At 44.2% G+C, this 72089-nt stretch overlaps 1 protein-coding gene across 1 annotated transcript; it reads right to left on the bottom strand.

The window, feature by feature from the left end:
• Positions 1 to 29581: 29581 nt before the first annotated feature.
• On the bottom strand, positions 29582 to 49861 carry SLC16A1 (solute carrier family 16 member 1). Its single transcript, XM_080916190.1, has 5 exons — positions 49714 to 49861; positions 38934 to 39193; positions 35835 to 35978; positions 33889 to 34734; positions 29582 to 32046 (listed from the first exon to the last, which is right to left on the bottom strand). The coding sequence occupies exons 2-5, from the start codon at positions 39148 to 39150 to the stop codon at positions 31772 to 31774; spliced, it is 1482 nt and encodes a 493-aa protein (XP_080772316.1). The 5' UTR covers positions 39151 to 39193; positions 49714 to 49861; the 3' UTR covers positions 29582 to 31771.
• Positions 49862 to 72089: the final 22228 nt, after the last annotated feature.

Here is a 72089-nt window from a genome sequence, read left to right as displayed (position 1 = left end):
ACAGGAGGTGGCCATGTTTAACCCAGCACAAGAGGTAGCTGAGGTACAGGGTGGATGTCTGGCTGAACTGGAGTCCTGACTGACCCTCTCACTTCTTACCTATTGTAGGATCTGAGTTTTTGAAGCTAAGTATCCAGACATCTATGAAAGCATCGATGTTTCTTCCACCTCAGTCCCCTCAGTATCTGCCAACAACAGCCAAGCTCTATGACCTTGCCCACGTCTTGTTCCCCATCCCTCTACAATTCAGGGACTTCTTGTATTTGCCTCCTCATCCTCACAGACCCTCGGTTCTCCCGATGAGAGAAGCCAACTTCCAGTCAAGTGGAGAATTCTGCAGTTCCCCACAATAGAAGGAACTGTGGGAGACCTAGATCCTGCAGTGTGAGAAGGGCAGTCACAGGGAGCCAGGCCGCGTGAAGGGAACTGAACACAGAGAACTGCCCTTGGGCTGGAGAGATGACTCAGAGGTTAAGAGCACTGACTGCTCTTCCAGAGGTCCTGAGTTTGATTCCCAGCAACTGCATGGTGGCTCACAACCGTCTGTAATGAGATCCGATGCCCTCTTCTGACCCGCAGGGATACATGAAGGCAGAGCACTGTATACATAATAAATAAATAAATAAATAAATCTTTAAAAACAAAAAGGAAAACCGCTCCTAATTTCCTGGCTTGGGGGCAGGGCTGACCTCCATCCGATTCAGGCTGCTGGCAGTTGGTTATACACCAGGTGAGAACATTTAATAGCCCATCATTACCCATAATGACTTCCCAGGGCTCAGCCCAGGTAGGAGCCCTGGCATTTCAAGATAATGGCTTTTCTGCCCTTTTTATTCTGAGTGTTTTCTCGCCTGAAAGATCTTATTAACAGAAGGGAAGTGGTAATTAGGTTGGTTCTCAGCACTATCCACTAACTGCTTCAGTTACATAGACAAGAGTTCTTCTGGCCCCAGCAAAAGAAGTCAGGAACCTTAGTTCTCCTTAAAAGGTGTCTGTGGTGTCCAGAGAGGACAGAGGGCACTCTCCTGTTCTTTAATCTTCTATGTGTACGTGTTTGGCCTGCAAGTGTGTATGTGTATCACATGCAAGTGTGTATGTGTATCACATGCATGTCTGGTTCCCACGCAGGCCAGAAGAGGGGGAGTTGGATCCCCTGGAACTGGAGTTGCAGATGTGAGCCACCACGTAGGTACTGGGTTTTCAGGCTCTTGGACATCCAGGCACTGTTGGGAGTCACAGAAGAGCTGAGAATGGGGGATGGGGGTGGGGGTGGGAGGGTACTGGCTGAGGATAGTGTCTAGCCTGGGGCTGGAGGGGGACTCCAACTTAGCTCCTCCATAATTGTCCTTTGGTGGCAGTTGTGGCTGGAAACACAGAGAGGCCTTCTGTGGGAGAATTAAGCTGAGGCTTAGTAGTGAAAGCCTTTTTCATGACTCCCCATGGAAGATATTGATGAAAGAGACTGTCCATGGTTCTAAACAGTTTTCTGACTGTTCATTGTGGGAAAATGGATGAATACTGCACAGTACCAACTTCTCAAGGTGGACCTGAGATTAAATACCTGTTACAGGGAGAAATGTCTGGGAAGGAAAGCTTATTGGGTAAACTCTCAGGGCCTTTAGGGACCTCATTATTATAGAGAACTCTATTTTAGGCTCACTTGACCACAGGTCACAGTTCCTTATGTGGAGTGTGGCACATGCTCCAGGCCAGGAATTGGTAGGGAGCGGGGAATCACCTAAGTCTCAGGTGTGTGCCCACCAAGTCTCTGGGTCTCAGACCCGCTCCACCTTATCAAGCTTCCTGGCATGGTTTTACCATCCCACAGGTTCACACCTGTAGACTCAACACTTGGAAAGTAGAGGCAGGAGAATCAGGAGTTCAAGGCCAGCCCCTGATACTTTGTGAGTTTGAGGCCAACCTGAACTATATGAGAACTTACCCCAAGAAAAGAAGGGGCTGGAGGTAGAGAGATGGTTCATCGATTAAGAACACTCATTGCCCTTCCAAAGGATCCAAGTTCAGTTCCCAGCACCCACAACACACAGCTCACAACAATCTGTAACTCTTGGCTCTCTTGAGTAAACACACACAGACACACAGACACACACACAGACAGACAGAGAGACACACAGACACACAGACAGACAGACAGACAGACACACACACACACACACACACACACACACATATTTGGAGTCAGGGTTTCTCTGTTTCTCTGTGTAGCCCTGGCTGTCCTGTAACTCCTGTAAATCAGGCTGGCTTTAAACTCAGAGATCTGCCTACCTCTGCTTCCCATGTGTTGGGATTAAAGGTGTGTTCCAGGCTAGCCTAATCTACAGAGTGAGTTCCAGGACAGCCATGACTACACAGAGAAACTTTATCTCAATAAACAAGCAAACAAAAAGTTAAAGCCATGGCTATTTTATAGTAGAACGTCATTGATCATCTCTGCATTGGCTGAGAAATGTATCAACTTGCCACAAGCTACAGTCATCAGAGAGGAAGGAGCATCAGCTGAGAAAATGCCTCCATGAGAGCTGTAAGGCACTTTCTTAATTAGGGATCAATAAGAGAGGGCCAAGCCCATTGTGGGCGGTGCCATCCCTAGGCTGGTGGCCCTGGGTTCCATAAGAAAGCAGGTTGAGCAAGCCAATAAGCAGCACTGTTTCACGGCCTCTGCCTCCAGGATTCTGATTTCCCTTAGTGAGGAACAGTGTTGAGGAAGTGTGAGCCAATAAATAAACCCTTTAACCTCCATAACTTTCTTTTTGGTCATGGTGTTTCATTGCAGCAATAAAAACCCTAAGACAAGTTGGTCCCGGCATAATGGTGTGTCGCTGTAACAGATCTGATCATGTTTTTGGGGTGGACAGTGAATTTGGAACTTTGGACTAGAAGAGCCTTTGAGTGTTAAGAGCTCAGCGATGTTTTTGGAGCTTGAACGGTAAGAACGCTGAGAGCAGTGCAGAAGATGGAGGCCTGGCTTGTGAGGTTTCAACGGGGAAATTTCAGGGCTGTTGGCTATTTTGTATTGAGTCTGTTCTGCTCAGCTGGGGTTTAAGAGTCAGCCATGATTAACAAGAGATCAGCACCACTGAAGTGACCTTTGTGTTACTGGGTCAATTGATGCTGGTCAGCTGGAGCTAAGAAATTAGCAGCAGTTAAGAAGAGACCAGCACCACCATGGTGAAATCTTCTGGGAAATGTTTTCTGAGAGCACAAAGAGGCTGTGCTCCAGATGCAGCTGAGGTTGTGCCTCGTGCTGGAAGCTCAACCTGGTAGTGTAAGAGTCACCCAGAGGGTACTGGGTTTAGAGGGCACTGGTTTTGAAGGCATGAAGGGCTCATGGAGAGCAGCTGGGGCTTGGCACTGGGAGAGGCCAGGAAAAGCTATTGGTGAAAGCACAGCCCAGGTGCAGCAAGGAATCCTAGCAGTTCTGCAGAGAACAGTACCATGGGATGACCACCAAGAGCAGCAGCAGGGGACTGGAGCCAACTGAAGCCTAGAAGACAAGCTGTGTCTGCTGCCCAGGACAGAGCTGGAGAAGTGACCCGAGCCCTTTGGAGGAGCCATGAATGGATCCTAGACATTGCACAGGTGGAATTTGATTTTGCTTTGTTTTTTTTTTTTTTTTAGATTTATTTATTTTATGCATGAGTATTCTATTTGTATGTAGAACTTCATGTCAGAAGAGGGCATTAGATTTCCTTAAAGATTAGGAGCCACCATATGGTTGCTGGGAACTGAACTCAGGTCCTATAGAAGAGCAGCCAGTGCTCTTAATTGCTGAGCCGTCTCTCCAGTTCTTCTAGTTTTACATCTATTTGTAAATTTGTTTTGACATTCCTTACCTGAAAGTAAACTTGCGTGGTTGATTTCAAACTTGCTGGTAATATCTTGAGGGATCCTCACTGGTTAAGGAGGGAAGTTCTTTGCATCTGTATCAGCCATGATTATTAACCCTTTATCATTCTAGAGAAGAGAACTGGTACTCTTCCAGGATCACCAGCCCAGCTGCTCCCAAGCCCTGAGGAGCGGAACTCCTTTGTCAGCTTATGTATAAGAGTCTCTGATAGGGAGGGGAGGAGCTAAAGAAATGGCTCTGTGATTAGGAACACTAGCTGATCTTCCAGATTCAATTCCCCGTCCCCACATGGCAGCTCACAACTGTCTCACAATTCCAGTCCCAGAGGTTCTGGCACCCTCTCACAGACATGCATGCATACAAAAACACCAACACACATAACATCTTCAAAAGGTAAAGTCTCTAATGCACCCCCCCCTCCCCAAATGGTGGGAGAGAGAAGACAAGCCCACAGTGCCTGCTTCCCATCTGAGCTGGCCAGGAGATCCAATCTTCAGGCCTCAAATGCTCCCACAGGTGAGCACGGCCAAGCTAAGTCTTCTCGCCTACCCTGCTCAGGAGAGTAGGGGTGAGGTGAAAGGAGATGTTTGTAGAGGTGCTACAGTAATTTGAGAAAATGTGCTGGGATGATGAGATGCTGGAGCAGCAGACCTACCTAAGTACAACTCCTGGGCCCTCTATGGCGGAAGGAGAGAGCGGGCTCCCACAAATTGTCCCCTCTCTCTCACATGCGTGCCCATACGTTATGTGTAATTAATATCAAGAGGAGCGAGAGAGGGATGTACATCTTTACCCCAGGCATCGGAGACGCAAAGGCAGGCGGATCTCTGTAAACTCGAGGACATCTTGGGCTACTTAGTCAGTTTCAGGTAAGCTAGGGCGACATAGTGAGTCCCTGTCTCAAGAAAACAGAACAAAACAAGGCATAAAATTTAAAAGAAGGTGTAGGAACAGGGTGGGTCTCAGCGGTAGTGAGAGCATTTAGCCCATGAAAGGTCTTGGGCTCAAGCCCTGGCAACACAAACATCCAAAAATAAATTGATCTTCTTTGAGAATATAAACCTAGTCCAGCTCCTTGAGTGCGGGTCAGTTAAGTGATTCATTTCTCGCAAATAGAAGCTGCAAGCGGTGCGGCGTATGACGGTGGGGCAGCACAGAATCCCTAGGGCAGCCACACTCTCTGAGGGAAGCGGCTGCCCTTTCTCAGAAGCCTTAGAAACTCCTGGGAGAAAACTCAAAGCCAACTCTGTGATGTAAATCCAGGACATGACCAGCAGGTGGCAGTAGCACACAGCGCACACGGAATAGACTCGCTTCTCAATAAACTACACCTTGGGGAAAACCCCAGCCCAGAGACGCAGTTCAGAACCAGGGAAATTCCTGAGGGAACAGGGGTCTTCAGGTGGCTAGGCGATATTCATCACCAGCACAAGGTGGTGTCGTGGGGTCAGAGAGAAAAGGGAAGCAGTGGCACTCAGGTATCCGACCTGCAGATATACAATGCTAGTTGATAAGAATGTAAAGGCTAATCAATCGTCTCTTTCTGCTTGGCTGGGTGTAGAACCATAAGAATACACCTCTATGTGTGTCTAGAAAGGCATTTTTAGACAGGGCTAACAAGCAGGGAAGACCCAGCCTAAATGTCAGTAGCACTATACCAGGATGGGGGTGGGAATGGGTGCAGGGAAGGACGGATGGGGAGGGGGAGACAGACAGAACAGAAGGGAGGTCTGCACTCATCTCTCCTACAGTGGAAGCTCCTGACCCACCGGGTAGACTGTGGGCCAGAACAGGCCCCTCCTTCTTTAGATTTAGTCGGGTGCTTTTCACAGCAATGGAAAAAGCAAATTTAAAAAACCGCTAATATATGGAATATGCAAAGCGAGAAATCTCTAAGTGACTGCCGGTTGACTTGTCTGGGCTCTAAAGCAGTTGAACATAAGAATATTTGAGTTTGAGCTGGGTGTGATGGTACACACCTATAATCCCAGCTCTCGGGAGGCAGAGGTAGTCTGATCTCTGGTCCACATACTGAGTTTCATGACAGCCAGGGCTACCTCTATAAAGAGGCCTTGTCTTAAAATGATCAGACAAAATAAATAAAACCACTTGAGTTTGTTCCAGCTACAGGTGGCACATGCCAGCTCTCAGTAGGAGGCAGAGAAGGGTGAATCTCTGAGTTTAAGGCCAGCCTGCTTTACAAGAGTGAGTTCTTAGACAGCCAGGGCTAAACGGAGAAATCCAGTCTCAAAAAACAAAACAAAACAAAACAAACAAACAAACAAAAAAAAACCAAATACACACACACACACACTTACACACTTACTTGAGTTTGGACCTGGCAAGATTGGCCAGAGGCACTTAGGGCTCACTTGGACTCTCAGGATAACTAAAAGTGGGATGGAAGCCTGGCACCCCCTCTGCCTGGCACCCCCACTGCTTGGCATCCCTGTTTTTTCATTTTGACTGTCCCCTCTTAGTCACCTGCTTACGTCTACACATGGGCATGTCAGTCACTCCAGGAGAATCTACCTAAAGCCCGACCGTCTCATTCTTCAAGACTAAAGCCACAAAGGTAAGCCAGCCATCCTGGTGCCTTGCTCCAGGTCTCTTGTCATTATCTTAAACTGTAGTCACCTGGACTCCAGGACCAGCAGAACCTCATAGGACAGACCATCCCTCAGACAAGAGAAATTGCCCACAATGGTGAGGCTGCCCCCTGCAACAGGGATAATAATTATCTTCTAGCAACCAGTTTGCTCCCCTAGAGCAATAAGGACACCTTCAGGTCACTGTGTAGAACTATAACCAAAGTGCTGATCAACAGACCTAAGTTCCAAAGCTGACAAGCATAGGGATTGTTTAGCATTATGGGAGTCTGCTTGACTTGGGCTATATACCCATCACCCTCCTAGCACTGTACCTAGCAACCTGGGACCCCCATCTGCATCACAGTGCATTCAAACCCCCTTCCGAAAAGTGCAACCTCTTGCTCACTCCTCCTTTGTGTCAAACACATCCTGCAGCAGCACATCCAGTAACTCGAAGCAGAGTCCTGAACCTGCCAAAACTGGTTTGAAGGTACATGCACAGAAAGGCAAACTGAGAGAACTTTTAGAGAAAGACTCCTGTAACCATGCCATGCCTATACATGACTGAGTGTACAAATAAATAAAGTCAGATACATTGCCGTGGTGGCACCCAACTTTAATCCAGACACTTGGAAGACAGAGGCCGGAGGTTCTCCTGAGTTTGAAGCCTGTCAGGCCTTTATAGTGAGATCTAGGCCAGACTACATAGTCTGCCCGATCTACATAGTTTGCAAACAAAAAGTAAGTAAATAAATGAAATCAGATGCATCATGGGAAAGAACACACATGTTGAAGAAAGGCTTATATAACTCAAACCTGTCAATCAAAACAGAAAACTATGCATGCCCCACCCCTAGTAACCAGCCTGCTTCATGAGCCCCCCAAAATGTAACATGATGCTCCCTTGAGAATATGTTGTGGTATCTCTTTTAAATGGCCCCTTTGCTCTTTGTGTGTGCTTTTTCAGTTCTTTGAAAGGCATCAAGAACCTGGGAACACGCAGCCAGAGAAACCTGTAACACTTCAAGTAGGAGTGCTTAATTCTGGAAGCTTCTTCCCTCTGCTCCACCCTTCATCTACTTAACCCTAAAGTTCATGTAGGTTCTCTAAAGATGGGCTTTGGGTCACTTGACCCCCATTACCTGCTCCTCTTTCCAGGGTGCACATGGATTGCTTGTCTCTCTCTAGCACTGGGATGATTGGTCAACCCTAGTCCACTGAGGCTCCAGAGAACAGGCTTTCATCCTAAAACTCTTGGAAAAGCTCAAAGCAGTTTGGCTCATGACATAATAAATAACAAGTCAGTCTTGGATCTGTGGTGGTTTGAGTGAAAATGGCCCCTATAGATTCTTAGGGAGTGGCACTATTAGGAGGTGTGGCTTTGTTGGAGGGAGTGTGTCACTGGGGGTGGGCTTTGAGGACTCAGAAGCTCAAGCCAAGTCCACTGTCACTCTCTCTTCTTGCTGCCTGCTGATCCAGATATAGAGCTCTCAGCTACCTCTCCAGCACCCGCTGCCATGCTTCCCACCATGGTGGCAATGGACTAAACCTCTAAACTGTAAACCAGCCCCAATTAAATGTTTTCCCTCATAAGAGTTGCCTTGGCCATGTTGCTTCCTCACAGCAATAAGATCCCAAAACAGCCTATAGCCCTAGAAGACAGCATATCTAAAACCCCAGGAGAGTTAGCCAGAAAACCCCTACCCCTAGGCTCCTGACCCCAGACTGTACGAAGAAATAAACACCTGCTTGCTGGGTAGCTAAGCTTTGGGATACCTGTTATGCAGCAAGAGCTAACTAATACAAGCACCTTGAGAAACAAAGTGGGCTTTGTGCCTCATCTGCCTGGGTTGCTGCTCAGGTTTTCTCCCAGGAAACCAGGGAGCATCTCCAAATCCCACACAGTTTGGAAGGGTGCTTCTCCATTTGCTTTCCCAATGAGTCCACCCCCCAACCCCCCACACATACACACTCAGTAGTCTGCCACACCCTGAAACCCTACCTCAAGTTTCTAAACAGGCCCGTGCTTCAGCTTAAGTGATTTAATTTCTCTCCAGCCAGGAGATCTTGGAGAAGTAGTGTTTCTTTCGTGACTGATCTCCTGCTCTGTTGTGGCTTCTGGTAATTGACTCTCACTGGATCCTAATTAGAGAACTGACTTCATCATTTTCTATCCTTTACCCAAAATGGAATCAAAAGAATTTCTTTCCAGCAAATGCAGCCTCTCCTTGCTCCAGCTTGCAGGGTTGTATCATAACTGGAGTCCTGGAACCCCGACCCTCTGTCTTGCAGTACACCCCACCACCCAGTCCCAGGGCAGGGCAGCCCACCACCCGGTCCCAGGGCAGGGCAGCCCACCACCCAGTCCCAGGGCAAGGCATGCACATTCCCCATGACCTCTGTTCTGTGTTCACTTCGGGTCTCACATTGGCCATGAAGTTGCTGAAGCCCCTGGAGATTCAGGAACCCAGTGTAGCCACAACACAAGAGAGCTGGTCCTGGGCTCTGCTTTCCTGCCAGATATTCCTGCTGGCCTGCACGGGTTCACCTGGGGTGGAGAAGGTAACTCCATCTCCTGGGGATGAAGAAGTTGGTCCAAAACATCTCCTGCTGTCAGAAAGCTGAAGACACAGAGGCTATGGTCCCGTGTAATTTACATTTATGTTTGTTCAGGAGAGATGGGAAAGTGTCCCTCAGGGAGGCCCGATCCTTGATCTTTGAACCCTAAATTCTGAGAACCACTAAGGAAGTTCCATAACAAATCTGCAACCTTTCTTGCTCATTGGATGCCAACACTCTTCAAGCCTCTTGCAGCTGCGGCCTGGGTCCAAGTGGCTTGGTCTGCCCTAAGAGAGGCCTCCTTTAGAACGGCTTTGGGTCAGGGCTGGGCCGGGGACACCTGCACATGCACTTAGAAGTGTGCAGTACAAGCTTGTTAAGGCAGCTGCTCCACAGAGGCAAAGTCTCTAGGTAGGTGGGTTGGGCCATCCTACTGTGCAGAAATGTCCCATGACCCAGAGCAAAGGGCATGCCCTTGGCCCGCTGAGTTGGCCTGAAGCCTGAGCCTGCACCCTCCTCAGTCTGGACACAGTCTGCCTCCTCAGCAGAGCTTCTGTCTGATGAAGCTGAGTGGTAGAAAAGCAAGCAGCTAGAGCTGTGTAGGCACCGGGAAGGCTGTGATGAGGCAGGCAGCTCCCCTCCCTGTCAAAACTGCCCAGGCCCTGTCACTGGACCAGGTGCTGAACTAGGACTGTCCTGTAGGGAGGGAGGAAGGCCTAGATGCCCTCTGTGAGTTTTGACTAACTTAACATTTGTCTCTTCCCACAGCCTGTCAACAGTTGGGTAAGCAGAGTCTTTCTAGTGGAATCTCAGGTGAGGAGAGCGGTCTTTGGGCAGATACTTAGGATGCTTCTAAAATGGCTGCGCAGGGGCATCCTGATAGTCTTTTTGTTTTGTTTTTAGACAGCGTCTTGCTATGTAGTCCTGAGACTCACTATAGACCAGGCTGGCCTTGAACTCACAGAGATCTGCCTAACTCTGACTTCCTAGTGCTGATAGTCTTAGAGCTGACATCATCTCAGCTGACCAGTGCCAGAGGAGCAGCTGATGGGCCATGGGTCTCCCCCATGCCCGACAGATCAAGGCTACAGGCAATGATGGAGTGGGTAGTAATGCAACCAGGGCTATCCTGGGCCAGATCTTTTTATTATCTGTCAACAGAATGTTCTAAAACACGACAGTCTTTCTCATTCCCACAACAGTGGGGTTTTAGTAAAATATTAACCTTTTTTTTTTCTGTTCTGAATTCCTACATTTATATCAAAAAAGAAAATGTTAGCCTTGTGTGGCCAAAGAACAATTATCAGTCATGTCATTTCTTAAGCGGATAAGAACTTCTTTTGGGGGCTGGAGAGATGGCTCAGCAGTTAAGAGCACTGGCTGCTCTTCCAGAGGTCCTGAGTTCAATTCCCAGCAACCACATGGTGGCTCACAACCATCTGTAACGGGATCTGATGCCCTCTTCTGGTGTGTCTGAAGACAGCTACAGTGTACTTACATACATAAAATAAATAAGGGAATAGAATAGAGGATATTACAGTTCACCCCAGGTAGAACAAGTCATTAAGAAAATAAATAGCAACAGAAAGTCGTGGGTAGGAGGGAGACTTGGGACTGGCGGGGATGTAAACCCAATTGCTATGGGAATCGGAATGGAGGCTCCTCAAAGAGCTAAAAATAGATCTACCATTCAAACCAGCTATTCCACTCCTGGGCATTTACCCAAAGGACTCCGAGTCAGCCGAGCACAGAGGCACTTGCGTATCAGTGTTTGCTGCAGCACCAGCCACCGTTGCTAAGTTAAAGAACTAACCTGGGTGTCCATTTACAAAGAAAATGCAATATGCATGCACCAGACATGTTTCCCCCAAACATGAAGGATGATGTTAATATCATTTTCAGGAAAATGGCTCTAACTGGAGATAATTATAGTAAGCAAATTAAGTCAATCTCAGAAAAACAGTTATCAGGGCTTCTTTCATTTGTGGTTCCTTCAGAGAAGGGGGCGGGGAATAGAAGGACGTGGGAGGGATATACGCAAAGTACGTTAAATTTATGTGTGAAAATGTCCTTATGCCACGCAGTGTCATGTACAGCATGCCAATGAGGAAAGGAAAGAAAAACTAAGTGAGGGAAGCCAGTCATAAAACAACCCGCAGGGGACCTAGGTTCAGGTCTCAGCATATGCACAGAGGCTCACCACCATCTCCAGTTCTGTGAAATCGATGCCCTCTTCTGACCTCCTCAGACACCAGGCAGGGGTTTGGCACACAAACCCTACATACAAGCAATAAGGATTCGGCACCGACAGAATGAGCCAAGTCAAGTCAAATTAAAGCACACAAGCTCATTTATTAGAGGCAGCTCTCTGGAGAGTTCACCGGCCACACAGAAAGGGTCAGTAAAATCGCCATGCAGAGGGAGACAGAAGGGAGTGGGGAGAGAAAGAGAAAGGCCAGTGTGTAGAGACAGACAGGGTTGGGGGAGGAGAGAAGAGAAACAGGGAGAAAATTAAAATGTCTGAATTTTATGTTGAAGAACCTCTGGGAGAGGAAAGTTTACATCAGAGAGTGGGTGTGTCAGCCATGCATAGGTAGGGACTGAGGGATGCTGGAAGAACCTTGAGACCAGGTCTGGTCTGGGATATAAAAATAGATACCTCAGCCACTTGTCCCTGGTCCAAATCCCAACACAAAACACTCAAACATATACAATGAAATAAATCTAAGGCAGGCTTTCTTTATGTAGCCAAGACTGGGCCAGAACTTGCTATGTTGACCAGGCTGGCCTTGAACTCACAGAGACCTGCCTGTCTCAGTCTCTCAAGGGCCAACTTGGTTTAAATAGTAGTGAGTTTCAGGACAGCCAAGGCCACACAGAGAAACCCTGTCTCAAAAAATAAATTAAGTGCTGGAGAGATGGCTCAGTGGTTAAAAGCACTGACTGCCCTTCCAGAAGTCCTGAGTTCAGTTTCCAGCAACCACATGGTGGCTCAAAACCATTTATAATGGGATCAGATGCTGACTTCTGGTGTGTCTGAAGACAGCTACAGTGTACTTATATATTTTAAATAAATAAATAAAAACCAAATTGTTACAGAAAGTATCAAAAGCTGGCCAGTGTGTCACACACTTGTCATCCAAGGGTTCCAGGCCAGCTGTACCACTAAGGCTCTGCCTTAAAGAGGAGGAGGATCATTAACAAATCAATAAACTTAATCATAGGTCTTTCATTTGTGATTCATGCATCACAACAACACATCCTGGAATTTGCCTTATAGGATGGGATTTGCTTGAGGAGGTGTGTGTGGTCAGAGGCAACAGCAGGTGAGTGACTAAGACTCTGATGTGAGTTCAGTTCCCAGCATCAAACAACCAGCCAATCGAAAGGTTTACTGAGCTGTGAGTGAGTGATGGCTCCCTCTTTAAACCCCAGGACTCTGGAGGTAGAAGAAGGCAGAGCTGTTAGTTCCAAGCTGGCCAGGGCTATATAGGAAGACCATCTCAAAAACAAAAAAAAAAAAAAAAAAAAAAAACCAAAAAACCTCAACCAACCAACAACAAAAACTCACAAAAATAAGTTAATTGGGCTTGTTATAGTTAGTCCAAAGAGGATTTCCTAATCATAACAGCTAAACTAGCTTACTCGGGATTTAAGGCATTTCTTTTATTAATATTGTTTTTGCCATTATTATTATTAATCACCACCACCCACACCACTTCCATCATCATCATCATCAGTGAAGGCTGGTGAACAACTTGGTTTTGGCTCCATTCTGCATGAGTTGTGTGTCTAGTACCAACAGCCTCCCAAAACTTTGACGCTTGAAAGTCGCATTCCCTCCCGGGGATAGACTTGTTTTAAAGCTCAGTTAATGATGATGGGCGACTCTGTTTTTCTTGCGAACTTGCATCGGTTTTGTAATTTTGTTTTTGTTTTCCTCTCTTTCACTTCCTAGACGAAGCCCCTTTCAGAGTGGGCAGAGAGACAGACAGATGAGGAAATTCACTTTCAGCAGGGCATCTGCTAAGCGAGGTAAGATTCCTGCTCAGAACGCTCAAAGCCTCCCATTAATGGAAAAAGCAGTGTAACCTGGTCTGACCGACAGGAAGCCACAGTGGGAGGAATAGGTGGAGCCTTGACATCCGGTGGGGAAACGGATGGGGGAGGGGATGCCCAGGTGTGCGAGGGGAACCGAGGTTAAGGCGGGAGCTGAGGTCTAGGTGGCCAGCATACAGGGTGGTTATGGGCCACACGAGGGCGCCCCACACTGCCACGTAAGGGCCTGAAATGGCTTTAAGGAGCTATTTCGGAGAAAAGGCCTTGATGGGGAAGATGGTGGGAAGGGACCATCCTGGGTGTCCAGCGACAGGCCCCTCTCTCGTTCCTTGAAGGTCGGCGTGAGGTCTCCCTGGACCTGGAACAGCCGCTGTCAGGTACTGAGGAATTAACGCCTCTATAGGTCAGGTCCATCTGTGTGCAGGAGTGAGGATGTTTGCGGTTCGCTGAGGTGTGTTGTGTTAGGAATGACGGCATAACGGGGTGTGAGGGTGGGAGTGTGGATTTCTCCAGAGCTGTAGGTGGGAGGGAGTGGACAGTTTCTATTCCCAGAGGGCTGGCGTTAATGCTTCTAGGAGCAGCTCTTAAAGCAAGATATAGACCCCATTAGAATCAGACAGGCTTCCCTTTAAGGAGACAGGAGGGATGAATGGTTGCTTTAGCTTGCCAAGCCGCTGGGGCAAATACCTCAAGCAGAAGCTGCTATTGCAAGCAGCATCCAGGCCTGGAGCCTGTTCAGCCATGCAGCTCAAGGACCCAATGTCACCAAGATTTGTCCAGGGGGCACAGTGGAGATCTTGTGACCCAGGAAATAGCACTGGTCTTAGTTTAGATCAGGACATTTTCCGCTGAAAGCTGCGTGGGGCAGTGGCTTGGAGCCCAGATTTTGGGGGGAGGGTATGGGAGGGGCAGCGGGAGGCTTCTGCCCACTCTCACCTTTGCCATCCAATAGCTACTTCCCATGAGTCAGCTCTGCAGGCTATACCCTGGCCTGGAGGCTCGGCCTGGGATATGAAGGCATTAGAGTTGGTAGAAATTAACCCCAGGATTCGAGCTAGTAGGCTGAGGCTCTAGCAAGAGAAGAGGACTGGGTGTAAGCCAGCCCCAGGCGTCCAGATGCAGAAACATCTGGGGACAGTGGGCAATGCTCAGGAGACCCCCCATTGGCCAGAGAGCAAGTGTGAACCCAGGACTCTTGAGAACTCCGGTTGCTTCCTCTCGGCTGGTCCTACCATCCAACCCTGTCACTCACCAGCGTAGCCCAGGCAGCTGCAGTTCCTCAGCCAAATGACCCGAAACAACTGTAAGAGGAAAACAGCTTTCAGAGGCCGCCTCTAGGGGAAAGGAGGACTGTAAGAAGCTGGAATCCAAGACACAAGGTCATTCAGAAGCAGTCACTAAAGTCAGGCGTGAAGGGGTTGAGATTTCAGGTCAGGGAGCTGAGGTTATAGCTTAGTGACAGCATTTGCTTAGGAATCCCTGGCAACAGGGTTTAGGCCTCAATACTGAAAAAAAAAATAAAAAAAAATATATATCCTCTTAGTTTATACACAAAGAGTCATGTGATCTTGATAGGCAAGAAGGACTTAATCCAACACAACCTCTGTTTCACCAGCTGCAAAACAACTACCCTGGGGTATTTAAAGATGTAGGAGTAAGGAAGGTAAAGGCATGCCCTCAGGGCATAGTGGCTCATACCTGTAAGCCCAGTACTTGAGAGGGTAAAGTAGGAGAACCAATGTGAGTTCAAGACCAGCCTAACTACAGAGTTAGTTCCAGTTTAGCCTGAGCTAATGTGGGACTGCAAAAATATAATAAAACAAAATAAAATCTGTAATTTTTCAAATGTCCAGACACCCCTAGGATAGCTGGACCTTTCTCCTTTCTAACTAGTTGGCCAGGGCGCTACAGAAAGCAGTCCTATAATTTGCCTGCACATGTGTGATAAGAGGTCGATATTAATGTGGGTGTGGTGGTGCACACCCCAAGTCCTTGCCACTTAGGAGGTAGAAATGAGAGCCCAGAGCTTTGAAAGCCATCCAGGCAACATACAGAGACTCTGAAGAAAAGAATACATGGAAAAGAAAACTTTAAGAATAAATATAAGCCACTCCCAAGACAGAGGCAGGAGAATGTCTGATGTAAGAGAAGCCTGGGCTACACAGTCAGATCAAATGAACAAATTTGTCTCAAAAGACAAACAAATGCCAGCGAAAGGATTCAGCAGGCAAACACGCTTGGTGCCAAGCCAACACCCGTTTCATCCCCAGATGTATAAGGTAGAAGAAAGCTAAAATAGAGTCTCTGTCCTCTGACCTCCACAGGAGCGTGTGTGTGTTCTCAAACACACACACCACACGAGCACACACTTAAGTAATGTAATCAATTTAAAAATAAAACATTGGCCTAGTGGGAGGCTAGGGGAGGTGCGAAGGTTGCCTGGATGGCGGACTGAGTTCAGTTCTATCTGAGTAACTTAACAACACATCATCTACATTTAAAAAAGGTCTTTTTATTTTAATTTATATGCATATCTGTATTAGGGTTAAAAGAAGACACATGATCTCCTGGAACAGAAGGGGCAGTGATTGTGAGCTGGACACGGTGCTGGGGACAGAACTTGGGTCCTCTGCAAGAGCCACTGAGCCATCGTCGCTACAGGCTCAGATGAAAATTACAGCCTGGTGGCAGTGATGGTGTATACCTTGATCCCAGCACTTGGGAGGCAGAGGCTGGTAAATCTCTGTGAGTTTACGGCCAGCCTGATCTACAAATTGAGTTCCAAGGCAGCCAGGGATACACACAGAAACCCTGTCTTCAAACAAATAAGTAAATAAATAGAAAATACTCCGAGGCCTGGGAACTGCATCTCTGTAGTAGGACAGTTGCCGAGCGTGTGTGAGGTCCTGAGTTCCTTCCCCAGCACAGCAAAGAATGAAGAATGAACCGTTTGCTGTAACTTAGCTGCAAGGGCAGCTTCATGGTAGATGCTCAAGGCTTTGGGTTCAATTCCAGCCATAAAGATTAAAAGTTAAAAAAGAAGTTACTATGTTACCCTGGCAGTGGTAGGGTCTTATCTCTGCCTTAACTGGAGGCCTCGGGGAGAATGCCTGGGTTTGTAGGAGCGGATTTATTGGCTAGAACCTGGGTTCAGGGGGTTAAGGGTCATGTGGGATGTTCCCCTTCTGGGTCTCACAGGAGGAACCTAGGACATTAGGGTTTCTGATCTGTTAATAGTGGGGCTTGGGGCTCATGCACTTGTCTAAGGCTTTGGGGTGACCATCGTGGGCGTGAAAAACTAGGGTCTTTTAAGGAAGAGGGCCTGACCAACAGCCAAAAGTTCCCAGCTTTCCTCTCCCCTGCTCACCCCACCCCCCACCCCTGCTTCAGTGTGCTTCGCAGAACTTAGTGTCTGGAGAGAAGTCTCTTGGGCTCCTGGCATGGAATGGGCACTTCCTAATGGTTGGTGAAATTGAACTGCATGCATGTCGTAGAGTGGAGGAGAGAGAAGGGGCTTTCTGTGAGCCCAGTCCAGGACAAGGAGATGTGAGTGGGCATCTCCCTAGGATCAAGTGCCAAGAGTAGATGGGGCCCCACCCTATCAGGTGGCACCTACTGCAGACTGGCAGGTACCTTGGGTTCCTCCCAGCCCCCCACCTCTCACCTCTGCTGCCCAGCCTCCTCTAAACCTCCTTAGGCTCCCTCTGCCTTCCTCTCCACCCCCATCCTCCCCTAGACTGCCATTATTTCCAGACCAGATGGCCCACTTTGAAATGAAATCTTGCACGCAGTCCTGCCTTCTTCCAGTCTGGTGCACAAACTACATGAAACTACATCAAAGTGATATGACTGAGAACAGAACAAGAATGCCACCCCCACCCCAAACTAAAGCCCCCCCATCCCCATCAGCTAAAGCCCAGGTTCTCCAGAATGACCTGATTTGCCCCCTGCTTTCCTTCTGGCTTCATCTTGTACCCACTCTCTCTGCTTGTCATACTGGGTCCCCCTTAGATTGACCTGTCCACTCCTGACTAACGCCAGACCCTGGTGTATTTTCACTTTGGCCATATTAGAGGTCCCTTCTCCAGAATGGCCACCATTGAACTCATCTGACCCATTTAAGACAGGCCAGGGAATCACCTTTAACATTTGGTTTTTTTACACTTACCAATTTACTTTGGGCGCTGCCTGCCCCCCTTTAGTCTATATGCTGTTGCAAGGTGTGGCTTTGTCTTACTTGCTGTTGAACCTCTGGGCTCAGCACAGCCGCTTGCACACTGCAGGCATGGATTACTAACAGCAGGAACAGGGACAGGAGCCACATTACTCTTGTGGTTGAGTGCCAGGAACTTCCAGGGTGCCCTCCAGGCACAACACTGTCCACACCAGGCCTAGGAGCAGACCCAGCCCCGCCCCCAACCTGTTTCCTGTGTCTGGCTGGCAAAAGGCTTTTTAGAGACAGCACTTCCCAGGCATTGCCTCATGCAGGCCCCTGCAGACAGGATCAATATTGAGACCCTCTCATGGGGTCTGGAAGGGGGAAGAGGGACAAGGCCTTGGTGTCCTGCTGCTGTGGCTGGTGCTCTGGCAAGCAGGGCCATCCAGATGTGAGTTCTTTCCTGAAGCAGGGTCTGGTACCCAGTTACCACCCCTGGGAGCCAAAGGACAGTTAGCAGCTGCAGTGACCCTGTGTCTTCTGGCACACAGCCAGATGGGTGGAGCCTGGACCTCAGCAGGGCTCCTGGTAGCTTTGGACACTCACCAGCCTCCCTCCCCTGTTCAGACAGAGCAGAGGACCCTCTGGGGCTCAGCCCTGCCTCTGCCTGCAGCCCCAGCCCTATCTCAAACCTCTTTCTGTTCAAAACTCCTGCAGTGGCTGCAGTGAGCTGAACCCTGCTGACTCACTCAGTGAGCACTGCCCTCGGTTTACAGGCCCAGAGCCACGAGGACAGTGCATGACAGGCTTGACCTTAGGTTTTCCTGACCCCAGGGCCCTATTCTTCTCTCTGTATTGTGAGCATGTGATAGGTCACAGAGGGCTCCTGGGCAGAGGGCTGGGCTGACCCCATGAAGGCAGGTGCCCGAGGGACTCGGTACTTCCTGGGCAGCCCTTCAGCTCAGCCTGGGATAGTCCTGGCTGGCCTGACCCAGAATGGGATGTGTGGGGTGCCTGGGAGAGCCAGGCTGACTGGTCCTGACGTCAAGCTCATAGGAGAAATATCCCTTTGTTTTTCATCTCATTATTGTTTAATTACAGTGACCCAATCTCTGTACCATGGATGCCTTGAACATGCAGCTTAGACCTTGAAAAAGTCTCAGGGAGCAACTGCAAATATCAGAGGGACGAACCCAATAATGGAGAGTGTGTTTCTCAGCCAGGGTCCTTGTGCGCTAAAGCAACTGAAGCAGAAAACTGAAGGTCAATGTGGCTAGAACAAAACAGAAACTCAGTCTCCAGGAGGAAACCAGATCTAATGAGCATTCATGGGCTGGGGAGATGCTCAGTGGGTGAAATGCTGGTCCTGCAAGCATGAGGAACTTTGTTCACATCTCCAGCCCCATGAAAAAGCCAGCAAGGGGCTACAGCCGTAACCCTGGTGCTGGAAGAGAAGCAGAGGCAGGTTCATCGTTAGAGGTCAATGGCCAGGCAGTGTAACCAATCTGTGAGCTCACGGTTTAGAGAGAGAGGATGAGAGGAGGGAAACATAAACCAAATAAGTAAATGTAGTTGTAAATAAATAAATAAGGCCATGGGGTAGCACGTTCCTTTAATCCTAGTACTCAGGAGGCAGAGGCAGGTGGATCTCTGTGAGTTTGTGGCCACTCTGATCTACATAGTGAGTTCCAGTACCGCCAGGGATGCGTAGTGTGACTCCATTTCAAAAAAGTTTAAAAAATTAAAATAGGGACCCTGTTAATTGCCTGCCCTGCTAACTGAACTGCCAACCAGACAGCATGCAAGGTACTGACCTAGGCCCTCTGCTCGTATGTAACAGTTGTGTAGCTTGGTCTTCATGTGGGAGCCCTGACAGCAGGAGCAGAGGCTGTCTCTGACCACACTGCCTGCCTTTTGATCCCTTTCCCCTAACTGGGCTGCCTCACCTAGCCTCAATAGGAGAAGATGCACCTAGCCTTACTATAACTTAATATGTCAAGGCTGGCTGAATGAGAAACCTCCCCTTCTTTCTCTGAGGAGAGAGGGAGGAGCAGTGGAGGGGGGATAGGGGAGGACCAGGTGGAGAGGAGGGAAGGGAAACTGTGGTTGGGATATAAATTAAATAAGTTAATTCATTAATAAAAGAAATTAAAAGGCCTGGCAGTGATGGTGCATGCCTTTAATCCCTGGGAAGCAGAGGCAGGCAGATCTCTGTGAGTTTGAGGCCAGCCTGGTCTACAGATTAAGGTCCAGAACAGCCAGGGCTACGTGGAGAAACCTTGTCTTGGGGGGGGGGGGTCGGAGGAGGGACACACTTAAAGAAAATGTGGGTTACTAAATTCTCATTCTGATGTTTTATTTTTAATTTAGCATTATTGTGTGTGGACTAGGCATGTACATGTGTGTATAGGCCCACATGACTGTCCACATGTGCATGTCGAGGTGGGAAGTTAGTGTCAAGAGTCTCTGTCAATGTCTGTCTGCACGATTTTAGACACAGGATCTGAGCCTGGAGTTCATTGATTCATCAAAAGTGGCTGATCAGCAAGCTCTAGGAATTCTCCTGTCTCTTCCTCCCTCGTGCTGGGATATCCAGGCCTGGTTTTTACTTGGATGGATCTAACCCAGGGTAACTTACCACTGAACCATCTCTCTAGCCCTCTAATTTATGTCTTGTTTTATAATTTCTTTTGATGCAGGCTTTTAACTATCAGATACTGACCTTGAACTTGCTCTTCAGCTGAAGCTGACACTGAATGTTGTACTCCGACCTCTAAAGCACTGGTTCTCAACCCATGGGTCCCGACCCCATGGGCGCCACATACTCCGATATCCTGCGTCAGATACTTACATTACAATTCGTAACACCAGAAAGATTACAGTTATGACGTCTCAACAAAATACTGTTATGATTGGGGGTCACCACACCGTAAAGAACTGTGTCAAATGGTCACAGCATGAGGAAGGTTGAGAGCCACCGCTGTGGGCATCGGTGTTACCCGAGCTTTCCTGCACATAAGTTAAGCTCTCTGCCAACTGTGCTACATCTCAGTCCCCTGATTCCAGTTTTGACAGTAAGACTTTAAAAACCAAGCTGAAGGGCAGGAGAGATGGCTCAGCTGCTAAGAACACTGGCTGCTCTTCCAGAGGTCCTGAGTTCTATTCCCAGCAACCACAGGGCAGCTCACAACCATCTGTAACTCCAGTTCTAGGGGATCTGACACCCTCATGCCAATGCATAAAAAAACAAAAATTAAATTATTAAAAAGCGACAACAAAACTAAAAGCTGGACACAGTGGCAAATATGTTTTATCCCAACACTGGGGAGACCGAGGCAGGTGGATCTCTGTAAATTCATGTCCTGTTTGTTCTCCAGAAAGAGTTCCAGGCCAGGCCAGCCAGAGCAACACAGTAAGACTTGTCTCAAAATAACAGCAAGCCTGTGGCTTATCTTTTCAAAGCCTCCAGGCTGTCACAGGATAAGTCGATCGGAAGGGCCACGTGAACCTCTCTCCTCTTCCCGGCCTAGGCCAGCTAGGGTCAGAGCACAGCCAGCCTGTGACCCAAGCCTGCAGGTCTAGGAGAGCAGGGAATTGCCAATGCCCAGCCCCCCAGAGGCACCTCCTCAGGCTTCTGCTGAGACTGCGGAGTGCCGCTCCCTTTCAGAATGCAACTTCCACAGAGAAAAAAGCATCCCTGACCTTCAGAGAACCAGACACACCTGGATTTTCACTTCAGCCCAAGTGAAGCAACAGAGCTGGAAGTAAACCAAAAAAGATAAAAACAATTCTAGGGAAGCAGGCGGGAGAAACTGCTGTTTAGGAGACATAGGATTCACGTGGCTGACGAAGAAAAATTAAGGAGAGAAAAATCAAGGACCGGAAAGGATGAGAAGCCTAAAAGGGCCGACAGGGAAGGAAGTAGATATGGATTCTGATTTGGAGGTGCATATCCATGTGTGATCAAAGACATGTGTCACCATCTGGATTTCTGCAGCAGAAGCATTGCCAACACTTGGGAAACTGCTGCTAGGAAGGAAATATGTTCAAAATCTGACTCATGGACAGCACCTAACGATTCCTTCCTGGCAGATACTAAACTCTTGGAGGCTCACACTCTGCTACTTAAAACCAAATATCCACGCTGGAACAATTCTTTTCAAGCAACATTTGTTTTTTAAGTTCAGGGTGTTTATATGTGGTTGTTGTGCAGTGTCATAAAGGATTGTACAAAATTATAAGGGACTGACTTGGTTTTGAAGCAAGATATATTGACTGTATGCAAAATATTCTATTTGTTATGTAAGATGCATTCTTAAAAAAACAATGAAAAACCTTCTTAATAACAATCCTGTGTATGTGTTTGTGTGTGTGTGTGTGTGTGTGTATGTAGGCCAGAGGTTGATGTTGATATCTTCCTCAATAGCTCTCTACTTTAATTTTTGAGACAGGGTCTCTCACTGAAGTTAGAGCTCTCTAGTCTCAGCTGGATTGGTTGAGCAAACCCCAGGGATCCTCCCATTTCCTTCCCAGTGTTAGGATTTGAATTATGAACCAGGGAAACTGGCTTTCGTGTGGGTGCTGGGATAGAACTCAGGTCCTCAGGCTTGGGTGGCACTTTTTGATCGAGTCACCTAACCAGCCCCAGATATATGCTGGTCTAGAGGAAACAATGTGTCACACTTGGTCTATTATGTTCTGCTGCGATATCTCCACGGTCATCAGGAGGGGTATTTGATCCAGTCCCATCCCCACCCAGACTCTTTTTACATTTGCTTTTAAAAGGGTCACATCAGAGTCTCTGTGTATGTAGCCACAAAATTTCACACTGCCTCTGAACACCAGAATTAATAGGAAATAATACCAGGTCCATTTTATGAAGAAAGCAAGCACTAGTTTTGTCTTTTTAAATATTTTACTTTTATTACTTTTAATTACGTGTGGGGAAGTTGCCTGTGTGTGCAGGTGTCTGTGGGGTCATGGGAGTCCAATCCCCCTGGATATGGAGTTATTGGTGGTTAGAAGCCACCAACATGGGTTCTGGGAATTGAACACAGATCCTTTGGAAAACTAGCAAGCACTCTTAATCTCTGAGCCATCTCTTTGGCCTAGGTTTGCTGTTTTAAATAATAATAACCAGTTTATACAAGTAGCCAGGATATGTTTTAAGTAACACCTTCGTTTATTGTGTAATGGTTTTTGAAGAAAAACAAACTAAACTAAACTAAAGAAAGATCCTGTATTGAGATGTTGCCCAGTTAGAAGTAAGGCTAGGTGAGAGACAACATTTGATTATAAGATATTGATAATGTGCTGGTTTCACTATGTAGTCCTAGTTGTCCTGGAAATCAGTATGTAAAACAGGGTGACCTTGATCTCAGAGAGAGTTCCCCTCCCCCTTGGGGGACAGTTGGGATTAAAAGCCCTGCACCAGCCCACCTACTCTTGGCTCTGAATATTCTTGACATTTATGCTTAAATGGCTCAAAAAATTTTTTTTGAGAAACATTAAACGAAACTCACTGACATCTCACGTTATTTTGGTTTGGGTGCCAAATGAATTAAATATTAAAAATTTTACAGAGGTTGGCCAGAGAACGTAGGCTCGGTTGGTAGAGTGATAACCCAGAATTCAAGGACATAAACTAGGTGTGATGGCATGTCTACCTGCGCAATCCCAGCAACTAGAGACAGAAAAGAAACTCCATTTAATGTTTTAGTGTGTTTGCTTATGTAGCCAAAGATGATGCCTCCTTTTCCTCCTCTGTGTCGGGTAAGGAGTGTATACTGCTGTACCTGGATTTATGCAGTGCTGGGGGATCCCAGAGTTTAATGCTTATGCCTTGCTAGTCAGGCACTTTTTCAAGTGAGCCACATCCCCAGTCCAAGTCACAGTAAACAAATGAGTTTAAGACCCTGCCTAGGGGACTGGGGAGATGGCTCAGATGTTCTTCCAGGGGTCCTGAGTTCAAATCCCAGCAACCGTTACATGGTGGCTCACAACCATTAGCAATGGGACACAATGCCCTCTTCTGGTGTGTCTGAATAAATAAATCTTAAAAGACCCTGACTAGGGGACAAACAACTGGGCCCCATTCCTAGAATTGCTGAGAAGAAAGGAACAGAGCAGGGAGTAGAGAGAGAGGGAGGAATAAAAATATTTCAGTCTAGGGTAAAAAAAATGGTTAAAGAAGTTGATTTTTTTGATTCAACCCAGGACTTTGTGAATTCTAGGTGAGCATTTCACCTCTGAGCTCTAGGCATCAGGGAGCAGGCTCTGTTCCTACTTGCTTGTTGTTTCTCTATGGGATTTCTTCCCTACCCTCTCTGGCTGGTCTCCAATAACTCCCCCACCCTCACTGTGCCCTTCCTAGGGTTGGGACCAGTCTGGCAGGAGCTACACCTTGTCTAGCTTCTCATGGGGTAGAGATAGGGTGGGAAGGTTAACTAGGCATATTCAACTTTGTCTAAAAATCTTCATTTATCTTTTGGAAGAAGTCTCAGGCTTCCTTACAATCAAAAGTTAGGTGTCCAACTTGGGAACAGTTACTGTCATGCCCCCACCCCTCCCTCCCTGTCTCCAAGTCAGAGAAGTCGGAGCTAACTAGGGAGCCTCCTGTTTGTATTTGACCCCTGAAGTGGGACTGCACTGTGGGACTGGTCTCTCAAGCTGGATCTATATAGTAGTTGGTGTCATGATTAAGTTCTTTGCAAGACTCCAATTGGTAAGAGGAGATTTATCTCACATACTTGGTCACAAAGGAATTTTGTATTGACTGTGAGCTTACAGAAATATAGTCCATTTTCCCTTTGTTTTATCTTGTTTTGTTTTTAGAGACAGTTTTTTCCCCTATGCAGCCTCCCACAAGCCCATGAGCAACTCACTGATCTGCCCGAGCTCTCTTGCATTTGTCAAATTTGGTCTGTGGGCTTTATGGTCCTCATCATGTGTTGGCAGGCATTTCCTTTTAATGCTCCCAACAGACTGAAAACTGCTGGAGAAGCGACCAGGCTACCCCAGGCCTGGCGCAGTCTGGGTAGCAGGTTTGCCAATCCTTCCACCGCTGGTCGGCACTCTCTCTACAGCTCCTGCGGAAACTTCCTCACACTCTAAAATCAAAAGGTGACTCATTTGCATATTGTTCCTTACTAATCTTCAAGCAGTCTCTTGGGACGCAGAAAGTCTAGCAAAGGATGAACGGGAGGTGGCGTTCCCAGGAACGGGAGGGTGGGGTTCCCAGGAACAGGTCTTACGGAATGGGGCTCCGGGTGGAGTTGGTGTAGGCTGAGGACTAGCCAGAGGGAAGATGCGTAGTACCCCGGCTATCTATCAGGGAGGGGCCCTAAGGATCAGGCCAAGGACTTTGGACTTTATCCTCAAGCAGTAAGGTTTTATTTAAGTAGAGAGTGACTTGATTTTTATTATTTTTATCTTTATTGCTTTTGTTTAAAGTTATACAAGTTGAATAGGGTTTTCTTTTTCTTTCTTTCCTTTTTTAACTTAAAGTAACAATGCTGAGACATTTGGCCCTTTTAGAAGAGCTGTGTTGAGAATGATATTGGAACGGGATACAAAATAGTTAGAGAGGAGTCGGGGAGGTTCTTAGAAACCAGGCCAACTGCAGGGAAACAGAGAAGAATGAAGTATCAGGCCTGGCAGCTGAGGTCTGAGGCCGGAGTTAATAGGAAATAAGGCTGAACACATATGGTGTCCCCAAAAGTGTTGGATCTAGGAAACTTCACTGCAGCAGGCCTGTGTCCCATCCTTACCACCCAAGAAACAAAATAGTATTTGGAATTTAATTAAAAAAAATTTTTTTTGGAGACAAGGTCTCACTGTGTAGCCCTGGATGTCCTTGAACTCGGGGAGTTCCTCCTGCCTCTGTCTCCCAAGGCAGAGTTTAAGGATTTAGAATTTAATTTTGCAAATTTACATTTATCTGTGTGTGTGTTGAGGGGGGTGTGTGTGGAGGTCCTTTGCCTGCTGAGCCATCTTACCGGTGTAGTACTTGGAATTTAAAAGGAAAAAAAAAAAATGTCTACCATCTACACAGCTCCCTCCCGTTCTAAAAAGCCCACACAGAGCCTGGTGAGAACACTCAGGCCTTAGAAAGGAATGAGTGAGTAGGGAAGATAAACGGAGAGCCTCAGTCACAAGCTTCTTAATAATTATGCACATACAGACTCAGCACACCAGGTGACTGTTAATCCCAGCCCCGTTCCCCAGGCCCTCTTAATGGCTTCTAGCCATTTCCTCTTGGGATCTGGCCAGCATAAGCTCAGGAAATGCTAAGTTTTAATTCTGGAATCAGTAAAGCATATTAGCAAAGGAAAGCTCAAATAAAAAACAATCACGCTATGAATTTCAAAGCTGAGGGACAAGAGTCACAAACCAGGCTGTGGACTGCTGAGAACAGAAGTCACTTCATTCATTTTGCGTGGGATGCTTGAGGTTGGCCCTGGGATCACCAGGATTTGCCTCCTTTTCTTGCTGTTTATTCCCAGAACCTCTGACTGACACAACCTTCAGCCCCGGCTCTGGCCTCTTCTGACAAGGAAGATGATTGGCTCAGATGCAGGCTCAGCACTTTCAGACTCGTGAATGTATTTGAAAAGCTTTGTTAACCAACAAGCTCTGCCCTTAACAGAGGCCCTTTATTCATTGTTTCTAGGGCCATAACTACAGATTTGCTATTGCACTGCAGAATATTCTAGTACATTCAGATTTACATGTAGTTTTCTTCCTTTCTTGACAGGGTTTCTCTGTGTAGCCCTGGCTGTCTTGGAACTCACTCTGTAGACCACCAGGCTGGCCTCAAACCCAGAACTGCATACTTTCGGAAACTAAAAGCGTTCACCATCTGTTAAAGGCATTTTTTTTAAATGAGTGTGCTTTGTGTACAGGGAATATACATGAACAAGGACACCAGGAGACAGCCTCATCTCCTTCCCTTGAGGTAGGGTTTCTCATTGACCTCACCGATTGGACTACACAGGCTAGGCCCAGGGGTCCTCTTGTCTCTGTCTCCTAGGAAGATACTGGGGGTTTCAAGCAGACCAGTTAAAATGTGTTCTAGGGCTCAAAATCCTATTTATGAGGCAAACACATTACCAACTATTTTATCCCACAGCCTCCTGGCCTCAAACTGACAAAAATCCTCCTAAAACCTCCAAAATACTATACAGGTATGAGCCATCATGCCTGGTGCCTAGATTTCTTTTTTAAACCATACACCCAGTGGTATGCTTGGCACTTTCTCTTCACAGTGATATCCTGTGAGGCACTTTTGGGCAGAGGTGGCTTAGTTGGTAGTGCTTACTGAACACCTATCAGGTTTTGGGTTCAATTCCCAGCACTACATAAAGCAGATATGGCAAATGCTTGTAACCCCAGTAGGAATTAGAGACTGGAGGGTCTGAAGTCCCAAGGTTAAGCTCACTGACTGGGTGAGTTTGAGGGCACCTGCCTGGGAGACATGAGAGGCAGGGGTAGACTGTAGGACACCTATGGAGATATTTTCGTTTGTTCTGGGGACTGAGCCTGCTGCCTACTGCATTCAAGGCATGCACTCTCTCACTGGGCCGTTCTCAGCCCTACCCTGTTGTGTCATTAGAGTTTATTTCTGAGGCTGATCTCAGGATAGCAATGCTCCTGTGCCTTAGCTTCTGCGGTTAATCATTCACCTGGGACTGGCTGCTCAGATGGGAGCCATAGGAATGTAGACTCCAAGACATCTGCCTACTTGGGAAAAAGCCCAGGGGTTAGCTCAGGAGACATAACACACTCCACAGCTTTCACCAGGCCCAGCAATCCTGCCGTTACACCACTATGTACACCTTCATTTTCTCAGACTGCAATTCTTGGAGTAAAAAAAAAACAAAAAACGATAGCCTGACTGGCTAGGATACGGATTTCCAAGTTCAGCCTGTTTAAAAAAGAAAAAGGTCAAGGATGTACTTTCCTAGCTAGGGTTATGGCTCTAACCCCAAATGCCATCAAAAACCCTGTATCAAAACCAAAAACCTGTATTTTCTGAGGCAGGATCTTGTGTAGCCTAGGCTTGACCTCCAGTTTTTCTGTTTTCAATATAGGTTTCTCTGTGTAACCCTGGATGTTTTAGAACTCTGTAGACCAGGCTAGCCTGCCTCTGCTACACAAGTGTTGGGATTAATGTTTGACTGCCTGGCTGACATCCAGATTTGTAGTATTTTATTAATTACTATAAGAGGATGTCATGTCCCCTGGAGCAGGACCTGGGTGCTAGGTGTGCTTTTTAGCCCTGAGCTATCTCTCCAGCTCCTCTGCCCTCCAACTCTCTATCTTCCTGCCTTTAACAGATTCAACTCTGGCTTCATCTCCCAGGAGACAACTGTTGTCTTATGGAGAGTACATTAGGACATTTCTTTCTTTTTTGAAAGCCGGGGCTGTATTATGTTTTTCTTTTAGGGCTAGCTTAGGACTCAGTGGTAAAACATGAACCTAGTTTGTGCTTTGGGTTCGATACCCTAATACAGCATTAACAGCAACAAAATTATATGGAAAAGGATATCCAGCATGGTCCAGGGGTAGAAATAAAACAAGTCAAAACCAAACCAAATCCCCTCATCAATGGCTGGAGACACAGTTCGGTGGTAGAATGCCTGTCTTGAGAGCACAAGGCTCTGAATTCTACCTCCAGCACCATATAACAAGTGAATAGCCCACGGAGTAGGGAAAAAAACTTCCATCTTTGGATCTAGACTTTGCCAGGGACAGAGCATTTTTATTTCTCTTCTCGTTGAATCATTACAATCATATAAAAGCCTGTTTAGTGTGAGGAGGGCATTTCTTGCCCATGGAGGGAGTATCATAGAAAAGCAGATGAGAAAACTTGACATAAAACATTCTGATGCTTAGAATTTGAGCCTTAACTTGAACCCAGACAGACAGGAGAAAAGTCAGTAGAAAGGAAACCAGTATCCTTCGTACTTGATAGTTTTAGGGGCTGGAATGACAGCTTCCTATAAGTGAACTCGATGAGCAAGCTTGAAGATCCTTGAGTTCAGATTTCACATAAAGTGTACTCACCACACACATACTCAAAAAAGAAAACAAACCCAAACAGCAAAAACAAACCAACCAACCTTCATAGTCTATACTCACAGATGTTATTGTTTGCACATTTGAGTTTATGTCACCATAGTCCAGACAATGGTGACCCTATGAAGTAAATAATGACTGAATCTAAAAGCCTCCAGCCAAGTCTTTAATCCCAAACTTGGGAAGCAAAAGCAGATGTATCTCTGAGTTGAGGCCAGCCTGGGCTACACAGAGCTCCAAGGACAGCCAAGCTACAGAGATCCTGTGCCAAAAAGCATTGTATTCAAACTACCTACCCACCCCTATCACCCTAACCCAGATACAACTTGGCCTTAGGCCAGGCAATCTTGAGCAGTCTCTCCCAGCAAGGAGTCAAACATCATTCAATTACCCAAGTCTATCATTAACGTCTTTCTTCATGTCTCCTAGGCACTGTGCCTAATCGTAAACTATGTGCTAGGGAGGGTAGAACGCAAGGCATTCTGTCTTCTGATAAACATGCAACCAACATGAAGTCTGCCTCTGATGCCAGCATTTGGGAGGCAGTGTATATGTTTTCCTAAATATATAAATACAACCTGCTTGGTCCATACATCACTTGTGTATGTTTTTAGGGCTGATCCGACCTCCTTCCACGTTAGCATGCCTGCCTATTGGTGTTAGATCTTTTTTGAGATGAGGTCTCACTATGTAGACAAGGCTGGCCTGGAACTAAAGATCCAACTGCCTCCACATTTAACAGTTATAAAGAGGCCATGAATTTAAATGAAAATAAGGAAGGATACACATGGGAGGGGTCTGAGGGAAGAAAGAGAAAAATTGCTTTAATTACAAACTAAGAAAATCAAAATGTAATTTTGTACAAATTGTTCATCTCAGATGGTGAAGATGTTAATTTCCAGACTTGACCCGACATGACCCTGATCAGTGTGGTTAAATTTAATGATTTGAAACTGTTGTTAAATAATTTTCCTACTCTGCTGCATGTGATGGTTCATGCTGTACTCACGTTTCTTACCCAGCAGCTAAGGCTATGTGAACTGAAATGACTTGAAACAAATCAGCATTCAAAGGAGAGATGGATAAGGATCATCGCCCACTGCTCCCAGGCCTGCTTCACAGCACAAGTGATAGCCAATAACCACACAGGGACTGAGGAAGGGACGAGGCTTCACTCATTGATCCATGTACACCCTATGGACTGTGGTTACAGCCCAGTGTCAGCAATTGCTGGATCCAATGCTCCTTTAATGGGAAAAACACCAGGACTCAGCAGCTAGCAAAAAGTTTAATAGCAAGTTCCAGTTTTATCAGTTTTGGCTTTTGACTGTAAGTTCTGAACCTTTCTGAAGAATACTGGTGAACCAACATCATAAATCCTGGGGCTCACCCCTGAGCACAGGCACACCTGCCCAGCAAATGCAGCCTTAGCATCTGAGGTGGGACAGGAATCCACACACACACACAGCTCAACATTCCACCATCAACAAAGACTTTCAATTTTATAGAAGAGAAAGGTTCATACAAGTTTGACATGGATCCACAGAAGACAGCAGAATCCAAACTAGGGTGACATCTGCCTAACCTTTGAAGGTTTCCTCTCTTAACACGGTGTCTTAAGGCTAACTGCATCAGGGATAGCACTTCAAGATATGGGTTTAAAATCCTCCTCTGCTTGTCTTTACTGGAGAAAAAAAAAAAAACCTAACATAAAACAAACCATATGTACAAGTCAAGGCATATAAGCTGACGATTCAATATTAGAAAGTTTAAAATAAAAATTAGTAACAAAGGCACAATATGTCTCACAAATAAAACATGTGGAAGTACTGTTTTCTAAAAATAAAATAAATGTTTTATTTGGAAAAAGTCAGCTTCTTACACAAGGTTTTAAATCTATATTCACCCTGTCAATTACAATGGTATTTTAAACGCATTGAGTACAATTCAGTGTCATATGTCTTATTTTTCTGCCTCTATTCAAAAGATATCAGGTTAAAAAAAAAAACAACTATAATTCCAATCTGGTCCATCTTTCCTCCCATTCTTACATCAAACCCATTTTTCTACATTCCAGGTAAATAAAAGGGTGATGAAAATTAAGATGTGGAGGTAAGACTATGTCAAACAATCGTAAGCATGATAGAAGTTCCTCTGTAAGTCTTGGTGTGTGTGGCAGGGAGGTGAGTACTGACTGAAACCAAGCACACTTGGCAAACTTCCTCCCCATTTTATCTTTATTGGCTTCCCTGAGGCCAAACATTGACCCTCTTGGTTTTGCAAATACTGAAAAAAAATGTAAAAAACAAAAAGCACATACATTCAGCCTGCACTGAAATGAATATCTCACATACAGCTCTAAACTAGTAGTAATATAAATGGAACTATCAAAAAAAAAAAAAAAAATCAAGAGAAAAGGTTTCAGGGATTAAGGAGAAGGATTCCAGGTGCCTGTGGGTTGTGGCTCAGTGGTACAGCATGTGCTTACCATGCTTGTGGCCTGGGTTCAATCCTAAGAACCAAGACCCCAAAGCCCCTCAAACCCACACAAACCCTAAAATTCTATTCTCATACCATAGCTAAGGTTTTGGGACAACCTATGCTGAATTCAGCTGATGCTTGAAATACTGTCTACATTAAATCAGACGTGTTAAAGAATTGTTTTGTAGATTTTAATACTAGCTTTTTGCAGTTGATTTAAAAAATGGCCAATTACCTCTAACCACTCAGAGTTTCTGAACAGGAGCAAAGGTAACAATTTAGTGAGAACACTTTAGCACGAAGCTGTAGTAAGCATTTGAGAAGAGGTGTCCAGCAGGTGACGGGCTGTGGCTGGAACTGCCAAGATGTTCCCAGAATTTTATGCTTCAAATTTCTCAAATACCTAGCAGGCAGATATGCCAGGCAACTATAATGCTAGAAAAATACTTTTGTCAGTATTTTATAAACCTGCGACTTTTAACCAATATTTCTATTCATAAATGTTCCGGTAACAATGTCTGACAAAGCATTACAAACAACGACAAAACAAGGTTAGTTACCTCAAGCAAGCTGGTTGTTATTTTTCCTTTTAAAATAATATTTAAAACAGATGAATTCAGCAGAATGGTTTTAAAAGTTAAGGCTCTCTAAAGAGTTCTAAAAACTAAAACTTAAGGCACATATTATAATCTTCATGACACCGTTAAAAGCTAAGATTAAAACAAAACAAACAAACAAAAAGAAAAATCACTACTTCTTTCCCATATCCTTTGCCAACCACTCCCTACCTAAAGCACAGTATACTTTAAATTCAGGCATTGGTAAGGAGTGAAAAAAAAAAAAAATCCCACCAATGAACACCTGGTAAGTTTCCCACACAAATGTCCACTGTCTGCACTGAGCACCACTGGTAGACTAGAGGCCAGCAGAATGGTTTCGGATGTCTTGGGTCACACTGCTGTCTTCAGGCTTCACAGGTCAGACTGGACTCTCCTCCTCTGCAGGGTCTCCGGAGCTGTTCTGCTGTGGAGACTGTGCTGCTTTCATTGTCTCCTTTGGCTTCTCATCAGCATCAGTGCTGGTCTCGTCCTCCCTAGCTTCTCTTTTCTGCTTCTCCTCCACTTTCTGTTCTTTGGCCACAAGTCGATAATTGATGCCCATGCCAATGAAGAGATAGACACCTGCAATGATGAGGATCACGCCACAAGCCCAGTATGTGTATTTGTAGTCTCCATACATGTCATTGAGGCGACCTAAAGATGCAGAAGACAAGGCTATGTGGGTAAGAGCAAACAAGGACACCTCTCCGAAAGTGCAAGGATCTACTCAGAAAGATGCCAAAGCAATCTTCAAAGAGCCAAAACGACACATAAGTACAAGAAATGAACTGCAAGATTTTCTATTTATAATGTTTCTGATTTTGACTGACCTTGTATTTTCTATTTTCAAATTGGCAACCATAAACTCTGGACAAATCTGTCCGAGATCATAATCCATTCTCTCACTACACAAAGGGTAAAACTAATTCAAAAGAAGTTTGGAGTGTCCAAGGCCACACAGATCTACTCTTGTCACCAAGGCCAAAGTTCTTTATCAGCACTTCCGGAGATCACTGCTCTGCAGCCAACAGCACACTCTCAGCACCAATGTAGCTTCCAGCAGTTACAGAAAGTACAGCAACACTAAGTATCTGCTTCAAGGTCACAGAACTTGTAAGGGAACAGGTCTGGGCTGAGGCCTGCACCTGCTGCCTCTGTGCTAAGAAGGTTTCTCTAGTGTCTTGAAACCAAATGAATTTGGAAAATGGCTCATTACGTGCATTCTCTCCCAAAAGCTTGTGCTGTTTGATGGTAATGTCCATTGACCAATTTGAAAGGAACTCTGTGGCTAGTGTGACTACACTAGAGCACTAGAGGGAGAGCTCTGGGACCAGAGCATGGGCAGTGGAGACTAGTAAGTGGGTGAGGAATGCTTCTCCTTCTGAAGCATCACTTGAGCTGAGACAGCAGGAAGACGGACCTGTCAAGGAAAAGATGGAGAGGATCCAGGCAGAACAGCTATTGCAAATGCGCAGGGATGTGAACAGGAAAGCAAAGGTTGGGTCCTAAAGCAGAGAGCAAGAGGCCAGTGTAGAAAAGTTGGAGAGACAGGGCCAAGCTCTGCAGAGCCTTGGAAGACATATTAGAAATTGGACACTGCAAGACAGGAGTTTGTAGAACAGTGGTAGACATGGTAAAGAAAGGGAGCAGATTAGAAAGAGTGGGAGTGAAAACTGGTATGAACTGGCGATTCACCAGGGAGGGGCTGGAAAGGAGCACTATCAGAGCATCATAAGTGGCATGTGCCTATAATTTCAGCACTGGAGCGTTGGACACGGAAGGGTCAGGAGGGCCAGGCAATCTTTGGCTATAAGAATTTTAAGGTAAATTGGTTAAGATCTTATCTATAAACAAATCAATCACCACGAACATCTAAAAGGAGGTTGGAACATTTGGAGGGATCGTGTTGTGCAGGTCAATGCTGATCTTGAACTCACAATCATCTTGTCTGCAGCTAAGCGCTGGAGTAACAAGTGTGTGCCATCCGCCCAACATGGGATTTTTAAAAAAAGTTTAAGTCAGGCAGTGGTGGTGGATGCCTTTAATCTCAGCACTTGGGAGGCAAAAATATCTTGGGAGTTTGAGGCCAGCTTGGTCTACAGAGAGTTCCAGGACAGCCAGAGCTATACATAAACGTTGCTTTGAAAAAATGAAACCAAATAAACAAACACAACCCAGACAAAACACCCAAAGAAAGTTTAGTAACCCAAGCTCTCAAATTATGAAATGACTCAAACTAATGTAACTGAACAGAATCATCTATCGAACTGCTACTAAAACAATCCTAAGCTTTGTTGAGTCCAAGATGCATAGTGGCTAGGACAGTAACTGGCACACTGAGATCCCAGCCGGGGAGAGACCCTCCCACCCGACTACTGCTGAAATGCACCCGAGGATTCAATTCAGTCTTCAGTTACGCTTTAAAGGTAGAGCTGTTTTTCACACATTAGTTTTATAACCAGATCAGAACCAAGAATGTAGGGAGACATACTATACCTAAAAGTGGTGGCCCTAGGAGGACTGGACAGCATTCCACAATGGTCACCAAGCCCACAGCACTGGAGAACCTCTGGGGTCCAACGAGGTCCATCAATGTCTCAAATAATACAGAGCTGAGCCAACCAAAGGCAAATCCAAAGATTCCCGCGTAGATACAGAACCCAACGTAGGTGGTAGACAGAGGTGCTAGCAGATGGCACACTCCATTTGCAACAACAGAGGCAGCAAAAAAGTACTGGATCCGAGGCCTGATCCACTTTGTGTTGGCTGCAAGTCCCATGGATGGTCTGGCTACCATGTCAACAAAAGCCAAAATGGAAAGGAGGAAGGCTGACCTCTCACTGGAAAAATGCTTACTCTTACCATAATTACTAAGAAAGACCAAAGGGGTAAAGAGTCCAAAAAACATGACCACATTTCCAGACAGGTACAGCAAAAAGCCTCTATGGGTGAACAGGGACAAGTCCAGGAATTTGTTAATTGTTTGGAAGACTGAAAGCTTTTGTCCTTTGGGACTTCCTCCAATGAGATCTGTGTTCGCATCAGACTTCCCAGCTTCCTGCAGAGATTCTTTGGACTTGAGTTTTTCTACTTTGCCTTGCTCAGGCCCTATTGGTCGCATCAGGGATCCAGCTACACAGCAGTTTAGGAGGAGGCCTCCAAGAATTAGGAAGCTTCCTCTCCAGCCAAAAATACCAAAGAAAGCCTGATTAAGTGGAGCCAGGGTAGAGAGGAACACGGGGCTGCCTGCCATGGCCAGTCCATTGGCCAATGGTCGCTTCTTGTAGAAATACTTGCCAATCATAGTCAGAGCTGGGTTCAAGTTGAAAGCAAGCCCAAGACCTAGGGAAGGGAGCAAAGATAACACACACTGTCATAAACAGAAGTATCTTTGAAATTGCTTACCAAGCAAAGACATCAGAGTAAGTGGGGCTAAAGAGATGGGCCAGTGGTTAGGGCATGTACTGCTCTTGTAGAGAACCTGAGTTAAGAGTCCCAGTATCCATACTGAGAAACTTATAGCCACCTTGTAACTCCAGCTCCAGGAAATTTGACACTTGTGACCTAGCTAAGCCTGTCTCCTTGATCCAGCTATGTACAGTACAACCTGTGTCCTTGTTCACCTGTGTATAACATGCTGAGATTCCTAGAGCTGCCTCTCTGACCCCAGATTTCCTCTCTATGTACTGTGTCCTTCCTTCATTCTCTCACTGCTCCAGTTAGATCAACTCCTGGAGCTGGACTGGACATGGCAAACCTTGTTCTGTCTCAAATAAAAACTGAGAAGATCCTTAACCTTCAGAAATGTCACCTGGGTAGCACCCTGTCCTATTGCAATAAGTCTTTTCCTCATAGGAAAAGGAGGTAAGGCGAGAACAGCCAATGACCACCCTTCCATGAATCACCCAGTAAACTTTATCTCACTGTGCCTAGCCGTCCTGGAATTCATTCTGTGTAGGCCAGGCTAGCCCTGCCTGACTCTGCTTCCTGCCTGCTGGAATTGCATGTATCACCCTGCCCAGCTACCACTGTCTACTCTAAATGATGCGGTTATCTCTTAAATTAAACTAGCAATAACTACATATTCTGTGGCAGTAGTTCATTCTGTTTAATCCCAGCATGTTGCAGAGGCAGGCATGAGGCCAGCCTGGTCTACACAGTAAGTTTCAGTCTAGCCGAGGCTACACAGTTGACCCTGTCTTCTAAATGAATAAAACAGTTTCCCGTGTTTATGTGCGTGCCCGTTCCATGGTGAGAGTGGAGGGATGCCCCTACCAAATTTGGTCCATTCTTTACACCACAAGGGTCAGGGGAAGACTAAGTAAGGCTTCCTTTACCCTCTGAGCCACCTCACTGGTACTCAGCTAATGAGCAGCTCCCTAAAATGACAAGTGACGATTAAATAGTGACAATGAATATGAAATGAATCAGTAGCCACTCACCTCCAATAACACCAATGCAAAAGTAAAGTTCCTGCACCGTGTTACAGAAAGAAGCTGCAATCAAGCCACAACCAGACAGGCAGCCACCAGCGATCATTACTGGACGGCTGCCATATTTATTCACCAAGATACTGCTGATAGGACCTAGGAGAGAATCAAAAATGTCTTAGTATAAATTCAATCTATAAAATAAAGGCAAACATGAAAGTGAATCACTTCAACTAAAAAACTAATGAGTCCATCATCATGGTTCATAAGCTTGACAACTGCATTTTATGCCACTGTGTGAAGCACACCTTCAAACTAACGTTTTCTGCTGATTACAAAATGGAGTATTAAAATTATTTGGAATTAAAAACAACTGAGTTTCACACTTCATAGATCTGGACTTGAAAGAATGACTATTTACGGCAGATGACTGGATGACTGAGTTCCATCCTCACACGGTAGGAGAAAACTCATGTTAAAACTCAACCCAAAAGCAAGAGTACTGAGTATCGAGAGGCAAGATCATTAGGAAAGAATTAGGTCAGACCCTCATGAGTTTATCAAGTGTCTTTGCGAAAGAGGCCTGAGGGAACATACCTTCCCTTCTGCCATGTGAGGCAGCTAGAAGGCACTGGCTACAAGGAACAGGCCCTTACCAAAAGCCTAATGAATGAAAATAGCTAGTTCATGACATCACAGGTCACTTGAAAACTTTTAAAAAGTTCACAGTTAGTACAGAATGTTGATAATCAAAAGCAACTGAGATCATTTTTACCCCTTTGGCTGTGTGTGGTGCTTCACACCTTTAATCCTAGCCCTTGGGAGGATGAGGCAGGATTTCTGTGACTTTAAAAGTTAGAATGGCCTACATAGCATGTTACAGGCCAGGGCTTGTCCCTTGAACACTCTATTCTGGGACTAGAGAGATGATGGCTCAGTGGTTACAAGCACTTGTTGCTCTTGTAGAGGAACTGAGTTCAGTTCCTAGCACCCAATATTAAGCAGCTTACAACTGTCCACATTTCCAACGTTGAGGGGGTCCAATGTTGTCTTTTGGTCTCTATGACAACTACATCCACATGCACAAAAACTGAGACAAAGATACATAAATAAAAATAAAAACCTTGGAGTGATAAAATTTAGCTCTCAAAATTTATTGCCCAGTGACCTGTGTTAAAAACGTTAACAATAGTGACATAGGTCTACCCAAGGCAGAGGTAAGCCAGCCTGACAGCCAGGCCTACATAATGAGAACTATTTTTTTTTAATATTTATTTATGTATCTGAGTACACTGTTGCTGTCTTAAGACACAGTCGCAGAGGGCATCAGATCCCATTACAGATGGTTGTGAGCCACCATGTGGTTGCTGGGAATTGAACTCAGGACCTCTGAAAGAGCAGTCAGTGCTCTTAACCACTGAGTCATCTCTCCAGCCCGAGAACTGGATTTTCAAAAAATGAGTTGGTGTATACCTTTAATCTTGTCACTTGAGAGGTAGAGGCAGGCAGATCTGAGTGAGACCAACCTGAGCTAATTCTAGGACATCCAAAGCTAACCTTTGAGACAAAGAAACCCTGTCTCTTAAGAGAGTGGGGAGGAGGGGGAGGTGGGCATGGTGGCTTAGACCCTACAACTACACAGAGACCCTGTCTCAAGAAATAAACCAGGAAGGGAGGAGGGAGTGAATGCTAGAGATAACACAGCTGGTTAAGAACTTGACTTCTCCAAGGCCTAGATTTGCTTTTCTGCACCCATGGCAACTCAGAGCCAAGTGTAACTCCAGTCCAAGGGGATCTGAAGCTCTCTTCAGCCTCTATGGTCACCAGGCATTCACATGGCACACAGGCAAAACACTCATATCCATGACATTTTTTTTTTCAAGTTAAAGACATAAAAAGATACACAGGAGAAAAAAGGTCTTCAAATTACTGCTCCTGTCCATTTATTCCTGTTGTAATCAATAAACTTAATTGTGTTTAATTAAATTATGACTTCAAGTCAGGTGGCAGTGCTGCCTGCCTTTAAGCCCAACACTTGGGGGGCAGAGGCAGGTGGAGTTCTATATGCTGGGGGTCAGCCTGGTCTGCAGAGCCAAAGCTATACAAAAAACCCTGTCTCAAAAAACAAAGACAAACCAACCACCTCACCCCCAAAAAATTATGACTTCAACTACACAGTGCTGTTTGTTTGTGGGCTTATTACATCAAAAAGAACAGCAGAATTAGTGTTCTCTTTCACAACATGCAGCCCAGAGCTGAATCCACTCAAGAGACTTAGTAAAGACTGCTGAATCTGCAATCAATTTAGCAGCCTAAGGCTAAGTTTCTCTACTGAAAAGTATAATCATTGTGTTGGCTGTTAAAGAGCTACATGTGAATATAATCTGAGACACTAAATTCTTAGCAAAATACATTTTGTTAGATATCTCACAAGACAACGGGGAACACTGCCAACCTGGCTAAACAAAAATACTTTGCCCCAGAATCCTATGAAACTACCTCAAGTTTTATGGTAGGTTTAACTTTTATGTTTAATTGTGGTTTGATGTCTCCAGGTAAAATAAACAGTGTTTTAAATACGCAATTTACTTTCTACATAGCCTCCACACCATGCCAAAGAAAACAAAAGCAAAAGATACAACTCAAGTTTAAGTGCAGCCAAAATGCTTGTAGCACCCATAACAACACAGGAACAAGTGAAGACTCTATTTGGACTGTCTCTTGGTGTGTGCAAAGCCATGTGAGGATGCCAGCCAAGGGGGTGTCGGCTGTCCTTTGTGCTTGTGGGGCAAACCTAGTTCTTAAGTTACAGATTTTACCTGAGACTTTGAACTATACTATTTAAGACAGTTGAGTAACTTCTTAAAAATCTTGCAACCCAATATTTAAAAATGTTTACTTTTCAAGTAAGTGTCTGGCAGAGAGCAAGAGAAATGAGGTTTGCACTGTTCCAAAAAACTATATAATGGAATGAGGGAGTAAGAGCTGCCAGTGTTATCAGGGATGAAAAGCACACTTAGTACAACTCTTCAGGAAGTAACGCTGAGCAAGATATTAAAACGTCCAGACTCTGGCTGCCTAATGTGAGTTAAAGGAGCGGTGGGCACTCACCTCCGGCGTACATGACAGCCAACATGATGGACGATATCCACGACACTTCACTGGTGGTCGCACTGAATATAACTTCAATCTCTTTAAAGAAGACAGTGATGGATTTGGGAAATGCATAGGAGAAGCCAATAGAAATGAAAGCTCCAACTACCACTGCCCACCCCCAGCCGCCATCTGGGGGGGTGTATCCCACTGGCCCTCCAATCGCAGGTGGCATTTTAAGTGTAGATGAATTCCAAGATGCAGCACAAATCTAGTATCTGAAGAATGAAGCGGGGGAAAAATTATGTCAGCAACAAAAAAACCTCCACAAATCCCCTTTCCGCACTAACAGCTTTTTAACAATCAGAATGAAAAAGGAAATGTCTTGTTGGGTTTTGTTGTTTCAGGAGAGGGAAGGATACATAGTGAGACCCTGTTTGCAAAAGTCGGGGGTTAGTGGAACAACAAACCTGTTATCTCTAAAATTCCAATGGACCTATTACTCTTACTCTTGTTTTGGTTTCTGCCTTTTTTTTAATTCTGTGTGATTTTTAAAAATGGTTTCTGGTTATCAGTGTTGGACAATGACACCTTATGGAAAATAAACACCATGTACTGTAAAGTTGACAGTTTTCACAACTAAGCAAGGAAAATAGATTTGTCAGTAAAATCACATGTCAATTGTGACAAGCATCTAAATTCTTTTTTTATCCCAAGATTTATTTATTTTAAGTGAGTGCCTTGTTGCTGTCTTCAGACACACCAGAAGAGGGCATCTGACCACATTACAGATGGTTGTGAGCCACAATGTGGTTGCTGGGAATTGAACTCAGGACCTTCAGAAGAGCAGTCAGTGCTCTTAACCACTGAGCCATCTCTCCGGCCCAGCGTCCCAATTCTAACTAGGCAATGAGTAAAGCAGGGAGTTCTGACTGTCCACATGGGAGAAGATCTTCTTTTAAAAGACCCAAGATCTTTTAATGACAGTGGTTTCCTTAGAGGATCACATGCAGCTCAGGCTGACTTCAAACTCTTACGTGTTTGTGGATGGCCTTGAACTCCAGGCTCTGCTTCTAGCTTCCAAGTGCTGGAATTATAGGTATTTTTTAAACATACTCAGTTGTGTTATCAGTGTACAAAATAGTGTCACTGACATTTTCACACAACTTGCTCATATTTGCACCCTATTCTGTCAGTCTGTCCCCTTCTCAAATCTCCATCCTGCCTTCATGTTTTATGTACATGTGTACAGGTGCCTAAGAGAGAAGAAAGCTGCTTTTCCTTCCTTCTCTGTGTGTGTGAGTGTAGATCTATGTAGTCACAACATTCTTCTTCCTTTGGGGACACAGCTTTTTACTGCAAGGGATGGTGAAACCCAGCACACGGGATAAGAGTAAACTGCACACTCCTAATAGGGATAGGTCATATCTCAGGTACAAGTGTTCTTAAAAACTAAGGCTGTCACCATATTTAGTTCTATCTAAACAAAGGTTACTTAACATAGGAGTGCTAGTGGATTTAAATCTGAAGTTCAAGTGCTTCGTACTCATTTTCTCTCCTTTATCTGAACAGAAAGAAAGACAGTGCTTACAATTTCCCAAAGATCTCAGGAGTATTTGCATATATGAAATAGAACCTACAACGTAGAGCCGCTGTCTACTACATCAAGCCCTGACTAGAACAGCAATACGTGCCGGACGTGATTAAACCCTGTGCTCAGCTGCCAGCTATGGTTTGTCCCAATTTAAAGGCAGCTCTAATTTTTAGTCATGAAGACTTGCCTCATCAAGTTAGTAAAAGCTTTGCTACAGAATCTAGATTTCAACCTTTAAGTAGCATTAGGAAGATTCACAAGTAAATGAGTATCAAAAGTTTTTTTGGGGGGAGGGGGTGGAGTGGGGCGCAGTACAGCAAACACTTAAAAACCCAGAAACAGATTCAACACATTCTACCACCACCCGACAAATAATTGTTACAATTAACAGCCTTAATCACAAAAGAAAATTATAAGACTAGACTCTTTGCCTGTAGTTCAGGAAAAGGGAACACATATAAACCTCACATGTCAAAATCCAGAGGCTAAATGAAGGAATAGAAGTCTTAAGACTTTTAAAGTATGCAGCAGCCCCACAGTTTAAATGTTACTGCCTTAAAGTAACGGGGCTAAAAACATGTTAAACCGGGTCAGAAAACAAGTGATGGAACGGTAAATTGTGCCCTCTAATCGGACTCGGAAGTTAAGCATAGTGGGACATTGCAGAAATACCTGCATGCAGGGGGTGGGAGGGCAGGTAACAGACACTTAATCCCATCTCCTAGGAGGATCTCTGCATTCAGAGACCAGTTTGGTCTATGGAGTGATTTCCAAAACAGTCAAATCTACAGGAGACTCTATCCCCACCCCACCCCCACCCCACCAGTTGGTTAGATATAGCTCAGTGGTTAAGAACACTTACTATTCTTGCAAAGGACCAACACCCACATTGGGTGGCTCATAGGCGCCAGGCTCATTCTCCCCCACAAACACAGGGGTGGGGGTAAGATAGAAAGAATGCATTATAGTAGTAAGCCAATCTAGAAAGCCAAAGTTGTATTCCAGCTCCCATGCCCTGGACTCACTCTGAGAAGTTACAACAGCCCTAGGAAACTATTAATTTCCCTGGACTTTTCCTACCACTTCCTAAAGGGGACAGCAGCCAGGTTGTGAACAGAAAAGATATGGAATGTATCTAAAGCCAATGTACATTACTAAGCATAAACTAGTTTCAGGCGTCACTCAGATCCATAAGACTGATTTAACATGGTAACCTCTGTTTAACTGTTTTGATCTAGCCTCTTATTGTACAAATGGCCCCAGAGAGAGGGAAAGGGAGAATGAAGCTGGAAGTGTAACTCAGTAGCAGAATGCATACTTGCACAGGGCCTTGGGTTTATTCCCCAGCAGTTACTACCCCCAACCTCCAACCAAAAAAGGGGGAAGCATCTATAAAAAGTAGATGACTGCTGGACATGACTAACAAAACACTCGTCAATTACAACATGTATAATCTTAATCATAGTGCATAAAGAAAACACACAAAATGTAAGCTTGCCTCTACAAACTTCTATTTGCTTCTGCCTACTCAACAGCTGGATAGAGAAGTGCACCCCCACACCCAGCTCACACTGTTGTTTGGTGGGTAAAGGTACTTTCAAGCAAGTCTGGCCACCTGAGTTTGATCCCTGGAATTTTCAAGGAGCTGACTCCAAAGTTGTCCTCTCTTTCACATGAATGCCGCAGCATATATGCCGACATATATACATTACGCACACATTTATACAGTAATTTAAGCCTAAATAAAAAGGAAAATTTGACAAAATGGACCCTCAAAGACACTTGCTGAATAAAATAAAACATATCCAAAAAGATAAATACTGTTGTCTTTATGGGTCAGTTCAAGTGGGATACTGTTCTACAGTGTTTATTGGTAAGATGTATTGCTAAAAGCACTGAACACTAGGCAAACACCCACTGAACCACATGCCAAGCCTTTAAATAGCCTTCCTAATTACTGATGATATAAACCTCACACTATGTTGTCATTAAAATAATTACTGGGGTTTTTTATTAGAAATATACAATTTCCAAATGAGTACCTGATTTTCCTCAAATTAGAGTAATTATTAAACCACTTGCCTCCCTTCTACTCAACTGAGGTTTCTAAGTAACTGTGCTAAGAGTAAGTACTAATATAATCAGAAGAGGCTGAAGTAAGTATGTGGCTTTAATCTGCAAGGATTTCAAGCCTAAGGTTCAATGACCTCTTTAGAGGTTCTCCCGACTGAGCTGTTGAATAGAATGTTTCAATGAATGTGAAGTATATTTGCTAATGTGAACCTACTGGAAACAGGGCCAGAAAACCCAAGCAAATTAAGATACCCATTTAATGATAGCACCTACATTTTCTTTTAAAAACAGATTTATTTACTTATTATATATAAGTACGCATCAGATCCCATTACAAATGGCTGTGAGCCACCATGAGGGATTTTCTGGGATTTGAACTCAGGACCTTTGGAAGAGCAATCAGAGCTCTTAACCACTGAACCATCTTTCCAGCCCGGCACCTACATTTTCTAATTAAAAAAATATTCTACCTGAATTTGTCACTTAACCTGTAACATTATGATTCCATAATCCCATGACAAGATCTCTCTGCAGTGTGGTGTCTGGCTATCCTCACTATCACAGGGGAACAGGAGTAAGGTTTCCCCTAAGGGGTGTCCGATTCCTGGGGCAGTTTGGCAATACCTGTGGAACTCATCCGAATACACTTTTAAACTGGGTATGGCAGGACACACCTGTAATTCTGGTCTCCTGAGGCTGGAGGAGGAGTTGTAATCTGCATAGTGAGTTCAAGACCAGCCTAGGATACAAAGTGAGCCCTATTCTTTAAAACAAAACAAAAACAAGAGTAAATGTGTAGATGCGTAAGAAAAATAAAAATTACAACTGTCAAAATATTTTTAATTGGATATTGTTAAGTGCTAGTAAAATAACCACAGTGATTTTGAAATGGTAACAATTTCAATCTGTGTCTAACAGCGATGAAGTCTGGGATTTACTAGTTTCTAAGTCACAGGCACTACTAATACAACAAGCCTGCACTCAGAGTTGAGATTCCAACAAATTTACAAACTCTACTGAACTTCACACACCTTGGAAATTAATCCTGCAGATTTTAAGTTTAAAATCTCTGATAAGATGGAGAAAGAAACCCATCCTATAGGAAAACAGAAGAGAAAACTAGGTAAAGACATTGCTTTGGTTCTCAAAAGTCAGCAACTGGGCTGGCAAGATGACTCAGCAAGTAAAGGCACTTTGCCACTATGCCTGACAACCAAAGTCTGATGATTCAGCAGGTAAAGGCACTTGCTACTATGCCTGATAACCAAAGTCTGATTCTGGGGACCTACATGGTTGAGAATCAACTCTTGCAAATTCTCATTCTCTCTCTCTCTCTCTCTCTAAAGAAATGCAAATTAAAAATATTAAAAAAAGAAAACCTGGCTGGGTGGCGGTTGGTAAGAAGAAATAGGTGGATCTCAGATTTTTTAAAATTTATTCAAAGACAAAGAATGTCCATGTGTGAAGGTGTGTGGACACCACTCCCATGGAGGTCAGAGAGAAACTGAGAAACTGAGAGTTGGGTTCTCTCCTGCCACCTTGTGGACCCGGGAGTCTAACACATGCAGACAGGCCTGCAAAGAACTACCTCTAACCAACTGACAAGGTTCCATTCAATTATGTACGGGTTCTATCCTGTTACTGTTTGGAAGCTCAGCATTTCTCACTGGTTCATGGATTTGAATACTAATTCACTAGCTGGTGGCACTGTTTGGGGAAGTTGAGGGACCTTTAGAAGTGGGTGCTAGGAGCAGGCCTGGAGGTCTATAACCCAGCTCGGCTTCCCATCCCAGAGTGATGTGAGCCTTATGTTGCTGCTACCAGTTTCCTGCTGCCATGCCTTCCTGATGTAATACTCAAAACCTGGGCTGAGAGAAAGCCTGCCTCCCTCAAGTTGCTTCTTGTAGGTAACTTGGTCACAACTATGAGGAAAGTAACCAATATACATCCCCAACATCCAAACCCACAAATGAACACCATCACAGGAAAGGGTTATTTTCCAGCTAGCTATGCAACTTACAATACTAGAACATTTCAAAGTTCTTTTCTCTACAAAGGCTAATTCTGTCTAATCAAATTGAACAATATTATGGGTTGTAATTAGCAACAGGGTAGTACTCTGACAATAAACAGAACCGGGTTCTGTTCCCCTATTTATAGTCAGTGATATCCTTCAAAGGCTGAGCCTTCATTACTTGGTGAAGGTGAGCTCATTCTGTGACTGTGAGTGTTGAGCTTTGAAACTTTTTTTGTATGCTACTAGGGCTCACTCTTACAGTAGCTCTCTCTCTTACAGTAAATCATCTATGTAAGATCTATGACCTTCCACGATTCCCCCAAAAGAAAAGTTAAAATAGAGGGAAGAAAATGCCACAAAGACAAATAAAGGAACACACAAAATTTTAAAAGATTGGTTAGAGTAATATGATTAAGATAATTTATCTGCCAAGGATAGTGGTATACATTTTTGATTCTTAGCCCTCAGGATGCGGAAGCAGGTAAATTTCCAGATGCTAGACTTCTGTACAGTGATACCTTTACTTAGGAAGAATTAATTCTATCCCAACAAATTTAGTAGAAAGTGTGTGTGTATACATACTTGCATGTAGATGCATGCCTGTACATAAGGAGGCCAGAAGTCTGCATGGTTTTTGTTGAGGAGACAGGTCTCTAATTTTGCCTCAAGCTTGCTTACCTTAGGTTTAGCTCATGTTTCCACCTCTCCAGCACTGGGATTACATGTGTGCACCACCCCATTTGTTTGTTTGGTTTTGCTTTATTTTTTTTCAAGACAGGGTCTCTGTATGGCTGTCCTTGAACTCACTAATGAAGAACATGCTGGCCTCAAACTCCCAGGAGATCTACCTGTCCCCACCTTTTGAGTGGTTTTGATTAGGGAGGACCAGAAACTGGTCGGACAGTGTCAAAGGAAGATGATGACAATAATAGAAAGCAAAGGTTGGAGCTTAGTCAGGAGAATACATACTTGCCTAGCATGTATGTGGTCCTAGGTTTGTCCTTAGCAGCATACAAACCAGGTATGGTGACTTACGACAATCAAGTTTGGATCCAGCTTAGGCCACATGAGATTCTGTCTCAACAACAATAGTAACAATACAAGGTAAAAGACCACTGATTTTAATCACAAAGCAATCTAAACTGGGTAACACTAATAGTAATGAAAGAGTCAGAGAGGCAAAGATGATATGGCAGCTACCTGTGTGTGGGAGAAGTAGGCCTACTAGAGGAAGTACTAAGATGATGCGTGGCTACCTGGAAGAGCAGTGGAATCACAGAATGAGGGTTCCGGGGTGAAGAATTAAGTAGAAAACAGAATAAGCATTACATTAAATGCCCCAGAGGTAACTGGCTAAAGTAGATCAAGGTTCCACTGCTTAAAAACAAACACCACCTCTCCCCCAAAACAAACTTGAAGGGCGTCTGATGATTTGAGTTCAATCCTTGGAACTCACACAAGAGTTCATATATCACATTAAATAAATATAGGATTACTGTCCAGCATGGTGGCTCATGGCTGTGGTCTTACCAGTTGGAAAAGTGGAGACAGGAGGATCTTGAGTTCAAGGCATCTTGGTTGACAGAAAATGTGAGGCAAGCTTAAGCTATCTGAGAGGGTCTCAAATGCAAACACACATAATGTTGGTAAAAACTAAAGTACAACTAAATTACTGCCTTTTCAACACAAGAGTAGGCTGTGAATACAGTAGAAAGAAAAAGCATCCCATGTCTTCAAGTAAAAACAGCAAACACGAGATATACTTATCTCCCCACTCCTAAGCCTTTTCTCAGGAATAAAAACCTGACTGAGTGAGCTTCCAATAAGAGGAAACATAAAGGACAGTGGGGTTTGCTACATTAGAAAATGCTAAAACTGCCCTGAGGACAAATTGAAAATCACAAACAGGGGCAGACTAGAAGAAAAAGGAAAAAGGGCCTGCCTCTTTCAAATAAGTTACTTAGAAGAGAAACCTATAGATCTCAGACATCAAACATATATAACATATGACCTTATTCATATCCTTGATCAAGGGAACCAATTACTAAAAAACCAAAACTCAATACATAGATATAAATACACTTGGGAAAATCTGAATACCGATGAGTGTTTGGCGATGTTAATTTTTAAAGGCAGGACAATGTGATTATGGATTTTCTGAAGACTCCTGTCTTTCAGATATCTATGAATATAGCTGTTAGTAGTTATGACTACTACTACTATTTCATCTAGGATTTGCTTCACAAGGAAAGTAGAAAGGGATGCAGTGACGCAGGAGTGACTCAACTGCTTGCTACTTAGCATTTTCCATACTAAATAAACTGTAGAGAAGGTAAAGAGAAAACAAAAAAATTACAGCTTCACCAATAAAAATAGACAAGAGGGCAGAAATGGCTTTGAATTTAATCTAGAGTTTTATAAATTGGGCAGTATGGGTGTAGTCACACTACCTCAGGATTCCCATTGGTTAAAATGAAGATAAAAAAAAAAAAAAAACCAACTTGTATTTTCTCCAGCAAGCAACCTGAGCCACATTATTCATTTCACCCTTGTTTCTCACCTCCAACACCTAACTAGTCCCCTACCTCAAAAACCTGTTTCCTTTCTTTACTCAAGGATTCCCCTAGATGTCCACATTTGTATGGTCCCACTCTAAGAACCCCCTCTAACCAGATATCTCCGGAATGATACTAAAATGCAAATCAGCTCGGCCTCACTAAGTTCTTTTAACTGTTTAGTCTCTTCCTGTATCCTTACAATGACTTAAAACACTCCACTAGCTGACACTTCGGTTCCCTCTTATTATTCTTGGCCTCTCTATGCTTTAGTTTTTGATGAAATTCTTTCAGCTTCTGCATGGTCTGTCTGAGATGCCCTTTCAACCTATCACCACACTAGCTCCCACTCCTTGGTCAAACTTAAGTATTTCCTCAGAGAGGCACACCTAGTGTTTCCCTAAGTTGAGCATCTTCTCACAACTACACAATACAGTATTTGTTCCCACGGTAACCTTACTTTCCCCTAAAACTGTTTGCTAAGAGTTCTGCTTTCCAGCTAGACTACAAACCCAATGGTAAATACTAGAATCCGTTCTCTGCTGAATCCTAACATCTCTATCTACAATTTTCAGTTTTGTGTTTAAGTTCCATATTACTAGTCCTCATGGGAAATAAAGTCAAGTAGGCATTATACAGGGACCTAGAGCTTGCATGAAATGCATACTAGGAAGTTTCTGAGGCACAGTGGGAAAATACTAATCTAACACTATTTTTTGCCTGAGTTTATAAGGTAGGATTCATGTTTACATCACCTCATTCCCCGCCCTGCCCCCCTTAATCTGTTTAGGATTAAACCGTACAGCTAAATCCTTAAAACTCTCAAAATGCTCCTTAATCTAAGAACTTTTCATATTTAACAAGGTTACAATCTGATAAACCACAATGAAATTACTGAAATACACGCAATTAAAAATTTATCCTAGACTGGACATGATGCTTTTAATCCCAGCACTGGGGAAGCAGAAGCAGGTCTCTCTTCCTTTAAGGCCAACCTGGTCTACAGTGTTTCAGGACAAACTGAGATACCCAGAGAAATTGTGTCGACCCCTCCTCCCCAAAAAATCTCAAGTCTTAAATTATTGGTCATTTTTTATGGTACTTGGAAGGCAAAGTTTTAAAACTTGGACATTTTTACTTCGTTTTTTGAGAACGGTCTCACTATGCAAAGCCTGTATCTCCTGCCTGTACACCTTAGATTTAATTTACGAAAGGCTAAGACCATGGACTGCCCGCTCCCCCTCCTTTCTCTTTCACACACACAGCTCGAAGACTTGGACTTAGGAGCACCAACTAACTAAAATAAATGAATGAATGATGAATAAATAAATTCGAGATACAGTCTTATTCAGCTATGAAAAACAAGCAAGAAACCAAACCAAACAAACAAAAACCCACCCTGCTTTGACTTAGTTCCTATACACCCTTTCCAAAACTCTCAATTACTAATCTCACACGTCAGCATATACTCATTTTATTTCAAAACCCAAATAAATTTTCTTTTAATGCAGGCGATCAAACTTTGGAGCCTCAGGCATGGCAGGCCAGGCAGGTACCCTTACCACGGACCTACACACCCCCAGTCTAAGCTGAATAACGCCTGAAGATCTCAAAATTAGTTATGGGTTAAAAAGAAAGAAAGAAAGAAAAATAGCGTGTCACTGTGTAACTACTATCGGTAGCCGGCCAGTTTATAATGAGCCACTGGGAAACGGGAAAGGACTGAAGTAGTAACACGTGCGTTTCCTGGTTGAGTGATCAGAAGCTAGTTTTCGCAACTGCTGGTTGCACCAAAAACGCCACCATAGAGAAAGGCTAAAAATGCACTCGGAAAAGGAATGTACTTGGCCCAGAAACCGTGCTCTGACCAAAAATGAAGGATATTTAAATCTCCACAGGGATGCCTTGAGACCCCGTGCCCGCGGCGTCTGCCGAAGCCACAGGTTGGACCACAAAGAGCCCCTATCCCAACCTCCCGCCCCTTCCTCAAAGTTTACTCGAACCCCGTAGTCTTGTACCGGCGGTCCGCAATGCAGCTCCCCACGTTCCTCACACCACTCGAGCAAGTCACCAGGTGGGACACGGATTGGCAGACGGGGGAGGCTGGGCGGGTGTGTGCCACGAGTCCTAAGTAACTCCCGCCCCAGTGCCTTCCCTCCGAGCAGAAGGCGGCAGGAGTGCACCACGTGAACCGGCCTCAGGTCGTCCCTCTTCCCGACCTAAGCATCTCTCCAGGCGCCTACCGTAGGCTGCACTGGGAGCGTCTCCCCCAAGGTCACCGGGCACCGTGACCCGACTCCCGCAGCCCGGCGGCCGCCACCTGACCACGGGCCCGCAGCTCGGCCGGGAGAGACGCTGTGCCCGGCGCCTCAAGGTCCCCTTCACCCACGCCACGTTCCGGGCCATTCGGCTCCGCGCGCCCAGGATGCCCTGTCGCCCACCCCCCCCTTGCCCCAGGGACGAAAGTCTCCGCGTGCCCGCGGGACTCCGCGACCCCACCGGGACACCAAGGGCACCGCGGATTCCTTGCAGCGCGCTGCCCGCCCAGCCCGGACTAACCGTTATGTGTGTCTCCCAGCGCCCGGAGTATGCGTGACGCGCCGGCGCGGGCCGCAGTTCCTCGGAGCCTGGGGTCTCGCTCGCGTCCCTTGCCCCGCCGCCGGGCTCGCTGGCTGCTGCACCTACAAGAGCGGACCAGTCACGTCGCAGCTCGCCACTTTGTCTGGCGGGGCAGGCGCGGCTGCCTTATAACCCGCGGGGGCCGGAGCATGCGCACAGGGGGTGGAGTCGGCCTTCCCGGCCGCCGCCCCCTCCCTGCCATACATACTCCCTGCTCGGCATCTCGCGCCTCCACACGCTGCGGGCTGCGCGTGCCCGCTCGGTCGGGGGCGCGCACCGGCGGAGCCCCCCCCTCCCGCCACGTGACTTGGCGCTGCGGCCAGGAGACCCCGCACAGCCCGGGGCCCTGATGAGCGCGCTGAGAGGGTAGCTGCTTATGGCGCGTGCTCGGGACGCCATCGCGGGCCTTACCCCTCAGGCTCTGGAGGAGAAAAGGGGAAAAGTGCCCTAAGGTGCAGAGGGCGATGGCGTTGGGCCGGCGGAGTCGAGGGACTGAACAGCATTTGAATGGACGCTGGTAGACTCCAATATGGGCCTGGAACCCGGGCTCGAGGACCTGGGGAAGTTGCTGGAACCCTCCGGGCCTGTTTCCTCGCGCCACATCAGCCACTGTGGAGGCATTAGGAAGTTTAATGTGCAATTTTACGCAAGTATCTCGTCACAGAGCCTGACCTGTGGCATTTGATGAACGCTTAGTTTAAGGACAAGCTGGTCAGGAGAAACTGGCCCCGGGGCGGAGGGTGTGTACTAAGTTGGAAACTGCAAGATGTGAGCATGCTCTCGGGCCAGAGTTTGTGAGCACTGGATTTTGGGGACGGGTTGGAATTATAGCTAGTGGGATTAGGACAGTTACATGCTAAGCACTGCACCATAATTATCTTGTGTGTTCTTCACAACCGAATGAGATAGGTGCTAAGAAGATTTTGTAAATAAGGAACCCAGGGCTTCTCGAGGTTAACTGGCAGAAGTCACCAGGCTAGGAAGTGACCAACATTTAAAGTCAAAGCTACTGAGCCTGATGTCACAAGAGCCATTTTTGGTTCTTCACCAAGCCAGATGCCAAAGTCGCCTGGAGTGGTAAACTAGTGAGTATTCTTAATGACCAGAACCCTTGATAATTTCAGTATTATGGGATAGGTATTTGTTTGGTTAGTTTTGATTTCTTGTTTTTGAGATAGCTTTGTGTGTATATAGCTCCACCTGGCCTGGAACTCACCACATAGATCATGCTGTCTTCGAACTAAGCGATCAACCTTTACCCCCCCCCCCCCCAAAAAAAAAAAATCAACCTGTCTCTGCCTCCCTACCGCTGAGATTAAAGGCATGCACCATCGGTGTCAATATTTTTATTTGACTAATTTTGTGTTTTGAGATATGGTCTTATTATAAGTAGCCTAGGCTGGCCTGGAACTTGTAATGTAGGCTAGAATGGCCTCGAACTCGAGAACTGCCTGGTTTTGGGTTTTGCTTCAGGAGTACTGCTATTAAAGGCACGTGCTCTACCATACCCATTCTTATTTTTTAAAAGAAGTCAGGCCTTCTGACTTCCAAGGCTCTTGCTGCAAACCAGGACCCTGTCCTCCCAGTCCTTGGCTCTCCGGCCTCTCCTTACCTACACTAGTTTTCCTCACTGTCTGAAATAGGCCCTATACTGTGTTTTGTGGATGAAGAACCAGAGATTGAAAAGAGGCCCTGTGTGTGGTCAACTACCCTCTGCCTCCTTTCAGCTTGAGGAGTTAATTGTGTTGTTAGGATCCAGTTTGAAAACCACCACCAAGTGCTCCTTATGAGCAATAATTTGCCTTTTACTTCTGATAAATACATTGAAGAGAAAAGCTCTGCACATCATTGGGGTGGCTGGAACTTAAAACAGTCGTGGTTTAGGGTTGTTAGGATAAGACATTTGGTGGTACATCATTTAGCTTGAAGGAGTCTGGCTCCTGTTTAGATCTTTAGTATCACAAAAAGGGGAGGGGGTACTTGGAGTATTCTGGTGGTTGACAGTGTTCAGGGAGATGGTTTGAAAAGGTGTGCTAGAGAGAGGGGAAGTTTCTGGATAGTTTCAGTTGGTCGGTCAGTTTTTGGTTTTGTCTTCTCCTTGAGGCAGTTTGTCATTCATCTGGGGCTAACCTCAAACTTTATCTGTGTATCTGAGGATGCTCATAAACTTGTGATTCTATCTCCCCACACCGAGACTGCTTTTGAACCTGATTTCAGGGTAGGCACTACGGAATGTAGTGGGAAACTGGTAAATCCACAATAGGAATCTGGGAGCCCAGTCTTTGGAGTTCCATCTTTGATACTTGACAACTTATACTGCGCCCTTAGGCAAGTCAAGCCTCATTCTTTACTCTTCAAGAAAGGTAATATAACAGTTCAGTTATAAGATTTTTCAGAGAGAGCTATCAACATTTTGAAGAGTCAGACCATACGAAACCTGGATTGGGACAAATAGGGACTTAATATTGTGAGTCAAGCACAAGTTGGAATCAGAGGATCTACTCCCATAATTGCTATCTGGGCAGTTAATTAACTGAACTTTGGCTTCAGATCCTTCCCCAAAGTAAGTTAAAGGTAGTACTGAGAAGCTTGAGATAGTATTTGTAAAAGTGATTAGTAATTCTTTGAAAGGCCTCCATAAGTTTTTTTAATTAATAATTAATTGATTAAAAATTAAGACTTTTATTTTTAGTTACACTTTTTTAGTGTGTATGAAGAAACTACGTTAGCTAATCAACCCTCTCCACCATGTAAGACCGGAGGACTGAACTCAGGTTGTCAAGCTTGGCGGCAAGTTTCTACTGAGCCATGCTGGCCTGTGAACTAGTAGTATTCCTGTTGTTTTGTACAAGATGCATAAGAGGGAAAGATCCAAGGAACTACAGAAGCTAGCATGTAGCTAGCTCAGTGGCACAGGACTTTTATGTGATATCCAGTACTTGAGGCAGCAAAACAAAACAATAGAGCAGGTGGTTTGGAAGAAACAATGGGATAGCACCAATCAAAGTCCTTATTCTAACTTAAACCATGACACATTCAGGAAATAAACTAAGGAACATAGATTTTAAAATGTAGAGAGTATTACGCACTTCCTTCAGACACAGGTGGATAGCAGGCTGTGTCTCGATCTCACCAGGAAACCGCTAAGGTTCCTGTGGGATCAAAGTGCAACTTTATAAGAACATGAGGGATGGAGAAGACAAAATCTGTGGTAGCTATGAAGGCCCTGGCATCATGTCTGACAAATTAATACTGTCTGATGGACATGCATTTGTTTTTAAAAAGAGAACATGGTCATACATCAGGAACAGTAAAGGCCATGCTGAATGAAACAGGTCAGGTTGCTGAGAATGACACCAGAGAGGTCAATTTTAGAGATTCCTTCATACACATTTACTTACAAAGTCTGCCACATTAAAGGCACTGAGATCCCATAATCCTAACTGCACTGGAAATGTTCATACTGTGAACTTCTTAGATTGTTAAATAAATCAAAATCAATTTCATATTTCTCAGTTTCATTTATTTTAAACTTTCCTAGCATGGCAGTTCACATCTTTAATCCCACCATTTGGGAGAAAGTAGGAAGGAAGGAGGAAAGAAAAAGAAAATAATTAAAGCTGAGAACAGGAAAATAATAGCATATCCCACAGACATTTAACATGGATGGAAATGGAAAAGTGTGCATCATGGCACACTTCTGTGATCCCCTCACTGGGAAAGCTGAGACAGGAGGATGGATAAGTTCATGGTAGGCTTGGACAAGATAATGCCAGATTGATCTGGTTAAAGAAAATAAAATGGAGTCCAGAGTGTCTAAAAGATTATTTTCTGGGGCTGGAGAGATGGCTCAATGGTTAAGAAAACTAGCTATTCTTCCAGAGGACTTGGGTTCAATTCCTATCACCTGGTGGCTCACAGCTGTCTAACTCCAGTTCCAGGAGAGCTGACACCCATATATAGACATGCTGGTAAATACCAGTGCACATAAAATAAAAATAAATTATTTTTATAAAAATTGCACCCATCTAATGAATGGCATGGTTAGAAGAAACAAAATATCCAATTGCCAACTAGGTTCTTATTTTATCAAGCTATGACTTTTAGCTTTATAGCAAGTTTCCCAGAATCCACATTTTAAAGTTTGGTAAATGGGTGATGACTTGACATCTACCTCAGGTAGTCTCTACTGTTGTTGGAATGAGAAAAAATAAATAAATTCAAGGTAAGAGTTACAACTCCATAGATTAGTGACAGCAGAACAAGTGTGAAATTGAAAACTACGAATGACACACTTATTGGGAAGGAAAAATATCACAGCATGTCTCCTCTGGAAATGTGCAGCTGCTTACATTCCCTCAGTTCTTGGGATACCGAAAACAGGAAGTTGCTATTATCTCCAGTTTACTAACAACAGAAGAAGGGGTTTTAAAAAACACAGTGCTTATTCAGCCAAGAACCTACTCCACACAACTTCTAATTAATGCAAAATATGGAAAATGAAGTTTGCGAATGCCAGGCCAAATAAACAATCCTGATTTGCAGTCCTTAGAAACGTCTACAAACACTATTACAGTTCGTTCTTGTACTTATGAGGGAGAGATGGGAAGGGGCAGAGCTCGTAGGTGGATAGAGCTGAACCATGTACAAAACAAGTGTTAGCTAAGCAAAGGCCAAAAGCGCTAATCCTGAAGATACTCTGTAAAGCTGAAGAGTGGTCATTCCAAACATCTTCGTCTACTGTCATGTTGTAAGTCAGCTATGGTCCTGTGGCTTCCTTAAGCCTTCCTCAGTGATGGTAAGGTGAGCCCAAGGTCCTCTCTGAACTTTGTCTCCTTAGCTCTTGCTATTTTGAACCTTTTATCACCTCCCTGCACCAGTTTCACATCCTGATCTGCTGCTTTCCTGGCTTCCTGCTCGCAGGAGATAATTTGACCAAGATGGTTTGACAGAAAACAAATTGCCTGCAATATAAATTTCTTCAAAATGACAAACTAGTAAATGGTTACTTACAGTTACTTTTCAGTATGTGTATCTGGGCATAAATGTTTGTTTGTGCCTTGGTGGAGGAGGATTGTGCCCATAAACTGATATATTTTTTACTCATAAATATACAAAAATAAATTTATAAAATATAAAAAATGCATAAGTTGACATATATAGCTATTAATACAAGAGAAATGCAAAGTCTGAGGCCATTGTAGCAAGTTTCTTGGTAGAGCCAAGCAACCATGATGGAAACTGTTGACCATGAAACCTGTCTATGACACCAAAAAGTCATGATTAGCAGTTGCCTCTTCCCCATCTGAATTTAGGAGTGATGTGAACTTAGGCAGTTGGAGGTAGAGATATTGGACATAAATTTCGAACTTGCTCTTAAGATCCCATATGGAGTTGAAGGTAAGATATTTGCCTAGAATGAATGATATCCTGTGTTCCATCACAAGAACCACAGTAAATAAACCATGCAGTCCCATGGTGTGTGTCATAGTTTGTTACCTATAGCAGTTGTATCTAGGTGAGGTCCAGAAGCTATCACATTTTGTACAAGTCCTGGGTTATATATAACACAGCAATAATGGCAGTAGTGTTGGAGGCAGATACAGGAGCACCTGGGCTCCACAGTGAGCTTCTGTCTGTAACTTCAGATGTGCCTTTATTTGCTCTAATGAGGTTATATTTTTGTGGTTTTACATGCCTTTAGGTAGAAGGATCTCATTCATGATAGAAGTTCTCATTCATTGAGCAATCTTCACAAAGAAGAGCTTGGGACACAGAAGATGGTGCTTTATCCTGCTGACTTAGAGGAGTTAGGAACTTGGGACTAGGTCCAGCCAGAAGGCTTGGTGAAAGTCTGACCACCCAAGTTCAGTCCTCAGAAGCTATGTAAAAGTGGAAGGAGAGACTCCTCTCCACAAAGTTGTATTCTGCCCTCCAAGTTTGTGCCATGGCAACACCCCCCCCCCCCACATACACACATAAGTATACACTATACATACACTACATTTTTAGAAGAAAGCTGAGGTATGGGCTAAGTTGGTAAAGTGCTTGCTGTACAGGTATAAGGACCTATGTTTGGATCGCCACCACCCATGTATGGGTTGTGGTTTTGGACACACTCATAATCCCAGTACCAGGGAGGCAGAGATGGCACAATGTCTGGAGCTTGTTGGCCATCTAGTTTTGCTCAATCAGTGATCTCTGAGTCTAACCCTGTCACAATACAAGGTAGAGAACAGCAGTCAAAATTGTCTTCTGGTTCCAGCATCCACTAACATATACACGGACAAGTGCAGTGCACACATTTAAAAGAACTTGGGGTCCTCTTTACTGACAGGAAAAGGACCTCTGCCACAGTACAGTCTATTCCTGAAAAAGAAAAGATAAATATTTATGTTTGGTATGTATCAGTAGATTACTAATCCTTAAAGTTTAAATTAAGTGTTCAAACTGAAAAGCCTAAAAGGACCAGGAAAGAAGTTCTTTAGCCTAGTGTAAGATAATGGTTAATGAGCATTGGGAAGAGTCCATATTCCATCTATGCATCCAAATTCAAATGTTTAAAAGGTACCACATGAAACAATGTGGTTTTTTCTTTTCTTTTTTTTTTTTTTAAAGATTTATTTATTTTATGTATACGAGCACACCGTAGTTGTCTTCAGACACACCAGACCCCATTACAGATGGTTGTGAGCCACCATGTGGTTGCTGGGAATTGAACTCAGGACCTCTGGAAGAGCAGTCAGTGCTCTTAACCACTGAGCCATCTCTCCAGCCCCCCCCCCCTTTTTTTTTTAATTTAAAAGGATTTGGGAGGTAGAGACTGAGATCAAGAGCTAAAAAGGCTCGTGGGTCAGCAGTTGGGGCACTGAGGATGGCTAAGCAGGTACAGTTTGTTCCCAAACCTGAAAACCTGGTCTTAATTCTCAGAAATCCACACGGTGGAAGGAGAAAACCCACTTCTGTAAATTGTCTTATGACATCTGCATGTTAAATAAAAGTTTTAAAATGGTTTGTTTTTCAAAATAAAGGAAGAAGATATAAGACTTGTAAGACTTTGTTTTGGGGGAGTTTTATTTGTTTTTTTTTTTTGTTGTTGTTCGTTTGTTTTTCAAGACAGGGTTTCTCTGTGTTGCCCTCCCTGGCTGTCCTGGAACTCACTGTGTAGACTGAGCTGGGCTTGAACTCAGAGATCCCCCCACCTCTGCCTTCCATGTACTGGCATTAAGAGTGTGTCCCTCCAGGCCTACATCTTTATAGTCATGTGAAGAAGAAACAAGCAGTGCAGGTTTGGGGTGTATAGAATGGGGAGGGAGTAGGATGAAGAATGAGCAAGTAGACAAATAGCATTTTGGTAAACTGCTTTATTCCAGCAAGTTATTTGATTTGTTTTAATCATAAAGATGCTTCCTCTCCAAGACATCTTCATAGTACTCGTGATGGCTTGAAAGGCCTCCATGGAGATGCCTAGTCTTAGAACAGGGATCATAGTAACAAGGCTTGGCAATCCCTCCATCCCTCCTCACATGGAGAACTTTTCATTGTCACATTTGGCAGATCAGGACTCAAATGAGAATAGTGCTTTAAGAGCTTCGTGCACAGTGCCTCCCTTAAAGAGATTCATGCTTCTTTGGTCACCATGGCTACACTGACTGAATCAACCCACTTCATCTTTTGCACTAGAATGACCTTCAATCCCAGATTCTATATCAAAGGCACATTTTCCCTTCATTTTTGTGTCTTAGAACACATGGTCTCCAGCAGAAGGCTTAAGGAGAGCTGTTTAATGTCCTATAGAAGCACACATTCTTCCTATTGTCTGCCACATTTTTTTTTCTTTTTAGATAGGGTCTTATGTATTCCAGGCTGGCCTCAAATGCACTATGTTGCCAGATTTTGCCTAGAACAGTGGTTCTCAGCCTGTGGGTTGTGACCCTTTTTGTGGCCAAGTCGAACAGTCCTTTCACAAGGGTCTTCCAGGATCATAAGACATATTTACAACTCATAACAGTAGCAAAATTCCACGAAGTAGCAACAGAAATAATTTTATGGTTGGAGGGGTCACCACAACATGTGGAATTGTATTAGAGGGTCACAGCATTAGAAAGGCTGAGAACCACTACTCTAGAAGCTCTGATTGCTCTGCCTCTATCTCCTAAATGCTTGGGTTACAGACATGTACCACTATGCCCAGCTTCTTTCTTTCTACTAATTTAAATTTTATTAATTTAATTAAACAGTTTCTTTCTACTAATTAATAAGCTGGGTTATCTTGCAGTAGTGGAATACTATGTATTACCTACAGCTTGTTCACTTTAAACCTAGAGTATAATCTCCAAATTTAGAATACTTTGCCGAGAGTAACTATTTTTACCACTCCTAAATTCCACCCATACACACACATACCTCCTTATTTTTGTCTTATTACCCTAGCCACAGCAGGTACTAGAATCTAGAGAAATTGCATACTGTGCCAGAGGCCAGAGAGAGGTAAACCATAAATTGCACACAAGCAATGCATCTGGATGCTGAGGTAGAGCACTAGCCATGACGATCCCTGTCTGCATCTGGCTCAGACAGGTTAGATAATGGGGCCATATTTTTGTTTTCGATGGAAAGATTAGTCAAAGTGGAACCTTCTAATTCTATCATATGTAACCTTTCTGTTTGACTAGTCATTTGATCAGCTCATACAAGACCATACCATAAAACAGCCAAATTGGTTTTAACTACAACACAATAGCTCATAATTCAGACTGTGATAGCTACCAAGACCACTGCCAGTTAATGGGATGAAGTATGGATATCAGAAATGACTCAGGGAACTCCTAGTCCCTGCAGCTGTAATGCTAAATAAGGGCCTTTGTCAGAGAACCAAGTCTTATGCTTAATCATAAATAATTTTTTAAAATAAAATGGTATAGAGGGGAGATTTAAATATACACTGCTCAACTCCATTTCTACTGGACTTTTATTTTATTTGAAATAGCCTTGCCCTGCATGCTGAGCTGATCTTGAATTCTTATCTCCTGCTCCAGCCTCCTGGGTGGAATTACAATTGTGTTCCCCCACAAAGCCCACAAAGCTTTTTATAAAAGTACTGTTGCTTGGTGTGATAGCACACATCTTTAATTCCAGCGTTTGGAAAGGAGAAGCAGGTAGATTTCTGTGAATTTGAGGCCAGCCAGCCTACTCTACATAGCAAGTGTGAGCCACAATTTAAAAAAACAAAAAGACCAATAATAATGATGATAGGTAGATAGACAGACAGACAGACAGAATTGCTATGTAGCTGAGGCTAGCCTTAAAATTGCTGTTTTGTTTTTTTGTCCAGACTCCTTCTCCCTTCAGCCTCCCCAATGCTAGGATTATAGGTCCACCACCACATCTGGCTATCTATATTAATTTATTTTGTTCAAATTCCTTGTCACAGGAAGAGATGGAGATTCGGGAAATATAGCAATGGTTCATAGTCCCAATCCTCAGCCTTTTGGCCTTTATTTGGTTCTGTTTCTTTGCAGAAAGCTCCTCTTCCTAAATTGGAGGTGTAGCTCAATTGGAGGTGGTGGTTAGTGTTGTTAATTTGCCACGATCTGGATTTACCTGGGCAAAGAATCCCAATGAGAGATTGTCAGGTTGGCCTGTGGTAGGTTATCTAGATTGTGTTAGTTGAGGTAGGAGGACCCACCCACTGTGGGTGGCATCATTCCTGGGCTGTGTTGTAAGAGTGGAAAGGTGAGCTGAGCACCAGCATGCACGCACTGGTTCATGTGCTCTACTCTTGACTGTGGATGTGATGTGCCCATCCGATTCACACCCTGACTCCCACAGCAATGGACTGTCACCCGGAATTGTGAGTCAGATAAGCCTTTCTCCCTTATGTTGTTTTTTGTTAGAGTATTTTATCATAGCAACAGGCAAAGAAATAAAGACAGTGGAAGAGCCCTTACCTAGCTCATGCTGAGGTTGTGAGTTCAATTCTCAGCAAAGGGATGGAGCACCTCTTCCTTCTACCCAATAAACTGGAAGACAGAAGAGACATAGGAAGATTAACAAGGGAAGGTTAGTAATTCTGTTACATAATCCACCCTCTTATTTCAGTTTAGCTTTCTTACTGATTACTGTGAATTAATAGGATTCCATGGTTTTTGTATTTGCCAATGAAGATCTTCTACATAATTGCTTTTTATCCTCTAATGAAAAGAACAGGAAGGCCACCTCCAAATCCAAGCTATTTTCAATGTTTCATTTCCTATTTTCTTAGCAGGAATGGATAATGATTTTAGAAAAAGTGTTAGTTTGTAAATTAAAGTCCATCCTGTCCGTCCTCCTGTGAAAAACATGCATCTCTTTCTTCTGGGCCTTGTTGGGTTTGTCTGCTTTTGAGATAGTATTACTACGTAACCCAGACTGGCCTAGAATTCCCAGTTCTATCTCAGCCTCCTGACTGCTTTCTGTATAGAAGCTTACCACTAGGCCTGCTTGGTTTTGGTTTTGGAGTTTTGTTGTTGCTTTGAGTTTTTTGTTTGTTTGCTTGGTTGGTTTTTGTTGTTATTGTTGTTGTTGTTTTGGTGGTAGGTTTTGTTTTGTTTTGTCTGTGTGCACATGTGTATATGCACAAGTGAGTGCAGGTGCCTGTGAACTACCCAAGGTGGATGTTGGACATGGAGCAATGGTCTTCTTCAAGAGCAGCAAGTGCTCTTAATCTCTGAGACATCTCTCCAGACCCTGCCTGGTTTTTTGTTTGTTTGTTTTGTTGTTTAGGTTTACCATATTCATAAGGTTTACCAGTTTACAAAGATGTTGTCAGCAGATCTGCTGAAGTAGAATGAAATAAAGGTGGAAGGACAGAACTAATTCCTTAAGTTGTCCTCTGGCATTCAGACACACACCTTCTCCCATAAATAAAAATAAAGAGCCCAAGATGGTGGCATATACTTATAATACCAGCTATTAAAGATACTGAGGCAAGAAGGTGGTAAGTTTGAGGCTAACCTGAGAAGTTTAGCTAGACTCTATATTTTAAAAAATTATTAAAAAATATTTATTAAAAAGACGTTGGACAATGGTGGTACAGGCCTTTAATACCAGCACTCAGGCAGAGGCATGTGGATCTCTGTGAGTCCAAGGCTATCCTGGTCTACAGAGTTCCAGGACAACCAGGGCTACACAGAGAAATCCTATCTCAAATCAATCGATCAAACAACAACAAAAAACTTATTTTATGTGTATATCTTTTCCCTGTATGTATGTATGTATGTATACCATGTAATGTGTCTGATGCCCATCAAGGTCTGAAGATGGCATTAAATCACCTGGGTTCGGAGTTCAAGATGTTTGTAAGTCACCATGTGGGTGCTAAGAATCAAACCAGGGTCTTCTATAAGAAGAAACAGACGCTCTTAACCACTGAGCCAACTCTTCAGCCCTTTTTTAAAAAAATTTTTTTAAATGATACATAGGTATGTATGGCGAGCAGAGCACATGAGTGTAGATTGCTTACAGAAGCTCAGATCACCAGGAGTTACAGTGTTTGTGTGCTGGCAGTGTAACTCAGTGGTGGAGAACCTGTTCTCTGGTAGTCAGGGGGCTCTGGGTGTGACTGTAATACTACAGAAAGAAAGGGAAGTACCAACAGAGAAAAAGGCCTTGTAAGGCCCATGCCTATAATCCTAGGTACTTGGGGGACAGAATGCAGTCTGGAATTCAGAACAGAGCCCTGTTTTAAGGGAGGAAAGCCTCATGTTCCAGGAACCAGGAACACTATCAATAGATTTTAGCAGGAAATTTAAATTTTATATCAGTGATAAGAATGATTTCCTGCCAATTTGGAAAGCTAGTTTTTCTAAAATAACTTCATCTAGAAATTGATTATTTTCTAAAAGGGTTTTTGTTGACTCCTTTTCTGAGAGATTTCAGGACACTTGTAACCCACTAAAGAATGCTTTTCACTCTCAATTATCCAGTATGTGGTTCCACTTCCTTCTCCCTCCTTTGTGATTATAGACTAGAAACCATCCAAGAAATAAAGACCCTCAGAAATGGAAGAAGGTATGGATGAAGGCCTAAGGACATTCTCAGGAAGGGAGGCCTTTAGGCAGCTGCGTTATGGTGTATGAACTTTCCCCAGCCTTTGAGTCAGGACTCCAGTTGAACTAATGAAGGACATTGTCACAAGGAAAAAAAATAATGTTTTCTCTAGCAATTTCTCTTTCAAAACATATCTCTGAAAATTTCTTACCAACAAGTCTATTTCATCTTTTGACATCATACAAATTGATTTCTACAGATGTAGGTGTGTGGTTACTAAATCCTTGCTGACTCTGTAAGTGTTGGGTGTTAGTGTAGTAACAGTGAGGATGCATAGCAGGTGACACTTAGCAGTGTCCTCTGTGCCAGGCACTGTTAGATACAGTTTACATAGAACTGCTCAGTGTAAAAACACATTTATCTGGTTGTCTCTCCCTGCCCCTGACAAACAGTTCAACAGCAATAATTCCTGCAATTTAATCTTCACCTCCCCATCCAGAATGATTAGAATTCCAGTGTTTCTCGTTACTGTTTTGACACCCAGGAGATAACAACTTTGTGGATTCTTACCAGTTCCCAGGCTTGATCTCCATGTATAACAGGCAGATGCTTTGCTTATAGCACAGCTGTAAGAAAATATGAAGTAAGTATTTGTAGAAGCCCTGATTTTGGCTCTGTGGTAGCACACACATGAGCCTTTAATCTCAGTACTGGAGGGGAAAGTGTGGCCTGTGGGTTTCTGTGAGTTCAAGGTCAGCCTGAGCTACAGAGGGAGTTCCAGGTTAGCCTGGAACACAGAGAAACCCTGTCTTGAAAAACCAAAGTATGTGTGTGTGTGGGGGGGAGTCTTAAGCTGTGTGACCAGCCCTGATTATATAAGCCTGATGCCTGAGCAGCTGTCAACCTGGGGCTGCATAGTCAGTCCCAGGCCATCCTAGGCTGCAGACTGAGGTCTTGTCTCAAAAACAGAAGTCCAATAAAGAGACAGTGGCTCTTTGCTTGCCCTTTTTTTTTTTTTTTTTTTTTTTTTGTTGTTGTTCATTTTGGTTCTTCTCTTTTTTCCAGTTCAGAGTTGGCCACCACTACTAGCACACATTAAAAATAAATTGGGGAGCAGTTGCTAGAGCAGTTAAGAGCATTGGCTGCTTTTCCAGAAGATTTGGTTTCAATTCCCAGCACCAACATAGTGGCTAACAATCATCTGAAACACTAATTCCAGGGATTCCAATGTTTTCTTGCCTGCGATGGTACCAGGCATACAAATATACATGCAAACAAAAAGCCAACATATATAAAGTTTAAAAAATAATATTTAAAAGTTTTTTTTTTCAAATTACATTTACTGTGTTGTTGTGCTGAAATGTTCCCCAAGATAAAACAATCTAAGGGAAAAACTTGGTAAGGCTCAGGATGTTGTTCTAAAGCAGTGGTTTTCAGCCTTCTTAATACTTCAACCCTTTAATACAGTTCCTCATGTTGTGGTGACCCCAACCATAAAATTACTTTCATTGCTACTTCATAACTGTAATTTTGCTACTGCTATGAATTGTAATATAAATATCTGATATGAGACCCCTTTGAAAGCATTATTCGACACCCCCCAATCCCCAAAGAGGTTGTGAATCACAGGGTGAGAACTGCTGTTCTAAAAGGAAGTGAAACATTCCATCCTGCAGGGAAACTACTTAAAACTCAGGATGTAGCTGGGCCGTCATGGTGCAAGCCTTTAAGTGTAGCAGGGAGGCAGAGGCAGGCAGATCTCTGTCAGTTTGAGGTGGACCTAATTTACAGAGTGAAAATACAGGAAGTAAGCAATTCAGTAGATTCAGGAAGTCCATGAAACTGACCAGATTGACTAACCCTTTTTCTCCCTAAGTTTATAGAAACAGTAAGAGGACTACTGAAAGACAGACATGATAAATTGCCTAGAAGAGGTTCAAACCAGTCAAGATGGCTAAAAGAGAAAAGACCAGCTAAGCTATCTAGATGACCTTCCCTAACCTACTGAGCTGCCTGCAGGTTGTGCAGTAGCTAGATTACTAGCTTTCATGAGCTATCACCCTTGCTAGGATAAACTTTGGTGATCTGTCTTTGAGTCAGTTTTGCTCACCCATACTCCTGTAAATGCTCCGATAAAAGCCCTTGGTTCACCAAATTGGACTTTAGTAGTATTCTTCTGTCTGTTGTTGGCTCTCTGTCTGGGGTGAGTATATATTTGTTTACATCTCTCCAGAAATACCAGCATACAATAGTGTGTGGGAGAGAGGTGTACATGTGCCAAAGCATGTGTAGAGGTCAGAGAATGACTTCCAAGAACTGGGTTTGTCCTTCCTTCCTTCTTTCCCTTCTGTTACAGATTTATGGCTTTTTCTCTGTTTATTTATTTGTTTGTTTGTTTTTGGCTCTCTTCCAAGGTGTTTTTCTGTGTACTCCCAACTGTCCTGGAACTCACTCTGTAGACTAGGCTGGTCTCAAACTCAGAGATCTGCAGGTCTCAGCCTCCCAGGTGCTGGGATTGGTGTGCACCACTGCACCTGGATGGTTCTTTCTACAATGTAAATTATGGGAACTGAAATTAAGTCATCAGTGTATACACAAGTGTGTTCATTCTCTGAGCCATCTTGCTGCCTTAATAAGTAAATGGAAGACAATCACCACCACAAACAACCAGACTCAGATCAGAATTATTACTAAGAAAAGACTACAAAAAAAATAACATGGACAAGAATAGTAATGGGGGCACGTAGTGAGTTGGCCTGATGCTTCGTGTATTCTTTTTTTTTTTTTTTTGCTTCATGTATACTGATGATAAACTGGTTCCTCAAGACCTGCTTGTCTCAGGACAAGAGAGTCCTCACATAGACCCAAGGGATCCTAGGTGACCTTGCCCTCAGGTTATTTCTGATTGGCAAATAAAGGTGCTCATAGCTAAGAGCTGGGCAGAACATAGGCGAAGTTTGGGGTTTCCCTGAGCTTAGGGATTAGAGAAAAGAAGATGAATGGAGGAGGGAGATGTCATGGGTTAGGAGTAGAGAAAGCACAGCCCTGAGGGCTGGCCAACTGGAGCTAAGAGCTGCCCAAATGAAACATAGTAATAACTTGGGGTTATTGTTAGGAAATAGATTTTAATAGCATAGAGGATAGAAACCTGCCCAACTCTAGTGCTGATTAAGGTTTATTGTAAACAATAAAAGTTGTGTGTCTTTTATCTGCTTTTTTTTTCCTATTCATTTATTTAGTTGGGGCAGGGGTCTCTCTACATAGCCCTGGAAATCACTATCTAGATCAGACCTACCTCCAGTTCACAGCATTCTGCCTGCCTCTGTCTCCTTCTTGAGTGGTGGGATTGTATCTTTTATCTGGGAACTGAATGATCAAAGATGGTGTAGAAACCCGAGACTTGGATTAAAAATTTTCTACAACAGAGGACTAAATATGCGTATTTCCAAATGTTGGGTTAGAAATAAAGCCAGGAAAACAGTCACGCAGATTAGGCAGGTGTGCATCTGTCATCCCAATGCCTGAGAGACAGAAACAGGTAGATCAGGTTAGGGACTCCTGGGGTAAGTAAGACCCCTCTAAAACAAATATGCTTTACAAGAATATGGGCAAATAGCACCCAAGTGCCTCGCTGAGCTGAATACAACACTTTTCAAAGACTTTGGGAAGTGAATGAGGCTGGGAATATAGTTTAGTGATAGAGCCCAGGGGTGTCTGCCTAGCATTAGGAAGGCCCTGAGTTTGAGACTCAGGTCTTGCCAGGCAATGGTAGTGTACGCCTTTAATCTTAGCAGTTGGGAGGCAAAGGCAGGGGAATCTCTGTGAGATGGAGGTCAGCCTGATCTACATAGTGAGTTCCAGGATACCCAGACCTATACAATGAGATCTTAACAGACTTGGAGTTTGGGTTCCAGCACCCATATCCAGAGGCTGACAGCTGTTTGCAGTGCCAGCACCAGAGACTCTGACACCGTCTTCTGAACTATACAGACAGACTGACAGACAGACACACACGAACAAGGATTAAAAAAAGGGGTGAAATCACAGAATACTAAACTAGAGAATGTGTTGGAAACACTGTAACCCAACCCCCTTACTGTACAGCTGGAAAAATTAGGGTTTATCCAAGGCCACACAGGGCAGGGCTTCCAACCCAAACAACTACATTTTTTAATTCCCAGGATTGTTAGCTCATCTTCTTTTTCCTTCCCACTTATGTATAATGCTGTGTCTGAAAAGAATAGACAACTTGAAGATAAATCAGCAACATTCTGAATAACATTGTAACATATCTTTCTGTTTTGAGTTGATATTTGAAAAGAAGAGAAAGAAAAGAAACCATACTTTATGGCTGTCTGCAGACTAGCCCATTTGAAGATCAAACCTCATGGTACTGATTTAAATATCATCCTTTCCTATCTCCCTGTCTCCAGCTAGTTCTCTGAATACCCCTGAAGTACAGAGCTATAGGAAATAAAAATCTGCTTCTCAGAGCAGTGGGACAGCTCAGTGGATAAGGGTGTTTCCTGCCACACCTGACCACCTGATTTCCATCCCTGGGATCCTCATGGTGGAAGGAGAAAACTGACTCCCACACGATGTTCTCTGGCCTCCACACAAGGCTATGGCACGTGTATACCTATGAACACTATACACAGAGAATAAATGTTAAAAGGTAGGAAGGGTAATGAACACGTACAATGCATGTAGTAAATTTTCTCTGAATACTTGTGTACAAAATGAGTTTTACTGGAGTTTGCTCTACCATCAACTGAATAGTGACTACCTCAGACATACATTTTGGGGGACTGAGAAATAACGTAGACTAACAAACCCTGAGGTGACCTTTCTCTTAATTTTAGCATGTTTCTTCTAATTCTACCTATGATCCAAACAACCTACAACTGGGTCTAATGTCTGGCTGTGAGAAAAATCCCTGACACAAAATGTGTTTGAATGTGGCCAGCCGATGACAGAGCTTTGGTGCCCAACCGCTGTTGTCATTTAACTGTGAAGAGATTGTCGTCATGGCTGCAATTTTGCTCTTTAAAAAGGAAACACTTCGGTATGTACTATAGTTACCATAGTTTGCATGACATAATTTGGGGATATAATCAGAGAGGTTACATGACTGAACAGTTTTCAGTTACAGATTCCAGCACTGAAACCTAACAGAAATATCTCAAATTGCATATATACATTTGTACTACAGCTATTTCTGTATTATATGCATATTTCTGCAGTGCTGAAAAATGACTTCAGAGCCTCATGCATGCTAGGCAAACATTCTACCACTAAACTTTATTCCATCCCAGTCTCTCTCCCCGCCACCCTAGGGTGTGTGTGTGTGTATGTTTGTGTGTGTGTGTTTATATACTCACACACACAGTTTTGTTTTGCTTCATTTTTCATGTTTTGTTTCTCAAGACAGTTTTTTTTTTTTTTCCCGTATAATCCTGTCTGGAACTCCCTCTGTAGACCAGGCTGGCCTCGAACTCTCCCAGACCCACCTGCCTCTGCCTCCTGAGTGCTAGGATTGAAGGCATGTGCTGCAGCCACCACCACCCAACAGTTAATTTATGTGCCTTCCAAAAGAAAGGAAATACGGTTCTCCAGTCTAGGAAGACAGTGGCAGTGTGTGGTGTGTGACCTTATACTCTGACAGGGTTCTGGCATCTGTGATGGATTTTGGTGTGTATGTGTTGGGTAGTTTATACTTTATTACTTTTTTAGCAAATACAGAGACTTCTCAATCCACAGGTTTCCTAACCTTGAGGGCAAAAGAAGGGGTCTTTATCATCACTTTTAGATGGACCTTAGATCCCAGTTAATGAGCAGGTGCCAGCCAGTGGAAGAGATTATATGAGCCTGGGTCTCAAAGGGTATGTACCCTGAAGATGAAATCATAAACCAGAACATCTGATGTGTGCCTCATACACAATGAGCAAGGGAAGGCTGCTGATGGAAATGTCATATGCAGCTGCTTTTAGAGCTTGGCTCTCCCTGAAGATGCCTCCCTCTCTGTCACTGTGCCCCACCCTCTTTCTGCATGCTAGTCATTCAGGGCTCTCTGTTCTCATCCTGCGTGCTTTGAAGCAGGCTGTAAATTGATATCTGTTACATCAGCCTCTTTCATGGTTGGTTGATGTGCCTGAAGGGGCCATAAGAATAACTGGCTCAGCCGAAGTTTGAGTCATGAAAGAAGATTTACTTTGAGAGAGACTTGCCTGCAGTACCCTGATCTCTGCTCATCGGTGTATGCAGAACAGCCACTTTCTTCTTAACTTCCCCAGCTGTCCAATTAAACCTGTATACCGCATGAATTAATGGATTGGGGAACATGGTGTTTCCTCCAACCCTGAGTTCTCTTCCCTTCGATTTTTTGTCACCCAGTCCTCCTTTGAATTTAAGTTGAGAAACATGAGTATTTTGAAGACATCTTTCCTGACCCCATGTCTCAAAATGAGGATGGCAAATTTTAATCTCATAATCACTTTGAGATCTGGTGAAAAACCCACTCCTGAACACTTTGTGCCCTACTAACCATTCAGGTAAAATTAAGAACAGGTGTTAAACAACAGCCAAAAGGAATTCTGGTTGTTGAGTGTTTCCCCTTGCCTTGACTGCTCCATCTCTTTCTGTATCAATACAATCTAAAGTCTTCAGCCACGTGAACTGCTCCTAACTCTCTCTAAGCAATCATGTCTTAGAAGACCGTGATCTATTTTTATATGAAAACAGAAATGGCTGTGAGCCCCTCTCTGCTGCACAGCCCTACTGGGATCACTGGTAGTTCTTAGAAGTTGTAGTAGGGCACATGTGTCTTTCAGGCTGTGGTGACACTCTATGATCTTGGAATCAGTTCAGCCCCAATCACTCCTCTAAACATTACCTTTTTACCAGCTCTCTGAGTATCCTTTGCTCTTAAAATTGGGTGCTATATTCCTTCATATTGTAATCAACTTAAAAAACACAGGTGAATAGGTGTAGTGACTCATGCCTGTGATTCTAGCACTTGAGAGGTAGACAGAGGATGATGAGAAATCCAAGCCCATTCTCAAGTCAATACAAACTGAATGAGACCCTGTCTAAAAGGAAAGAAAAAGAAATCCAACAATAATGAAAGGAAATCGGGGTTAGGCATAGAGGTACAAGCCTGTCGGCCCAACACTCAGGAGGCCAAGGTAAAGAATGGTGAATTCAAGGCCAAGCTGGACTATGTAATAAGACTGCCTCAAAGAGTAAAAAGAGGTAGGTGGGGAGAAGGGAGGGGGGATACAGTAAAACCAAGAACCACCCCCAAGGCTACTAAAGAAAATACTTTATATAATCTGAAATGTTTTGAGAGTGAGCTCACTGACTTCAATGAGCTTTAACTAAAATAACTTACTAACTCTAGGTGTTCCTGAAATATCAACCTGAACTCATCCATTTTTGTCTTGTTGTTGCAGTAGTATCTGACTCTGTAGCCCAGGCTGACCTGAGACTCAGAGCAGTCCAAGCTGCCTTTGAGTTCCTGCCTCAGCCTCTTGACTGCTGAGATCCACTGAGGAGATCCTACTCTACTCATTGAACTACTCATTCTATTTAGACATTTCTCAGAATAGTCTCATAACTAAAAGATTCACTAACCCATTGACTATCCACCAAACAATTATTAATGAGCACCATAAGTTAAGCACTTTTCTAGGTATTTGGAATGTCATTAAGACCAGGCATGGGGGCCATGCCTTTAATAATAGCAGAGGCAGGCCAGACTGTGTGATTTCCAAGCTAGCCAGGGCTACATAATAAATTCTCTGTCACCTTGGCTCACATAACCTCTCTTGCAGTTAGGTTCAGATCCTATGACTAGAGCTGGCTTATGGCCAATGAAAGAAGTACCCTGTGTAATTTTCAGGCCTAGGAAGGAATACAGGTCACGTGCTTCGCCTCTGACACAGCATCCTCAGTGCCTGTGTGTTTCAAAATAGAGTCTGAACTCTGTGGTTACAGAGTATCTTTGTATGATCATGCTCAGTAAAACACTTGAGGCTAGAGTTGGATATAGTGACCTATACCTGTGATTTTGACACTTTAGAGGTGGAGGCAGGAGGATTGCAAGTTGGAAGTCAACCTGGCATATATAGTGAGAACCTGTTAAGAAAAGAATAACTTGAGACTGGGTAACTTATAAATAATAGAAATTTACTTTTCTAAGAGCTCACGGTTGTCAAGTTCAAGGTAAGATAAAGAGGACTGGCAGCCAGTGAGAGCTACATCTTCTAGAGGGATGAAGACTGTCACAAATCAAAAGGCTCCAGAGGAAGGTCCTGATCCCTCGAGCTCTTTTATGAAGTTCTAACCCATTCATGATTGGTAATTCACAGACTAATCCCCTCAAGGCCCCACCACTTAATATTGTAATGGGGATTAAGGTTAAATGTGAAGTTTGGAGAAAACACAAACATTTAAACTGTAATATTTCAACCTTGGTCCCCCACACTCTGAAGCCTTCTCACATATGAGATCCCTTCATTCCATCCCAACAGTCCCCAGAACCTTAATTTGCACTAATCAACTTGAAGCCAAGTACAAAGTCTAAATCAGATGGCACTCTGGGTGTAGTTCCTCTTAAGACAAATGTCTCTAGCTGTGAATTTGAGAAATAAAGTAATTGCATCATCCAGAAACACAGGTAGAGAACACACATGTTCCCATTCCAAAAAGTAGCAAAAGACCAGACAGACTAGCCAGTAGCTCTTAAGTATATCTAAGACACAGTGAAGTAAAAACAAAACAAAAAATCTTAAACCTTGAGACCGAGGCTCAAGTCAAATGATCTTGACCATCTGACCCATTTTCCAGACACACTGGGGCAGAGGTTAGGCCCTGGACAACTCCACCTCCACAGCTTCTCAAAGAACAGCTTCCACTCTCTCTGCTTGGAATTGAGCCCTTGTTTCTCTCCCAGCCTTCATTACCTCTCTAGGCACTGTCCCATACAGCCTGTCTGTACTGGTTCTCACCTCCCTGTTCAGCCTTTCCCATACAGAAGCTCTCTGCATAGGCCTCAAGGCCCTCTGGGGACAGTTTTGGAAACATGGGTGAAGCAGCATCTCCACAGCTCTTGGACTGTGCATACCTAGAGAGCAGGCCCTAAAAGAACACTGGCTAGGCTTATGTGCTTCCAAAGGGGTCATGACAAGTCACTCCTGGGCCATTTGAGTTCTGGCTTGGGTGGCCAGTGAGTTCTTCGATGGAGATGAGTGGAGATGAGATAGTGCTGGGCAGGGACCCTTGAGGCCTCATTGGTCCACAAGCCTTCTTAACTATTCTACCCTTGAGGCCCTAACTCTCTGAGCCTGTGCTAGGACTAGTAACCTGGAAGATCTCTGAAACACCTCACTGTTGTTCTTCCTCTGGCCTCATGTTAGCCACGGCAACCCTCCTTATCAAACGATTGCTTGGGCTACAACCCTGGTAAATCTCTCCCAGCTGACTTTTACAACCTAGTCTGGTTAAGAATTTTCCAGACCTTCAGTTCTGTTCCTGTTTTCATTATAAAGTCGATATTTCATTTGTTTCTGTCTTCTCACATTATACATAAACATAGTCAAAAGAAGCCATGCAGCCTGGGGACTGACTTCTATGAGTCCTCTGACCTCTGCATGAATATACTGTGACACATGAATATGCTTCATACACACGCGCGTGCGCACACACACACACACACACATGTATACTATGCACATGTGTACTGTGCACATCGTATGTGGGTATAAGTGTAAGAAAACTTGTAGTTGATTTCTTTTAAGTTCAGCTTTACACGAAGCATTAGGACAAAGACACAATTCAGCCAAGCTCTGTCACTTTACGACAGATTGCTCTTTGCTCCAGTCTCCAGCACCTTGTTCTTCATTTCCATTTGAGACCGCATCAAAATACCTTTTCCTGCCAACTTCGCTACCAGCATTCTGATTACAACCACTTAAGCAATGTCGAAGGCTTAGGCTCTCCTGGCCCTCACCAGAATTGCCCTTTCACACGCCAGCAAGCTAGGCTTTGTCTAGTGTGTACTTTCACCCCGCCCAGCCTCTACCCATCCCTCACTGCTGTAGCTGTGCCCCCATTTTCAGACACATGTTAGAAACATTCCACTCTCAATACCAACTTACTTATGAGTGTATTTGTGTCATTATTTATTTTTATTTTTTAGTTACTTTATGAAAATGAATATTTTGCCCAAGTGCACGAATGACTACTGGAACCCCTGGAACTAGGGTTTCAGATGATTATGAGCCACT

The sequence above is a fragment of the Micromys minutus genome (genome assembly GCF_963924665.1).
Source record: "Micromys minutus genome assembly, chromosome: 4".
NCBI classification, from domain to species: Eukaryota; Metazoa; Chordata; class Mammalia; order Rodentia; family Muridae; genus Micromys; species Micromys minutus.
This window is presented reverse-complemented; position numbering and strand designations above follow the sequence as displayed.

Bases quoted from the DNA above. Each gene is read 5' to 3' on its own strand.
- SLC16A1 (XM_080916190.1), bottom strand. From the start codon at position 39,150: ATGCCACCTGCGATTGGAGGGCCAGTGGGATACACCCCCCCAGATGGC. The intron at 34,735-35,834 runs GTGAGTGGCTAC...TCCCTTCCCTAG, and splicing joins TTGCATTGGTGTTATTGGAG to GTCTTGGGCTTGCTTTCAAC. The intron at 32,047-33,888 runs GTATAGTATGTC...CTGCATCTTTAG, and splicing joins CCTAGGGCCACCACTTTTAG to GTCGCCTCAATGACATGTAT.